The sequence below is a fragment of the Abrus precatorius genome, unplaced genomic scaffold (genome assembly GCF_003935025.1).
Source record: "Abrus precatorius isolate BTA unplaced genomic scaffold, Abrus_2018 Scaffold9, whole genome shotgun sequence".
NCBI classification, from domain to species: Eukaryota; Viridiplantae; Streptophyta; class Magnoliopsida; order Fabales; family Fabaceae; genus Abrus; species Abrus precatorius.
Window position 1 is genome coordinate 7,440,251 of NW_020874439.1, and position 72,089 is coordinate 7,512,339.

The 72,089-nt window shown below is 33.6% G+C and overlaps 1 pseudogene; it reads left to right on the forward strand.

Annotated features, from left to right (window-relative positions):
- The first annotated feature begins 40,972 nt into the window (after positions 1 to 40,972).
- Positions 40,973 to 44,017, forward strand: LOC113850712 (annotated as a pseudogene).
- Positions 44,018 to 72,089: the final 28,072 nt, after the last annotated feature.

A 72,089-nucleotide genomic window follows, 5' to 3' on the forward strand; every position in this document is an offset into this window, starting at 1 on the left:
TGTTTGTAGCCATCTGTTGCATCATCTCCTAGAATGATGGCTCACTCCTTTGTGTAGGAGGGGGTGATGGAGGTGGCTGTTGCCTGAATGGAGGCTGATATTTGCCTACAGTAGGTTGAAATGAAGGTTGTTGGCTTTGTTGCTGCTGTTGCTGCCCCCATTTCAGGTTTGGATGATCTCTCCAACCAGGGTTATATGTCTAGGAGTATGCGTTATAATTCTGATGCTGCTGATTTGGAGATCTATATTGCTGTTGTTGGTTGGTGTAGATTCCATAAACATTCGCATCTGTCTCTTGCAATGTAGGGCATGAATCCGTACGGTGCTCAGTGGAAGTACATATGCCACAGACTCTTGCTGGTTGCTCACTTACTGCACTTACTTGTTGTTGACCAATTGCCAAATGCCTCACCATGGTGGTCAACTCGTTGATTTTGTTTTCCAGCCTCTGATTTTCCACACCATAAATAGCACTAGTACCACCACCAAGTGCTATCTCATTCACTCCCTTAGCAGCTCCTCTGAATCCGAATTGTTGAGTGTTGGCTGCCATGTTTGTAATAAGTTGCCTTGCAGCGTGTGGTGTCTTATCCATCAATGCTCCTCCACTTGCCGCATCTATCATACTCGTATCCATCAAAGTTACTCCCTCATAAAAATATTGAATTAGTAATTGTTCACTTATTTGGTGGTGGGGACAGGTAGCACACAGCTTGTTGAATCTCTCCCAGCAGTCATACAAAGTTGTTGAATATGTATTTTTACAGTTTTCACATATATGATGGAGGCCATGTTTGATTATGCCAATTTAGCCTAAATGACCTTCCTTTGTGCTTGATAGTCTTAGTTCACCCCTTTGAGCTTAATTTCCCTTTTCTTGAAATTACCTCATTATAAGCCTTGCTGAAAAACCAATTTTACCATTCAAATGAAAAGAGGCATAGTGAGTCTAATCAAGAATGAATTTTAAAACTAAGTTTGGGGTGGCATCCACATTTTAATTGCTTGAGGACAAGTAATGTTTTAAGTTTGGGGTGGGGAATAGCAAGCTATCTAAGTTTTGACTTCAAAAAGACAAAAAGAAATAACAAAAAATTGTAGAAAGATATGTAGCAAAGTGGTATATAGCAAAGATGGTGAAAAGAGAAAAATGTGAGTTTAAAAGAAAGAATTGCAGCAAAGTACTACAGGAAAAGAAAAAGAAAATCAATGAAAAGAAAATAGTGAATGAAAGCAAGAAAAAAAAATTGGAATTTTGCTGCATAATAAAATTCTGTTTGCTGCATAATTGAGAGAATTAGTGAAAATTAATGCAGTTCCATGCTAGTTTTAAGTTTATTCACTCAAAATGTCTCTTTTCTTTTTGAATTACATGTATTGTTTCCCATTTTGTTTAATACCTACCTTAACCTTAGCCCCATTATAACCTGAAAAAGTCTTCTTGATGTGTTATTAACTGTATTAAGCAGAGGAGATTGAGAATATGGGCAAGCATATGGTAGAGTGTGGTAAAAAAATGATTTAGAGAGAAAACAGTGGCCTAAACACTGTTGAATAAAGAGGGAAACACTTCTAGTGAGCTGTGATCATGCTCTTTAATGTTGCTCACATGACTTTGCTGAAATATATGAACTTAGAAAACAATTCTTACTCAGAGTTTGATTAATGCAGTGTGACTATCATGATGAGTAATTGGATGAACAACTTGATTGAACAATTTGCAGAAAACACAATTAGAAATTGGAAAATCTGAGAAAAGTAGTTTGTTAATTGATTCTAAAAAGAATGGAAGAACTTACCCTTGATGTGGTTTGATTTGCTTGAGGACAAGCAAAAATTCAAGTTTGGGGTAGTGATGAATCCATATTTTACTAGTATTTTAATATAGTTTTTAACCCATTTGATAAGGAAAATATGTTAGAAAAAGTAGAAAAACTCATAAAAATAGAATGATTAAAGGTTTTCCTTAAATACATAGTTATTTTAGCATTTGTGAATTTTCTGTTTAGAAATTAAGAGTTTAATCATGATTTTGTAGGAAAGTCCTAATCATTGGGCACAATTGGAGCTTGTTTGGAGAAGTTGGATATTATAGTAATCACTTTTGGAAAGCATAGTGAACGCTCTTTCAGCAAAAATTTGGAGCATGAGGCATAGTGATCACTATTGCAACGCATAGTGATTACTACAGGGAGCTTTGGAGATGTCTAGGGGCATAATGATCACTATTGCAACTCATAGTGATCACTTCAGAAGCTAATTTTGGGTGCAGATGCTGTTAAGCATGCGCGTAAACACTATCCTTCTTCATAGTAACCACTACAGAAGCAAAATCCAAGTGTAGGAGTTGTTGGTGCTGCGCGTGATCACTATTGGAAGCAATAGTGATCACTACAGGAAGGGAATTTACTATTGATGCTGCATAGTGATCACTAATGTAATTCATAGTGATCACTATAGAAAGGGAAGTTGCTACTGACGCTGCGCGTGATCACTATGGCAATTGTAGAATTTCTATAAATAGATCCCAAGACACAGAATGAAGGGGCTTTTGCTCATTTTTCATGTTTTACTTCTTTTCTTCATTCAGAGAGAGTCAGAGAGAATATTAGGGACGAACATCGAGATCCAAGAAGAGGAATCGGATTGGGGATCGATTGAAGATGGCTCTTTTACGTTCTTCCTCTTCTTCATCTTCTTTCTCTTTCTTTGCTATCATGTTTGCTTAATTCTTTGTAGTTAGGAGTTTATGGATCTTGAACTGATGTATTGATTTGATTCTTGACTCTGAACTTTGAGTTTTTGGATTAATTGAGTGGTTAATTTTGTTGTTCACGTAATCTTTGAATGGAAATTCAATTGATTAATCAAAGAGCAACCTTTACCAATGGGAATTGGATTTGCTTCTCCGATCTGAATTAACTACCAGATTTAGGGACTTCTTAGGGATAAGGGAACCTAATTCTGCAATCCTATGGTTCTGAATCTTAATGCAACTTGAAATTGAACTTCACCTAAGGGATTAGGGTGGTTTAGTTGATTGTTAGGGTCAATGAGTTAAGGGATTAACCTATGACTATTAATAACTGAAACCGATTGTCAATTAACCAAATTCTTGAATGTTCAGAGGCTTAGTTGAATTAATATTGATATTCTGGTGAAATAAATTCCTAACTATCATTCATCCATTTCTAATCTCAGCATCAAATTTATACTCTATTTTTACTGCAAGTTTCTTACTTTGTATTGTTCTGTTTTCTTACTTTCTACATGTTACAACTCTTCCAAATTCGTATGGCTTAACTAGTGACTGATTTGTGAATTGATAATTGAATTCCTAATTCCCTGTGGAGACGATACTCTGATCTTAAATTTACTCATTACTTGCTGCAATCCTAGTGCACTTGCTAGTGTTTAGATTGCGAACAACAAAAGTCTCCCCATTCAACTGTCTTATACCACAAATCTCTTTCCTTATTGCTGCAGTTCTGGAGGCAGGGAAGAATTTTTCCACAAATAACCTCTTCATTTGATTCCATGTAGTGATTGTTGAAGGTAGGAAGTAAAGCCAATCTTTTGCAACACCATCCAGAGAGAAAGGAAACACCTTCATCTTGACATGGTCTTCAGGCACTCCTTGAGGTCTTATGGTGGAACACACCACATGGAACTCTTTTAAATGCTTATGAGGATCTTCACCTACAAGTCTATGAAACTTTGGCAACAAATGGATAAGTCCAGATTTAAGCTCATAGGAAGTTGTTTCATCTTCAGGATATTGGACACACCATGACTGATACACAACATTAGGTGTGGCCAATTCCTTCAAAGTTAGCTCAGGGTTATCAGTCATATCCTCAATTTCAATCTCAGATTCACTAACAATAGGATTAACAGTTTCAGAAACACCAAGTACACTACCACTGTTTTTGCTAGCTCTTATCCTACGAAGTGTTCTTTCTATCTCAGGATTAGGTTGATTCACTACACTAGGGTTGGCCCTGGTCATATAAGGTCAGAACCAACAAGAACAACAAGTACTCAATGAATGCACAAAGTAGGTTTACAAAGCAAGTACCATCAAAATGAAAGATATGAATGAAGTGGGACCATGATAAATCTCTTTTTGGTATAGGAAAACACCACAAAAAGTTTTCAATTTTTTTTGAATTGATTTACTATGGAAACTAGAAGCCTAAAGTCAAGAAAAATAGGTCAATAAATGCTAAAAAATAAAAAACTTTTAGAAAACATGCGATTTTTGAAAATTGGGGCAGCCTCAACTGGTAGATCGCGATGCGGTGGATAGGAAATTTTTTTCTACCCCAAAGTCATGTGTGGTGGGTTAAATTCTGACATTCCTAGCAAAAGTTATGACACTTTTAAGTTTCACAAAAATTCTCTTGGCCACCACAATGTATCTCTTTTTCTATTAATGATTTTTGCAATCTACCAACTCTAAACACTAATAGACACTAAAATAAATGTGGACACAAAAATTCAGATCAAAATTCAATCTCTAGGTATTTTTTTGGAATTTTTCAAAATTTGATGAATAGTGCATGAACAGTACTAATGGAACAGTAAAATCTGATATCAAAATATGCAGCAACTATGTTTTCTATTCCTACTAGTCCTCTGTTTTTCGCATGCAGCCACAACAATTGAACTACAAGGGAACCAATCACAATCACACACTCAATTGCAATGAAATAATGGAATAGACAATCAAAGGAACACGACTAAACATTAAAACACGAATTGATCAACACACAAATACGAATTGAAATGCAAAACTAAATCTACAAATGAACATAGAAAACACAGAAACACAGAATACTTAGTGATCAAATATAATAAGCAGTTTCAGAGTTTGCAAACGAACACAAACACAATACGCAAAACGGAATAGACAAACAAAATGCACTATGAAATAAAAACACAAACGAAATGTAGCACAAACACAGAAACACAAAATCAGTTAGTACACATGATGAAATAAAAACAAAATGACTTATGTCCCCGGCAACGGCGCCATTTTGATAACCACGTCGCAATGGTATCAAACAAACTAGATTTTCTTAAAAATTTTGCAATAGAAGGAGTAAACCTAGGTCATCTCACAAGGACATAAGATATATTCAGTTTCTAGTTCCATCATGTAATTTTAGATTAGCAAGGAAGGATTGTTTTGAATTAAATTGTAAACAACAAAAAAGAAAAGAACAAAGAGTAATTATAACGAAACGAAATATTAAATTCAACCAAATCAAGATCTCAATAACTACAACGCAATTCTCATTGTTACACAAATACAATTCCAACGAATTTCCAATCAACACTAATTCAATATGACATTAATAACCCAAAATCTAAATCTAGATTATGAATTCCATCAAAACAAGAACTGCAATCGCAAATCCAATGCTCTAATGAAATTCAGAACAATTGATTTATTGAATTAGGTGAATTCATTTATTTCCAATCTGAAATTCTCATTCCCTGTTTAGAATGCAAACGAAAAATCAATATCATGAAAAATGTAATTATCCTAATCAGAAAAGAGGATGAAGAGCGAGAATTCGATAAAACCTAATCTGAAACTCAAATGCAATGTTGTTCTTAAAACCTTGAGCCGATTGATGGATTAGCCTTGCTTCATGATCATGCTTGCTTCGACCAAAACCAGAAAATACAAAAAGATGGAAGGTAGAGAGACAAAAATAAAGGAAATAATTTAAAATAAAGACTTTTTGAATTCTAAAAAATTGTGGGAAAAGAAAAAAACAAGGATTCGAACACGGATTCATAACCTCTGTTTAAAGACAAAATAATTGGGCTTAATTAAGGCCCAATTCCCTAATGATGTTCCTAAACACCTAACTAAGTAAAAGACAAAATAATTAGGCTTAATTAAGGCCCAACTCCCTAATGAGGTTCCTAAACATCTAACTAAGTAAAATCAACATTACAATCAAATTCTGAAAATTTCAGTGCAGGGCCGCAACATTGTGACGCAATTTTGGACCTGAAGATCCTTGAACTGGGCTTTTCTCCCAACAGAGAAGTTGTAGATCTCTGTCTTATCTTTCCAGAAATACCAATTTTGTCCAATTATGAGTAGTGTAGCTCTAGATATTGGCTTTGCAAGAAACTGTGTCAAAATAAGAAATTATGGTAGGAATTAAGAAAGATTTATATTTAAATCCTAAATTACTTACTAACACAAATCTAAACTAACACATCAAAATAATGCACTAATGAAGCTCAATTAAACCAAAAACATGGAGAGAAAGATGTACTAAAATATGACTATCAACCCTAAAAAATCTTAAAACCCTAAAAAGCCTGAAGTTCTAGAATGATCTTTTTTCATTATTATTTATTTACTTTTATTGTTTTTTATTTTTACCTCTTCGGTCTACACCACTTTTTTAATAAATCGAATACTCCTTCAGTGCATACACTTCAACTCACCAAATACCTTTTTTCTATACTTGAACTGAATACCCTACTCAACTTACTTACGTTGCTTAAACCAAATACCTCTCTCGGTATTCTTACCCATCCTACAAAAACTGAGTACCCCCTCGTCTATATGTTCTTAGTACTTGTATATTATTAAGCCCTTGCCTCATACCTCTTCAGGCTTGGGGGACTAGTGTACTGGATAGGGAACTGCTTGGGCCTACATATAGGAATAGGAAACCGAGTACCTATTCGGCCCAATTTAGCCGAATACCTTTTGTAAAGATTAGAAGGTAATTAACCCAATTAAGGGTAATAATCAGTGCATTATCTACTTTTAGTGAAGGGCTAAAGTCAAGGCTGACTCAGCAGGCCCATTAGCCCATAACAATGCCTATAAAAGGAAGGTAGGAAGTACAGGTAAAGGGTTGACTTTTCATTATAAAATAGCATTTATTGCTCAGAATCGAATCCTGACTTCAGCATCAGAGTGCCTTTTGCAGGTACCCTCCCCACATCAACGACAGTCAGAAGGACGTCACCGTTTCAGAGTAGAGACTTGAAGATTAGTGTTTCCTTAACAAGAACAAAAGGTCTTTAGGTTATGGCCACTGTCTCATGGCAGAGACCTTTGCAGGGTCAACAAAGATTCTGGTGGAGGAAATGATATGCCCCACGTATTCTAACTGTGATTCCCCAAAGCTGCACTTTTTGCCATTGAGCCACAATTCCTGACTCCTCAAAAGCTAAAGAACCAAATGCAAATGGCCCAGATGGGAAGTGTAATATGCGCTATACATAAAGATATCATCAAAAAACACTAATATGAATTTACGTAAGTGAGGTTTAAAAATCGAGTTCATCAGTGCTTGGAAGGCTGAGAGAGCATTGGTTAACCCGAATGGCATAACCACGTACTTGTAGTGGCCTTCATGTGTTCAGAAGGAGGTTTTAGGGATGTCTTCTGGTCTCATTCGTATTTGGTGGTAGCCGAATTTTAAGTCATGCTTGGAAAAGATTGTTGTCCCTCCCAATTCATCCAACAGCTCCTCAATGATGGGAATTGGGAATTTGTTAGGGATGGTGATGTTATTCAAGGCCCAATAATCTACATAAAAATGCCAACTACCCTCTTTCTTCTTCACTAGAATCAGTGGACTGGAATAAGGACTTGTGCTCAGCCTGATCATCCCCGCTGCTAGCATATCCTTTACAAATTTTTCAACCTCCTCTGTGTGATGATGCGGATGTCAATAAGGCCAAATATTGGGGATTGTTGCTCTTTCCTTTAAAACAACAACATGGTCGCACTCCCTTTTTGGTGAGAGAGAGGTCCCTTCCTCAAATAGTTCACCAAATTCCCATAACAACTCCTTTATAGTGTCAGGTGCGGTGGCTGACATCTGAGTGGGTATTAAAGAGCAGCCTATATTCAGCATTCCCAATTCCAGATAATATGCCTTTGCCTCACCCCTCAATTCCTTCCTTATTGCCTTTAATGAAGTCACAGTTCTAGATAACCCCACATCCCTTTTTATCTCAAAGGTCCTTCCATCTTTTTGCACCTCAATCAAGTGCTGTCGTAAGTCAGCATTGAATTTTTCAAGACTTTTAAGCCACTCGTACCCCAGAATCACGTGCATCCCACCAGATCAAAAAGAAAGAAATCTTAAACAACTTGTAAGTTGGGTAGTTCTAACATTACACTCTACAAACCTCTTGACTTCCTAGCTGTTGACCATCCCCCACTTCCATGAAGTACCCCCTTATGGCTTTAGTAGGTATTTCAGCTCGTCCACCAGTCCCAGAGATAAGAAGTTGTGGGAGGTGCCGAAATCCACCACGACTATCACTTTCTTACCCGAAATAGTACCCCACAGCTTCAGAGAATTTTTAGAAGTCATTCCCGCTATACTGATTGCGTTTAGCAGAGATTCATCTCCTCTTCATCACATTCCTGCTAAGAGTCTTCGACCTGGACCACCTTGTCCTTTCCCAGCAAGACCATGTGAAGCTGCTTATTACAGCAAACATAGCCAGGGGTGAACCGTTCATCACAGTAGAAGCAAAGCCCCCTCCTCCTTTTCTCATTTTCTTCCTCTTTGATCAACCGTTTGAACCCTAACCCTCTCCAATTTGAACTCAAAGCAAATGAGTCTCACATGTTATTATGATTGCCTTGGGTCTCAACCTAATTCCTATTAGGTGGGCGAGCTGGGGTCCTAAACCCTGAAGATGGGTTTGGTTCATTTCTCCCAACCCAATTTGTCTTACTCATTTCTTGAGCTCCTCCTTTTAAGGCCCAATTTGGCTTTAGACCCGTTGACCCACTAGCTCTTACATTTGACCCACAAGTGAGGCCCAACACTCTATTCTTCTCCTCTACCTTCTGTGCCAATTCCATGATGGAACATAGGTCGCCGGCATCTCGCAAGCGCACTTTCGCCTTAATCTCCACCCAAAGGCCGTTAAGGAACGACCCTATCAAAAACTTCTCATCAGCAAAATGGAGTAGGGCCAAGTAAAGTTCAAACTGCTCCCTATACTCGATCACGGTTCCCTGCTACCTTAATCCCATCAAAGCTTCATAGGGATTTTTCGACGATAAAGAACGAAATCGACCCAACAATGCTAGCTGGAAGACGGGTCAGGTGGACGTCGGAACTCTTAGTTCCCACCATTGATACCAATTGAGTGCCTTCCCCTCTAAATAGACCACTGCGGTGTCCACCTTCTCCGCCTCAGGTATGCCATTGATCTCAAAATATCTTTCCGCTTTGTACACCCACCCATAGGGGTCCTCGCTCGCAAAATAGGGCACCTCTACTCTCCTTACTCGTTCCTCCCTCCTCTAAGCATCACCACCCCTGTTACCTCCTTCCTGATTGCTATTTTCCCCTTCCCTCTCCTCTTGTACTACCCACAAGCCCGTCTCAAACCTCGCCACCATCATCATCAACACATTGTCCATCTACCTCCTAAATTCTTCTTGAATGGCAGCTTGCATGCCCTCCAATCGTTGCTCCACACTTTCAAATTGATTCTCCATTCGTGTGGTTACCATCAAGCGCTCCTAGGATCAAGAGCTCTAATACCATCTTGATAGAAACTAAATATATTTACTATTTTATAGCAAACAAACATAGGGGATATCCCTGATAGTACAAGGAATTAGCTGGAAATAATAGAAAGAAATAAGTATTGCTAATGAAGAAAGCAATGAAGTTATTCCTATAACAGCCACCCCTCCAAATAACCTTCCCCAATAATCCACCTATTATCTTTGCTCAACAACCATATATCCTTCCCTCTGCCCCCCATCCCCCTCACTCCTCCACGTCATTCATTCTATTAGAATCTTCCTTAACAGCCTCCTTGCCCCCAATCCTCATTCTACCCCTCTTTCTCTGGTATGTTTTTAGTGGAGGCCCACTTGGCTTAGGTCCAACACTCTCTCTCCAACTATCTTATCCTACAAATCTTTTTCCTAATAGATGTAGTTCTTGATGTTGGGAAGAACTTCTCTAGAAAGAGTCTTTTCAAATTATCCCAGCTAGTGATGGATCCTGGTGGAAGATAATAGAGCCAATCTTTGGCTGTGTCCATCAGAGAGAATGGAAATGCTTTTAACTTCACATGTTCTTTTAGTACACCTTGTAGCCTCATAGGAGATCATTGGACGTGGTACTAAGCGAGGGGGGTTGTACTACTTAGATGACTTCAGTCCAGGGAGAGCAAATCTAGTGTAACACATGACCACGAGCAAGGAAAGACAGCTTTGGCTATGGCATGGTAGATTAGGGCACCCATCGTTTAGCTACTTAAAACATCTTCTACCAAATCTTTTTTCATGCTCACAAAATATAGAACTTAAGTATAGTACATGTATTTTGGCTAAAAGCCATAAAGTCTCTTATCCAGCAAGTTTAAATAAAAATTTTGCTCCTTCCTCTTTAATACATTCTGATGTCTGGAGGCCTTCTTCAATTACTTCCTCCTCTGGTTATCGTTGGTTTGTGATCTTTGTTGATGACTGCACTCGAATGACCTGGTTGTACCACATGAAAACTAAGGATGAAGTGTTCTCTATTTTTCAGACCTTTCATACCATGGTTCAAACCTAATTTTCCAAGGAAATATAAGTTCTTTGCTCTGATAATGGCGGGGAGTTTATTAACCAAAAATTTCAGGCATATTTCTGTGACCATGGTCTGATTTATGAAACATCCTGCTCACAAACTCCACAACAGAATGGTGTCGCTAAAAGGAAAAATTGCCATATTTTGGAGACTACACGAGCATTACTTCTTGGAACACATGTACCAAGTCATTTTTGGAGTGATGCAGTCGCTACCGCTGTCCATCTACTGAATAAGATGCCATCAAAAGTCTTAAAATTCAATACTCCCTTATAGATCTTATCTACTCATGTCTCTCTCCTTACAGTTCTTATACTCCTTCCTCTAATCTTTTGTTGTGTTGCATTCATCCACCTTCATAAAAACCAGCAAACAAAGCTAGATTCATGTGCGGTTCGATGCTTATTTCTAGGCTATGGACTACATCAGAAGGGGCATAGGTGCTTTGATCCTACTACCAATCGCACCTATATCACCATGGATGTGACGTTCATTGAATCTAAGCCCTTCTTTGAACAGCCTGTGCCCAATTTACCTCTTCATAAGGAGAATACAAATGAAGAGCAAAATTGGTTAATGGCTCCAGAAGTTGGAGGAGTTGAAGTAAGAGGCTTTCTACAACGTAACCTTATAGTGGAAGGTCTACAAGGTAACCCTATAGTGGAAGGCAATCTAGAACACAACCCTATAAGGGAAACAACAACAAGGACGGAGATAGGAAATGGGAAGAATGAAACTGACGACCAACAGTCTATACATGAAGAACCAGAACCAACTACACCCTATCTCACTTTAGTACCTGAAGAATTATCTCCTACTGAGAATATTCCTAAGGTAAGATCCCCTAACACCTATTTAGATGCAGGCACTTTAGATATTACTGCTGGATATGCTTTGCCTTTCGGATATAAAGGAGGAAAACCTCCAAATAGATATTCTCCTGATGAAGAAGAAAGGAGATCAAAGTATCCAATTGCAAATTACGTGTCTACTCAAAGGTTTTCTAAAGCTATCAAGAATTTTGCAAGGACTATATCTGCCTCTCATATCCCAAGTAACATTGAGGAAGCTCTAGCAGACCCAAAGTCGACACAAGCAATACAAGAAGAGTTGGATGCGTTACAGAAAAAAAAAAACACTTGGAAGTTGGTCCCATTGCCCCAAGAAAGGAAACTAGTGGGGTGCAAATGGGTTTTTTTTCCATAAAATACACAGCTGATGGATCAATCAATCGGTATAAAGCCAGGCTTGTGGCAAAAGGATTCACGTAGAAATATGGTGTAGATTACGTGGAAACCTTCTCACTGGTGGCCAAACTAAATAATGTTAGAGTATTATTATCTCTTGCAACTAATTTAGATTGGCCATTACATCAACTTGCTGTAAAGAATGCCTTTTTTGCATAGCGATCTTGAAGAAGAAATTTACATGGAAATCCCACTAAGTTATACAGTATCTTCCCAAACTAAGTTTGTATGTAAGCTGGAACGAGCATTGTACAGGTTGAAGCAATCACCACGAGCATGGTTTGGACGATTTAGTCTTGCTATGAAGAAATATGGCTATCACCAAAGCAATTCAGACTATACACTCTTCCTAAAACATAAGGAAGGAAAAGTAACTGCTCTGATAATATATGTTGATGACATGATTATCACGGGGGATGATGTACAGGAAATTTCAAGGCTGAAAAAACAATTGTCGGCTGAATTTGAAATGAAGGACCTCGGTGGACTCAAATATTTTTTGGGAATCGAAATGGCAAGGTCACAAAGAGGAATATTCCTTTCCCAAAGGAAATATGTGCTAGATTTATTGACAGAGGTGGGATTATTGGACAGTAAACCAGCAAGCACACCAGTTGTTCAGAATCATGGACTTGGAATGTACACTGATCAAGTGCTAGCTGACAAAGGAAGATACCAAAGACTAGTGGGTAAGCTTATTTACCTATCTCATACTTGCCCTGACATTGCGTATGCTGTACTGATCAAGTGCTAGCTGACAAAGGAAGATACTAAAGACTAGTGGGTAAGCTTATTTACCTATCTCATACTTGCCCTGACACTGCGTATGCTGTGAATGTTGTGAACCAATTTATGCACTGTCCTGGTGAAGATCATATGAGTGTAGTGATGCGTATTCTTCGCTATCTGAAAGGTTCACCAGGGAAAGGGTTGATGTTCACCAAGAATGGTCATTTAGATGTCACAAGATACACAGATGCAGATTAGGCAGGGAATATCACAGACAGAAAATCCACTTCGGGCTACTTCACCTTTGTGGGAGGAAACTTAGTCACATGGAGAAGCAAGAAGCAAAAGGTGGTAGCACTATCTAGTGCTGAAGCTGAATTTAGAGGTATATCTAAAGGATTGTGTGAGCTTCTATGGCTTCAAAAATTACTCAAAAAAGTTGGATTCGGTCCTACCTCTGAAATGAATCTATTCTGTGACAATAAAGCTGCTATCAGCATGTCTCACAATCTTGTCCAACATGATCATACAAAGCACATGGAAGTAAATAGACACTTCATAAAATAGAACCTTGAGGAGAAGATCATCTAATTCCCTTTTGTCAAATCAGAAGACCAACTCGCAGATATTCTCACAAAAGTTGTTTCTAGTAGGGATTTCCATAACTCACTTGATAAGTTGGCTGTTAGAGATATCTATGCACCAACTTGAGGGAGAGTGTTGGTATGGGTCAACAAATATATCAGATCTTGTGTGTAATTAGGATTATGGCTGTTGAGATTCCTATGATTAAGGAATAACGGTAATTTAGCATCAGATATTTTGTTTCCTTTTATACCTCCCTAAAATTACTCATCTGTAACTGTATTTATTTGAATACCTTATGAATGAAAAAAGGCAACGAATTATGTTCTGATACAAAGTCTAAAAGTCTCATCAAAATGCGCAAGTCTCTTCCACTTGAAAAAGAAAATAATTACTAACAATAAATTATTTTTAATTTTTGTAATTTTAAAATCAGTAATTCAAATTATTTCTCTGTCAGATAACGATCATGACACATAATGCTATATACCAATAGAATATATAATAAAAATCACTTATTACATCCATTAAAAATAACATTTTATATTAGTTGATAGACCGATCTAAATATAATCGATATAACAAATGCGCACATTTTAAAACAGTTATATAATTAATGTAAAAAATGTGTTTTACTTAATTAAAGATTACTATCAAGAAAATATTATGTTTTTACATACCTGAATCAGAATAATATTAATGTTTGGTATATTCAAAATTGCAGATAAAAGATCAAGAATGTAAAAAGAGTGTAAAGAGTTTCACACTTTTTGTTGAGTTTGTAAATAAATAATATGTAATATTTATAATGTCATATAAAAAATAAATGTGTTAATAAATATAAAATTACAAATGAAGTTTGGGATGTTCATCAACAATGTATCTGAATTAGAACTGAATTAATGTTTGTTAATGACGTACTCAAAAGTGCAATAGAAGCTTAAGAATACAAATAAAGGTTTATTTTTTTTTCATAATCTATCTAAATAATAACTTTTAACAACTAATATTAATAAGTTTAGGATTTAGGACTATCTAAAAAAATATTTTTTATATTGTTTCAAATTTAAAACAATCTAAATAGTATTTTTCATATCTGTTATTTAACAACTAATATTAATAAGTTTCTTTTATTTTTTTAAAAATTATATATATATATATATATATATATATATTTGCATTAGTCTTTTCTATATAATCCAACATTAAATGCTGTTCAACTTTATTTAACACAAATTTGCATCTTGATATAGGTGAATGCAGAGTTTAATATCATATTAGTTTATAAGGAATATGCTTTTTCTTTTATGAGCAAGGAATATATGCAGTTAACATGTTATAATCCCATTAAGAGATTAAATTATCGCAAATAATAAAAACAAGAATATAATATTGTACACTACCTCATTTCTTAGAGAAATTCTAATACTTATCGGGTATTTTGAATCATAATTGACGCAAGTTTACACTTAGTAGGGATATATCCCTTCATTCTCTTTACTCTTTAATGGAGTCCTACAATTTATTTTCTTGTAGTTTCCTTTTAGTTGAACATGAAGTTTATTTTTGTAATATATTTCAGTTTCTTTCAATTTATTATTTCTGCCTTGTCTTTGTAAGTTTCTTGGAGTTGAGGAAGGTTGAACTTAATCTTTCATCCATTGTAATGAGCTGAACATTGAATATAGCTCATATGCAATCTTTAATCTAACGTATTTGATTCTGAGCTTAACGCTTTATTTCTTAGCATTCAGAGTTGATGAAAAGAATTTTATAATTGAAAAGTTGTAATCTTTCTTGGATTTGGATTAAATCCCTCATTAAAGATTATCTAGGAATAAAAATCTCTAATGGTATGGTCATTTTGATTTCTAAACATAATGTTGATCACCTTCTTGGTTACCTAAGGAATTAGGAATCTAGAACTAGTTTAGAATCAATCAACCAAGGAATTGGTATTGGGTATTGTACAAAATCTAGCCATTAGACTGGAATGTATTCTTAGTTATATATATATATATATATATATATATATATATATATATATATATATATATATATAAATGTTGTCAAACAGAATAGTCTAGTTATCTCTAAATCAAAAATCAATCTTTTCCAAACTAATATTAGATTCTTTGGTCATAATATTCACCAGAGACTATCATTCCTATTAGCAGATCCATTAATTTTGCTATATATATATATATATATATATATATTTGTAATAGGAAAGAATTAAGAGATTCTAAACTCAAACCACTTCTTAATCAAATTACACTTAGTTTTCATTCTCTTATTTAACTACATTTACTTACATTCTGCAACTTGGTTTCATTTACAGTTAATTTCTTATGCTTACTTTTACTCTTAATGTTAATTTAATTTTCCAGCACTTACGTCTTACTTTTACTTTTTGCATAGTATCAAAATATCCATTTTTAAGTTCTTATTCTATTTTTAAATCCAACTAACAGTATTCTTGTGGGCTGATAACTAACATTATCCTAGTGGACAATAAAATTTAATAGTTACTACAAACAATTTGATACACTTGCCAAAATGTTTATCAACATGTTACACACCAAAGTTAGCATGCTTTGAAATTTAAGTACTTGTATAGCATTAAGATCTAAAACATGTATGAACAATGGCTCTCCAAACGAATGTTGGTCAATCACTAGGTTTGATAAATGAGAGTCCTTATCATTTGCATTATTATCTACATCCTCATTATCACTATTCTCATCACTTTCATAATCTCCTTTAAAGTTTTCGTCATCATTTATAGTATTATTGTATTCCCAATTTTCCTCTCTGTTAGGAAAGATGCTCGTATAGACTTCTTTCTCCTCATCATCATCTTCTTCATATGAACTAGCTATAATTTATTTAAAACTACATATAACTCAATGACAAAAGTTAAAGGCATGATGTTCATGATGAATCCAAAACATTTGTTAAATATCATCATCGTTGTTTATTGCAATTCCTTAGTATTGGATGAAATCTCTAAAAATAGATATTGGACACTTGTAAGTTATACTTCACTATTTTTGAAGTCTCCACTTCAATATTTTGGCAAAACTAATATTTTAGTTCTTCAAATAATATATTATAAGAAATATACATACAAGTTGACTTCTCACACGTAAAGTTCACATATTCACTCATGTTTACAATAATTTTACCATTAAAGTAGACTATTGTACTTGCACTCAATTTTTCATCAACTATAAACTAGTAGAAATGAGAAATGAAATGGTATATTTCAGGTGCAATTTATTACTAATGACAAATGCCTATTTATAGATACATATTTCAAAAATGTCATTGGATATTTTTGCTTGTAGAAAAAGTTTTTTTTTTTTTTTTTTAAAAAAAGATGAATAAGTAATAAATTTTTATTAGACGTAATACTTGTTATAGACTACAAATACTTTTTTTTATTGAAGGTATTACGTTCAAATTGAATAAAACGACGTTAAAAATTATAATATTTAATCTTATAAATACATTTAATTTAATAATATTATATAATTTTTAATAAAAGTTTACTTCAGGCTATTTTACTCATTAGTCATCACTAATTAAATATTGCCAAGTACTAGACCCCACACGAGTTTTGCAGGTTGGAAGTTTGAGTCGTCATGCGCAAACGTGTAGACTACACTAAATGCATCAGAATGAACCCAAGTTCGCAACTACACTCCTTTGACCCTTCAACGATGAGAAAAATTATGATGACATAATTTTTTAAACTTTTTTCTCCAAATGAAGTTGAGTGGATCAATAAATTATTTGGTTAAATCGGTGATTCTTTAACTCTTTGAGGGGTGCGTTTAATATTTAGTTCATAGTCTTAATAATATTAGTTGTTCAATAAAATAAATTAAATAAAACATAAATAAAAGATTAAGATAAAATATATCGATTATATTGATAACTACGTAAAAATTTCTAATTAATTCTCATCCATCACGGGCTTGTGGAGGGGCTTTTTCTCTTGAATTAAAAATTAAAACATAGAAGAACACCCAATGAAATGGGTATCTCCTTTGTCCCTTCCCAGAGTGTTTAATTTGGTCCCGAAGACCATTTTGATCGCAACAATAATAATATAAAATTATAAAACAATAAAACAATAAAATTTAATTAAATTTAAAATAATTTTATGATAATTTTATTCTGAGAGTGAGAGTAATGAGTTAAGAAATAGTATGATAGAATATACTTTTTAATAAAAAATTTAAATATATTTTGTATAAAATAATTTACTCATTTTATAAAATAAAATTTTTAATTTTTATAATTTAATTTTGTTTAATTAAATTTTATTATAAAAAATAAATTTTAAAATTGTAAAAGGGTTGAAGAAATAATTATGATTAAATATTAAAATTTTAGTGTTACATTTACTCAAAAATATTTTTAATTTTTAATATATTTCTTTATAAAAAAATAAAAAATAACTACTTATTCACACATGCATATAATAATTAGATTAACTTTGTATTCTACGTTGCAAACACAAACACCAACTTCCCCCTGTTTTGATTTTGTTCATCTTTTAGAGATGTACACCTGCCACTTCAATTTAAGAGAAAATTATGTTAAATACCTTCACTATTAGTATAGTTATAAGGGAAAAAATATATATATTATAAATAAAAATTATGTTCAAGAGTGACAAATCAGAGCATTAGAAACATATAAAATTAATAATAAAAAATTATATACTTTCATTATCACTAAACATATGAATCAACTTACAAGTGTTATTTCAACAATTAAATTTTAATTAGAGTTAAGGTTATAAAAAGATCACCAATAGATGAGTCACATGCTGCGTACACATGCACCTTGTTGCTCTCTTTGCGAATCGCTTTCCTTGATGGATAACAAATCACTTTCCAATTTTCTAATTTTCCACAGTTTATCTCAACATTTGATTAAATTATTATTATATTTAAATGCAGAAACAGTGTCACTCATTGCTACACTAATTGAGGGGCAACTCGTGTTAGAGGCTATTCTTCATTTATATATTTATATATTGGATTGAAGATAAGATGCATTGAATCAAAAACACTAAGAAATGATGGTTTGACTGACATAGCTAATTACAAATGTGTCCTTCGCTTGACAGATATAAGAGCAATGCTGTGTTTTCTGCATCCATTCATTGCGAATCTCAAATTGAAGACAGTGCAGATCTATTTTCCTCCTTTCTCAAGAATGGCGGAACACATTCCATTTGCTGTTGCGTCTAATCTCATTCACAGGTTCCTTTTTCCACCCTTTCTTCTGTTAACACAATAATTATGAATTTTTTTTATTCTTGCATAATATGCTTAGCTTTCAGTTTGGATTTTTTTTCTCTCTATTTTCTTAGTTCGTTAGTTTGTTTTAGAATTTCACATCTTTTAGTTTTCTTCTTATATATTGAATAATATCTCTTTTAATGTTCTTCAATAATTTTTATAAAATAATTTTTTAAAAAGGGTCATTCACTACTCATGTGAATAAGAAATAATGTATAACTAACTCTTTCTTCAAGAATTTAGATGTCATTATTACAGCAACATCAATACAGTAATTATATTAGCAATCCGAAAGCATAGTGGAATGAGAGTTTGAGATATAGCAACAATCAATACATGTCCTCATTTACAGCTAGGTCTTCACAAGTCATTACTTTTTTAAAGCAAGCTTTGATATTCATAAAAAATGGTTAATTTCAACTCTTAAAATTGAAATAAATAATTAAATAATAGAATATAAAATATAATTAAAAATATATTATATTCTTAAATATATATATATATATATAATATAATAATGCTATACTTTTATAAAAAATATTATTTTTATGTGTATAAACTCAATTTTAAAAATTTATGTTAAGAAAACTGATATTCATGCTATCACATTATACGTTAGAAATTAAAGTGATTAAACATTAATAGACTCCATCAAATGCTTTATGATCTGTTCATAATTAAGTCAAGATAATTATGTCCTAACAAATGTTATCGTCTCGATGTGTATATATATATATATATACTTAGTACTGCTATATGCATTTGTGACCGGTATGATCAAGAACCCGAACCCTTAATTTTGTCCTTTTTACTGATTTTTATGTATAGGTTAAGTGTTTTTTTTTCAAGATGATTTAATAAAATTAAGATATTAATATAAATAAAAAAATTAAGAAACAAAATAATTCAAATTATGATAATTTGGCCTTAATAAAATTAGGGTTATTAAAGATCATGTCAATTAAGATGGATTATAGATATTGTATAATAATAATAATTTAGGAATTAAACATTATAATATAAAATAAGGTTTCTGTAAACCAAATAGTAATTAGGTTGTGTTGAGTAAAACGAGCTTAAAGTTATGAGCTTTTAGATTTTAGATTTTAGCTTTTAAATGTGAAGTTAACTGAAAATTGTGAGCTTGTAAATATAAGTTTATAGTTGTATAAGCAATTTATGAAATTAAATTGTTTAACTAGTTGTACAAATGACTTATTATGTTAAATGAATTAAAATGACATATAATGTTATATTAAAATTAGATATAATTTATTTTAACACATATTATTAATAAAATGATATTGATTCAAACCATAATTGAATTTATTTTTCAAATTATTAATTTTATTTTTTACTTTTTATCTTTTGCTATTCAAAGAGGCTATAAGTCCAAAAACAAAGAGCAACTAAGGAACAAAACTAGGAGACTTAATGTATACAACATCAAGAAATAAAAACAGAAATAAAGAAGGAGACCTATCAATCCACATACAAGATGATCCTCTTCAAGATCTATTTTAGTTGTCAATTTATCAGCACACCTGCTACCTTCTCTAAAAATATGGCCAAGTCTAATGAGTTGAACATATTTTAACATATTCCTAATCATATAAATCAAGGGGTACAGGGAACGAGAACAGTTTTAGATTTCTAGAATCAAAGATAAGGCTTCCTTGGAGTCGCACTTAATCCAAATTAGAAGGAGCCCTTTCCAGAGAACCAGCTTAACCCCCATGTAAATGGCCAGCTCTGCAGCCACAGGAGAACAGAAGTCCAGACTACCGTAGAAACTAGAAATGAACTAGCCTTGAGCATTCCTAATTAAACCACCAAAACTAGCAAATCTGGACTGATAAGAAACCGAGCCATCAACGTTTAACTTAAGCTGCCCAACAATCTGGACTTATATGGATATGGCCATCTACCAATCAGCTAAAGAATTGGAATTGCCCCTAAAAGTAGAACTAAAATAATCAGAATCACAAAACACCTTATGAATTAAAACATTGGAGTGAACATAGTAGTTTTAGAAAATATTACTATCCTTATAAAGATACCAAATATTAACACCAACAATAATGTTATAGTTAGGAAATCTATTGTGCCAAAGATTAGACAGGTTCCCTTTAGCCAATAAAAAAGACCTGCACTAAATTGTGCCCAACTATTAGAAAAGATGATATGATCCTATACTTATCTAGCATAGAACTAGTCACGCAAGACATGCATCAAAGCTTCAGAACCTTCCTCACACTTAGGGCTGATGGAGGAATTGGACATACCTCTCTTACACCTCTCATCATTGGTTAATAATTTCCCCTGAGAGAGTTTCCATAAGAATAACATTATCTGGCAAGGACCTTGCCAATTCCAGATAATCTTGAAAACATCTTTTGGCAAAGTAAGTTTCTAAAGAGGGGTAGAAACTAAGTCATAAGCAGACTTAATAGAAAAACTTTCATTATTAGTTAGCCCCCAATAAATTTAATCATGACCCCCAAGATTCTTGGGAGGGTTATTTTGATTAATTATATTACAAATATTAACAGGGAGGTTGTTAGTTAATTTGTCTCAGTTCCAATTACCCTAGTAAGCAAAGAGAGTCACAACAAGATCTTTCTCAGATTCAAGAATGGGAGAAACAAAATAATGCAACAATTTATTTAATTGAGGAATTCAACTATCAGTCCAAAACTTAATAAAAGGACCATCCCTCAAGACCCAAACAACCCAGACTAAGAGAAAAAATAAGCTACATAGAAGCAAGGCTTTTCCAAAGATGGGAGGATCTCTGATTCTTACCAACAAAAACACTTTTATCAAGATTGAACCTATATTTAGTTCTAATAACCTAAGCCCATAAATCCTTACAGGAGGTGAGCAACCTCCCCCACATCTTCATAATATAAGCCTTATTTAGCAGTTAAATATCCTTTAAACCCAAACTACCTTCAATCTTAGGCTTACAAATTTTCTTCCACCCAATTAAATGATAATTTCTACTCTCCAAGGTTGCCCCAAATAATTTTTTTGCAGAGATATTCATCTGATTACAAACGTTAATAGGAAAAATCATTGACTGTATAATGTAAGATGAAATGCTTATCAAACAAGACTGAGTAAGAGTAACCCTACCAACCATAGAAAAGGAGTTTATTTTTCAAAGAGATAATTTTTTCTTCATTTTATCAATAAGGAATGAAAAATCATGCCTAGAAGGTTTCTTATGGTAAAAAAAAAAAATACCTAAATAATTATCAAACTTAGCAGACTGGTTAATACCTAAATAGGTACTAATTGATTGAACTAAAATATGATTAATATTTTTGGAGAAGAAAACAGATGGTTTTTTGTAATTAATTTTGAGCCCTAAGGTAGTATTAAACTTGTTTTGAACATAATGATTTCAAAATTATTCATGACAACTTTGTGGACCAAAATGATGTCATCAACAAACCAAAAAAAAAAAAAAGAAGAATATTATAGGACCTTGAGAACTAAAAATAAAAGGGAGCCACTCCTCACTAATGACTTTATTTTGGATTAAATGATTTAGCCTTTCTAAATACAACACATAAATATAAGGGCAAAGGGAATCCTCCGGTGGATACTTCTAGAGGGTCTAAAGGTCCTAGTAGGTTCATTATTCCAATTCAGTAATAAAGAGAGGGAGGAAATACATTAGTAAATAAGATTAGTTAATCTAGAATTTAAACCTGCCCTTTTGATAGCGTCAAGAATAAAATTTCACCTAAAACAATTGTAAGTTTAATTTTTCCAAATCTAATTTTACAATCATAAATCCAGTTTTACCTTTCAAATTATGGAAAGAATGCAGAAGTTCTTGAAGAATTAAAGCATTCTCTATTCCTTGCCTACCAGATATAAAGTTAATTTTGTTAGCAAAAACTAAGTGGGAAAGAGTCTCTAAGTCTATTGGCAACCAACTTGGTAAAAATTTTATAGCAAACATTACAAAAGAAAATAGGTCTAAAATTCTTAATATTATCAAGGTTGATAGATTTGGGAATTAAAGTACTACATGTCTCATTGACTACAACAATATTAATAGAGTTCTTAAAAATACCAAGGACAAATTTATAGATAAAGGTAACTAAACAATTTCATTGATTCTTAAAATATAAGGTATGGAGTTCATTTGCACCAGGGACAGATTAACATCTAATGTGACTCTATCAGAATCCCTAAGATATAGGAAGGTATGGAAACTATCAAGGCCATAATCAGAGGGGGAAGGATCATGGTATAAGTTTTGAAAATAATTCAAAGAAATATTTTTTATTTTTATAGAGTGATATTCTTAATTAATATTTTTTATCTTTTAGGACTTCAATTAGGTTTTTGTGTCTACGAAAAATAACTTTATGAAAGAAACTAGTGTTCTTATCACCTAGAGTGGTCCACTTGGCTCTATAATGATAGAACCAGAAGGATTCCTCTTAATCCAGAATATGCTCACACTCCTTCCACGGAGAATGCATTAGATTGGAAAGATAAGGATTAGCATTGGCAATCTGTTTCCGAAATATACCCTCAATACGACTAAAGAGGCATTTTTTCTTTTAAAAATATTACCAAAAGTGTTTTTATTCCAATAAAAAATATCAGTACTAAATTTATTCACATTCTCAGTCAAAGTATTCACAGTTTTCCTTTTAAAAATATTACCAAAAGTGATTATAACAGTCTTTATCCTAATTCTAAGCCACAGACCAGAATGATCTTATTTAAGAATAAGGATATGAAAAAGATAACTATTAAAAAACATAAATCTCCAATTTTTATTAGCTACAATCCTATCCAATCTTTCCTTCATATTACCCCTTTACTTTACCCTTAAATCCCACAAGGCTATGTAGGGCACAGAGATCCAAACAATTAACAAAGTTCCCAATCTGGTTAGACTTAACAGGCCTCGCTCCTACTTCTTCAATTTCAAACAAAACATAATTAAAATCTCCTGCAAGACACTAAAGACTATTTATAGCATAACTGCACTCTTTGAGTTCTTTCCAATAGTTTAATCTAAGACCCTCTTGAGGATTGACATAAATAAAAGAAAGAATCCAATTATTATGCCCATGATTACTAATTTTAAGATGAATAAGATATCTAGATTTAGCCTAAACATAAACCTTAACTTGTGTTTCATACACACCAAATTTCATTAGAAAACCCAAGGGTATCCACTTTTTCAGTCTCATTTAAGTTTATTTATCCCAGGCTCAAACAAGACAATAAAATCTAAATTGTAAATACCAATTAAATCATTCACCAATCTATGAAAGTATCTAACTTTAACTTCCCTACAATTCCAAAACAAACAATTCATGAAAGAAGGGTATAGTCTAAAATTGCATCATTGGGATACTGGGTTCTAAAAGAACTACATTCCATAAATTAAGTATTATCAGTCATACAATTCTTTTCTAAATGTGACATAACTAATCATGAATAGAGTTTAATATCAGAGGCCTATCAGTAGGTTCGCTCTCTTTAAAATTTAAACCATTCCCATCCTATTCAGATTTGTTAATAAAAAAAGTCGTGTATAACAGTGCACTTTGTTCCATTATTCCTAAGGTATTGCTAACAAGTATTTATTGCTAGGAGTTTTCATGACTAGTTTCCGAAATTTGAATATCCATATCAGTTTAAATATCAATTACTAGATCAATATGGGAATTATTTACCCTATCCCTATTTATTCTCCCAAATTTGGGACCAGACAAATTCCATTTGAACTAGGCATTTTCCACAATCCCTCTTATGGATATCTTTTATGGTATAAAGATCAGAGGTCATTGCTTGGATTTTCTCTTCAGCAGAATTGCCCAAAATATTGTATCTAGAACCTGAGGTATACTTCTTACCTTTCCCAATAAGATTAGAGCAACCAATTAAATGGAACTGTCCCAATTTCTTTTTTATAAGTTTCTGGGCTAACATCAAAGGACTAAACTTCCCTTCATCATTGTCACGACCCCTTTTATTAGGAAGTGAGAACATTGTTTATACATTACATACTTATTTAAGATAAATAAATAATAGAAAATATAAGTATAAAATTCACTTCTCATTCAAAATAGAACAAATTTTCTTACAACAAATATCCAATAAAACAACATAATATTACATTTAGTTCATAATATTCAAAATACCCAAAATTATACTACGTAGTTTCCTCTACATGAGGTCTCAAAATATAAGGAAAAAGGACTTTAATGCAATATTACTCGACTCTAGCTTCTAACATTTCTTCACTGGCCCCTCAGCCTGTGAAGTAGATGCAACACCTGCTACATCTGCTCACGTACCACCGTACGATCATCGCAGTACACACGCACACAGCGACATAGAAAGAAATGCAAGGGTGAGCTTACAAAAATAAAATAAAATCATATATATATAGAGCAAAATATGTCTCACAGCAATAGCCCTATGCATTTCTAGCCTATCTAATGCATAGCATAAGAATGGTTTCCAACTGGTTCCACAGCCTAAGTAATTCAGAAGGAACCGAACCGGTCCGGGAGCGACCCATTTTGGTATCTGGATCCAGACAGCACAGCACAGCAGCTCAACATGAACTTACCGTTACACGTCTACCCACTTAAACATGTAACTCGACTCTATAATGATGTAAAACATATATTTCAGCATGATGCACACCGCTAAAATTATTGTAACAGCTCAGCTAAGGCAAGTTTATAATAGATCAGCCAAAAATCTCAGCATTTTAAATCAATTAACAACAATTACAACTTAGAAAATAGCTTTTATTCAAAAGATCTAACAAAATTCATATCAAAACTTCTTGTAATAATATATCAACCGTCCAAAACATAGATTATAGGCTAAAGTAAGCTTCCCTTATTTCAAAACGATGATTCACACTAGATCTACCAAATATTACTTGTTTTATAGCAAGATTCACCGAAGATTTGGCTTTAGAACAGAGTTTCTCCTAATAACACCATAAACTTCTATGAGAAAGAGAAGAAGAAGAGAAACGAACGGTAAATCTAGCTTCAAACTTAAAGAAACTTACTTCAAATCCCTTAGAATAGACGTAAAATTTTAAATCTGGCGAGAAATCTAAGTTTAGGAGGGTTTAATATGAGAGAAAATGGTGATATATGGCCTTGGAACCTTTGAGAACTTTGGATAGGGGTGAAGAAATAAAAATTTCGTGTGAAGCCTCCTTTTTATAGAAAATTTTTGAAATTTATTGTTCACCGTCAGAATTACTGTTCATCGCCAGAAACACTGTTCACCACCTTACTGTTCACGCCAGAAACACTGTTCAGGACACTATTCATGCCAGAAACACTTTGCACACGTACTGTACGCGCATTGTATGCGTATGTGATGTCAGCCATGACGTCAAGATGATGTCACTGATGACGTTAGCGGTCATTGTACATACGCGATTTTTACTATTTATACGCAGTTTGTACTGTTTATAGACAGTTTTACTGTTCATTCGGCATTGTTCATACGGTACTGTTCACTTTTTTTTTTTTAATAAATTTCAAACTCCATTTAATTATATTCCAATACCAAATAATCTTTCAAGTAACATTTAACAAGTATAAAATATTATAGATCACTCAATAATAAATCACAAGCCTGACAATTCTCCCCCGAAAATAAATTTTCGTCCTTGAAAATTTCATCGCTCAGAGAAAAGATGAGGATATAACTCTCTCATTCTTTTCTCTAACTCCCATGTGGCATCATCAGTTACTGGGTCCCAAACAACCTTTACTAACCGAATGGACTTGCCTCTGAGTTCCTTAACTTTAGTGTCCTCGATACGAGCAGCTAGGACCTCCACAGACAAATCATCTCGTAACTCCACAACATCAGGCTCAATTACATGAGATGAATTAGGAACATACTTTCTTAAAGAGAGCAATTCTAGAAGAAGGACATAAGGGTAGTCTCAACATTCATCCTGGTGTTACCAAGATGTATCAAGATTTAAAGCAGATGTTTTGGTGGCCAGGCTTGAAGCGAGAGATAGCTGAATTTGTTAAAGCTTGTTTGACTTGCCAGAAGGCAAAGGCGGAGCACCAGAGCCCTCCAGGAGAGTTGCGGATGATGAAAATTCCAGAGTGGAAGTGGGACCATGTGACTATGGACTTTGTGTCCCATCTACCTAGAACAGTTAAAAATCATGATGCCGTATGGGTCATAGTTGATAGGCTAACCAAGAGTGCGCATTTCTTGCCAATTAACATGACCTTTAGCTTGGAGAAATTAGCGAAATTATACATCAGAGAGATTGTCAGGTTACATGGAGTACCTTCTAGTATTATCTCTGATAGGGATCCTCGATTCACTTCCTAGTTTTGGCAGAGTTTCCAAGAAGCTATGGGCACACAGTTGAGGTTGAGTTCTGCATATCATCCGCAGACAGATGGTCAATCTGAGCATACTATTTAGACCTTAGAGGACTTATTGCGGACTTGTATTGTAGCGTAGAAGAGTAATTAGGAGGATATGCTTCTTTTGGTAGAATTCACTTATAATAATAGCTACCATTCGAGTATAGATATGGCACCATTTGAGGCTCTGTATGGTAGAAGGTGTAGAACCCCTATCTGTTGGTTCCAAGATGGAGTACATTTGATGGTTGGGCCTGAAATATTTTGAAGAAACTAAGGAGAAAGTTGAACTTATTAGAGAAAAGCTAAGAGCCACCCAGAGTCGACAGAAATCTTATGCTAACCGACGCAAAAGATCTCTAGAATTTGAAGTTAGTGATCACGTATTATTGAGAGTATCACACACTATAGGTGTGGGGCGAGCCTTAAGAGCCAAGAAGTTAACACTTAAGTTCATAGGACCGTATCAGATATTACATCGTAGAGGACCAGTAGCCTATGATTTAGCGTTACCACCTCAATTGTCAGGACTACATAATGTTTTCCATGTGTCGCAGCTAAGAAAGTATGTTTCTGATTCGTCTCATGTAATTGAGCCTGATGTTGTGGAATTACGAGATGATTTGTCTGTGGAGGTCCTAGCTGCTTGTATCGAGGATACTAGAGTTAAGGAACTTAGAGGCAAGTCTATTCAATTAGTAAAGGTTGTTTAGGACCTGGTAACTGGTGATGCCACATGGGAGTTAGAGGAAAGAATGAGAGAGTTGTACCCTCATCTTTTCTCTGAGTGATGAAATTTTTGAGGACAAAAATTTATTTTCGGGGGGAGAATTGTCAGGCTTGTGATATATTATTCAGTAATCTATAATATTTTATACTTATTAAACGTTAATTGAAGGATTATTTGGTATTGAAATATAATTAGATGAAGTTTGAAATTTATTTTAAAAAAAAAAAAGTGAACAGTATCGTATGAACAGTGCCGAATAAATAGTAAAACCGCCTATGAACAGTACAAACCGTGTATGAACAGTAAAAACTATGTATATACAGTGACCGCTGACGTCATCAGTGACATCATCCTGACGTCATGGCTAACGTCAGATATGCGTATAGTACGCGTACAGTACGTGTGCAAAGTGTTTCCAGCATGAATAGTATCCTGAACAGTATTTTCCGGCATGAATAGTAAGGCGGTGAATAGTAATTCTGGCGGTGAATAGTAAATTTTGAAAATTTTCTATAAAAAGAGGGCTCCACACGAAATTTTTATTTCTTCACTCCTATCCAAGGTTCTCAAAGGTTCCAAGGCCATATACCACCATTTTCTCTCATATAAACCCTCCTAAACTTAGATTTCTAGGCAGATCTGAGATTCTACGTCTATTCTGAGAGATTTGAAGTAAGTTTCTTTAAGTTTGAAGCTAGATTTACCGTTCGTTTCTCTTCTTCTCTTTCTCATAAAAGTTCATGGTGTTCTTAGGAGAAACTCCGTTCTAAAGCCAAATCTTCGGTGAATCTTGCTATAAAACAAGTAATATTCAGTAGATCTAGTGTGAATCATCGTTCTGAGGTAAGGGGAGCTTACTTTAGCCTATAATCTACGTTTTGGATGGTTGATAGATTATTACAAGAAGTTTTGATATGAATTTTGTTAGATCTTTTGAACAAAAGCTATTTTCTAACCTGTAACTGCTGTTAATTGATTTAAAATGCTGAGATTTTTGGCTGATCTATTATAAACTTACCTTAGCTGAGCTGTTACAATAATTTTACGGTGTGCATCATGCTGAAATATATATTTTTGCATCATTATAGAGCCGAGTTACATGTTTAGGTGGGTAGACGTGCAACGATAAGTTCATGCTGAGCTGCTGTGTTGTCTGGATCCAGATACCGGAATAGGTCGCTCCTGGACCGGCTCGGTTCCTTCTGGATTACTTAGGCTGTGAAACTAGTTGGAAACCGTTTTTATGTTATGCATTAGATGGGCTGGTAATGCATGAGGTTGCTGCTGTGAGTAATGTTTTGTTATATATATATATATATATATATATATATATATGTGTGTGTGTGTGTGTGTGTGTGTGTGTGTGTGTATGATTTTAGTTTATTTTTGTAAGCTCACCCTTACATTTCTTTCTATGTCGTTGTATTTGTGTGTAATGCGATTATCGTATGGTGGTACGTGAACAGATGTAGGAAGTGTTGCATCTACTTCACAGGCTGAGGGGCCAGTGAAGAAATGTTAGAAGCTGGAGTTGAGTAATATTGCATCAAAGTCCGTTTTTCTTATATTTTGTGATCTTATGTAGAGGGAGCTACGTAGTATAATTTTGGATATTTTGAATATTATGAACTAAATGTAATATTATGTTATTTTATTAGATATTTGTTGTAAGAAAATTTGTTTATTTTGAATGAGAAGTGAATTTTATACTTATATTCTCTATTATTTATTTATCTTAAATAAGTATGTAATGTATAAACAATGTTCTCACTTCCTAATAAAAGGGGTCGTGAATCATATATCATAATTTCTATTCATCAAGTTGTGAGGGAACGAGCTTGATCACCTCGGTTCTTAGACACGACTGATGTGGGGAACTTGGTATATGATACTTGGGTGAGCTATAGGTGAGTCGTACTGCGTTAATAAAAGGCTGTTAAGCTAAGCTGTAAATGATTGCTGAGATAAGTGTGTTTGCTATGTTGTGTGAATGCTGATATGATGTTATGCTCAGTCCTAAATTGATTAAATTATTATAATATACTAAATATGAATATATCACTATAAGCTGAATCTGTGAATATAGCTATGTGGTGGTATTGCTGAATGTGTTAAACGTTAGTAATCTAAGCTAGTCTATATATTAGGATGGCTAGACCAAGAAGATCTGTTGCAAACCCTCCTCCTGCTGACATGAACCAAATGGCTCATGCCGTGGAGGCCATGGCAGCTACTGTGAGGCAGAGTCTCGATATGGTTCAGCAGCAGCAAGCTGCAAACCAAGCCGCTGTTGCAGCACAGGCAGCAGCAACTACTGCCTCAACTGCACCTCCTCCTGAATATCAAGGGTTGTCAGAGTTCAGAAAGAATTATCCTCCTTAATTCACGGGGGTGGATGGACCAGATGCTGCTGAACTCTGGATCAGAAAGATTGAGAAGATCTTCCTAACCATAGGTTGCGCCAAGGAGAGGAAATTGTTATATGCTACGTATATGCTGACAAGGGACGCAGAGATGTGGTGGCACGGAGCTCATGCTATGCTGGAGGTCCGAGGTGAAGTCATCACTTGGGCTATATTTAGAAGTAGTTTTCTGGGAAAGTTTTTCCCTTCTCATGTTCGTGCTACCAAAGAGTGGGAGTTTCTAAACTTGGTGCAGGGAAACTCATTAGTCTATGAGTATGCAATACAGTTTGAACGGCTCTACAAATTTTATTCTCACCCGACCTTGGAGGAGTGGAGATGTCAGAGGTTTTCAGACGGGCTGAGAACTGACATAAAGGGGATTTTGATCCCACTTAGGATCACAGAATTTACTGACTTGGTGGATCAAGCCACCATTATAGAGAGTCTTAATGCAAAGGATGTTGGTAGGGTTGGGAAGGCTCCATCTAGTAGAGCCGCTAGCAGTTATGGTAATGGAGGTAAGGGTACTAAGAAGGGCCCTTACAGTCAGTCGCTACGCCAACAACAGTCTCGACCATCTCAGTCGAGGGGATCGGTAGCATCAGCCCCAGTGCCAGTAGGGACTGCTACTTCTGCATTTCAACCTAGGGGAGCAACTTCTTCTGCTCCTAGAGCCTCAGCGCTGCAGATTGTCAGATGTTTCAGGTGTGGTGGGCCACACTACCTGAGCCAGTGCCCACACACTGATGTCAGAGTTTGCTTCTCGTGCCAGCAACCAAGGCACCTTGCTAGGGACTGTATTACGCCTAGTGGGGCAGTTTTGTCTTCTGCTAGCGCCTTGCTCGCTGTTAGGCCTAAAGTGACTAGGGCTCCAACGACAACCAGATCAAGAGCAGAGGGACGTATATTCACTACTTCTGCATCAGAGGCAGCCCAGGCGACGGATCTTGTTCAGGGGACAGCAGTAGTGGCAGATACTTCTCTTTTTGTATTGTTTGATTCTAAAGCCATGCACTCTTTTATTGCGGACATTTGTGTGAGAAACTTAGGATTACTGGTGAGCGATCTAGGATGTGACTTGGTAGTATCGACACCTACTTTAAGTTCGATTAAAACTTCGACGGTTTGTGTTACCCTATAGTAATTGAGGGATGAAAGTACAAAGTAAATCTTATTTGTATCCCGATGTCAGGGTTAGATATAATCCTGGGTATGGATTGGCTAACTGCCAATCGTGTGCTAATTGATTGTGGCCGGAGGTGTTTAATCTTTCCTGAGCAGCAAGGTTGTGTAGAATTGATTTCTACTTGCCAAGTAGAAACATCCTTAGGTGAGGGAGTATCTTGTTTTGTTTTGTTGGGAGTTATGAATGTAGAAGTGGAGCAAAGCCTTCAGTCAATACCAGTAGTACGGAAATTTCCTGAGATTTTTCCAGAGGATATTCCTGGAATACCTCCACATAGAGAGGTGAAATTTTCTATAGATTTGATTCCTGGAGCTGAGCCAGTGTCCGTAACACCTTAAAGAATGGCGCTGAAAGAGTTAATGGAGCTTAAGGAGCAAATTGAGAATGCGTAAACAGATGATTAGGCCGAGTGTATCGCCTTGGGGAGCATCAGTTCTCTTGGTGAAAAGAAGGACGGAAGCTCTAGATTATGTGTTGATTATCGCAAGTTGAATAAGTTGACAATTAAGAATAAGTACTCGTTGCCGCGGATCGATGATTTGATGGACCAACTGAGAGTTGCTAAGGTATTCTCTAAGATTGATTTGAAGTCTGGGTACCATCAGATTCGAGTGAAGGATGAAGATATTCCTAAGACTGTTTTTCGCACTAGATATGGCCACTATGAGTATATAGTGATGCCCTTTGGAGTCACAAATGCTTCAGCTGTGTTTATGGACTACATGAATCAGATTTTTAGACCTTTCCTGGATCGATTTGTGGTAGTCTTTATTGATGATATTTTGATTTATTCTTGTTCGTCAGGGGAACATGCACAGCATTTGACGACTGTACTTAGTATTTTAAGGGAGAAACAGTTATATGCTAAATTATCTAAGTGTGAGTTTTGGCTAAAGGAAATGAAGTTCCTTGGTCATGTTATTTTAGCTAAGGGAATTGCAGTTGATCCTTCTAAAGTTGAAGCGGTGTTGCAGTGGAAAAGGCCAAAGACAACCACAGAGATTCGTAGTTTTGTGAGCCTAACAGGTTACTGCCGGAGATTTATAGAGGGATTTGCGAAGATAGCTGCACCATTAACACGGTTAACTCGCCGTGATCAACCCTTTGTATGGACTGAGGAATGTGAGCAAAGCTTTAATGAGTTGAAACAGAGACTAACTTTCTCGCTGGTGTTGATTCTCCCTGATACTAGTCGACCGTTTGAGGTGTATTGTGATGCTTCCCATCAGGGATTGTGATGTGTGTTGATGCAAGATAAGAGAGTGGTAGCTTATGCATCTCGCCAATTGCGAACTCATGAGCGAAATTACCCGATCCATGACCTTGAGTTAGCTGCTGTAGTTTTTGCTCTCAACGTGTGGCGGCACTATCTTTATGGAGCTCAGTTTGATGTGTATAGTGATCACAAAAGTTTGAAGTATTTATTTGATCAGCGAGAGTTGAATATGAGGCAGAGACGTTGGGTGGAATTCCTTAAGGATTATGATTTTCAGCTCCAATATCATCCAGGAAAAGCTAACGTGGTGGCCGATGCATTAAGTAGGAATGTGGTTCACGCATTCTCCTTAAGAGTTAGTGAAACCCTTTTGGTAGAACAATTTCGAGACCTGAATATACATGTGGACTTATCACTTGAAAAGATTAGTTGCAGCCGAATTGTGGTGACTAATAATTTCTTACAGAAAATTAAAGACAAACAACTGTGGGATCCGATGTTATGTCGAATTGTATTTCTCTTAGGGACAGATAAGACAAAGGGTTTTAGTAAAGGTGCTGATGGTATTCTCAGATGCCAAGGTCGAGTTTTTGTCCCTAAAGATACTGAATTAAAGAGAGTAATTCTAGAAGAAGGACATAAGAGTAGTCTCAATATTCATCCTGGTGTTACTAAGATGTATCAAGATTTAAAGCAGATGTTTTGGTGGTCAGGCATGAAGCGAGAGATAGCTGAATTTGTTAAAGCCTGTTTGACTTGCCAGAAGGCAAAAGCGGAGCACCAGAGCCCTTCAGGAGAGTTACAGACGATGGAAATTCCAGAGTGGAAGTGAGACCATGTGACTATGGACTTTGTATCCCATCTACCTAGAATAGTTAAAAATCATGATGTCGTGTGGGTCATAGTTGATAGGCTTTGTCAGGCTTGTGATTTATTATTGAGTAATCTATAATATTTTATACTTGTTAAATGTTAATTGAAGGATTATTTGGTATTGGAATATAATTAGATGGAGTTTGAAATTTATTAAAAAAAAAAAGTGAACAGTACCATATGAACAGTGCCAAAAGAACAGTAAAGCTGTCTATGAACAGTACAAACCGTGTATGACCAGTAAAAATTGCGTATGTACAGTGACCGCTGACGTCATCAGTGACATCACCCTGACGTCACATACGCGTACAGTACGTGTGCACAGTATTTTTGGCGTGAACAGTGTTTCCGGCAATGAACAGTAAATTTCAAAAAATTTCTATAAAAAGGGGGCTCCACACAAAATTTTCATTTCTTCACTCCTATCCAAGGTTCTCAAAGGTTCCAAGGCCATATACCACCATTTTCTCTCATATTAAACCCTCCTAAACTTAGATTTCTAGCTAGATCTGGGATTTGAAGTAAGTTTCTTTAAGTTTGAAACTAGATTTACCGTTCGTTTCTCTTCTTCTTCTCTTTCTCATAAAAGTTCATGGTGTTCTTAGGAGAAACTCCGTTCTAAAGCCAAATCTTCGGTGAATCTTGCTATAAAACAAGTAATATTCAGTAGATCTAGTGTGAATCATCGTTCTGAGGTAAGGGGAGCTTACTTTAGCCTATAATCTATGTTTTGGATGGTTGATATATTATTACAAGAAGTTTTGATATGAATTTTGTTAGATCTTTTGAATAAAAGCTATTTTCTAACCTGTAACTGCTATTAATTGATTTAAAATGCTGAGATTTTTGGCTGATCTATTATAAACTTGCCTTAGCTGAGCTGTTACAATAATTTTAGCGGTGTGCATCATGCTGAAATATATGTTTTGCATCATTATAGAGCCGAGTTACATGTTTAGGTGGGTAGACGTGCAACGGTAAGTTCATGATGAGCTGCTGTGTTGTCTGGATCCAGATACCGGAATGGTCGCTCCCGGACCGGCTCGGTTCCTTCTGGATTATTTAGGCTGTGAAACCAGTTGGAAATCATTTTCATGCTATGCATTAGATGGACTGGTAATGCATGGGGCTGTTGCTGTGAGTAATGTTTTGTTATATATATATATATATATATATGTATGTATGTATGATTTTAGTTTATTTTTGTAAGCTCACCCTTGCATTTCTTTCTATGTCGTTGTGTGCGTGTGTACTGCGATGATCGTACGGTGGTACGTGAGCAGATGTAGCAAGTGTTGCATCTACTTCACAGGCTGAGGGGTCAGTGGAAAAATGTTAGAAGCTGTAGTTGAATAATATTGGGTCAAAGTACTTTTTCTTTATATTTTGAGACTTCATGTAGAGGGAGCTATGTAGTATAATTTTAGGTATTTTGAATATTATGAACTAAATGTAATATTATGTTATTTTATTAGATATTTGTTGTAAGAAAACTTTGTTTTAATTTGAATGAGAAGTGAATTTTATACTTATATTATCTATTATTTATTTATCTTAAATAAGTATGTAATGTAGAAACAATGTTCTTAGTTCCTTATAAAAGAAGTCGTGACAATCATCTACTATATGACCTTTTCTATTCAACTTGATCCCTACCCTTACTTTGGCTAATATGGGTGACATACTCATCACCTTTCTCCACACTGGAGCCCTTAAGGCTAGAGGTAGTTTGAGCATTATCTAGGCTAGGTTAAATGTTCTCTGTACATAGTTCTTGTTTATGGCCATACCTCCTATAGGCAAAATAAATCAAATGCAAACTCTCATATTCTACCTTAAGTTCCTGCGCAGGACTTTAAATGAGGAGATAAATTTCCATCTTAAGTCTAATTCAACACATATTTTAGCAAACCTAAGGTAGATATTCACCTGCCACAAATTTTTTCATTGTATAACTCTATGGGTAGATCAAGAATCCTTACCCAAGCAGCTATTTTCCTAAGATTGTGATCCTTCGGTCTAAATAAAAGCCTCCACACAAGCAAGTAATGATCTAAAATAAGTCTGGGTCCCTCAAATAAAGTATGTTTATAATCTTCCATTAAAAAGATTATTGTTTCAGTCCAGAATCTTAAGGGAACCATTTTCCCCCAAATATTTCTTAGTTTAAGATTCAGGTAGTTAAAGCTTATAGATTTCTCTAGTAATTTAACAATTAAACTAAATTTTCAAGGTAAGCACCATGATTCATAATCTTCTAAGGGGATTTTAAGTTTAGGATAGAGATTTCGTTCATTAATAGGGCATATTTCAGATTCTTCATTTTTTAGGAAAGATGTTAAAATCTTCCATATCTGACATAATGATTTCATCATTATGTAAAACTAGATCTAACTCCTTGGACTCCAAAACTATATCTTTATATGATATTACAGTATTAGGATTAGGGTTAGAGTACACTTGAATTTCTTAAAAGTCTTAAGAAGCACTTTCCTTTGCAAGCCCTTTTTGGTCCATCATATTTGAACCAAAGTCTAACTTGACCTTTTTCTTGCTTCGACTCAACATATCTAATTCCTCGGTTGACCACTTTTCTATTTCATATCTCTCCATTCTCTCGAGATCCATTTGAGCGAAAGGCGTTTCCAAGGTATAAGGCATACCAGATCTCACCACGAAGAGCGACCTAAAACCCTAGGGTAAAGAAATCCTACCAGAGCACTGCTCTCTTCTCTTTTGTTTTGAAGAAAACAAATCTTAGAGAAAACCCTTGTAGCTTGTAAAGTTTATGTTGCTAAAAATTATTAATTTTAATATGTTATATCAATAAATATTACATATTTGATTTAAATAATTTATTTTATAATTTATTTCTTAATTTTAAAAATATTATTTATCTACTTAATTTATTATTATCTAACAAAATATACTGTTAATCATTAATAAAAAAATTATCATATCATGAAATATCTACATACAGCATAAAATACTAGTGTTATAAAAGATAAAAGCAAATATTTTTCTTGTTTACATCACTAAAAAGTTTAATATTAAATAATTTATCTATTTGACTCTCATAATAAGCTAACAATATTACCATGAACTTCATTTCAAAATTTATTCCTCTTGAAAATTCAATATTAGCAAGAAGATGTTCAAGTTCCCCTTGGAGAATTTAGCAAGGATGTTGCTTTAATATGGTAAATAATGGATCATTAGCAAGAAGATATTCACGTTGACCTTGGACAATATAGAGGGGATGTTGCTTCAATACGGTAAATAATGGATCATTAGTTGTTAGTACGAATATAATAATAATTTTAATTTAGGTCTTAACACTATTGCGTGACATTCGACTAAGAATTTTCTATCTTTTCTTCAATACTCCAAATGATCGTTCAATACAACTACGAAGAGATAAAAATGTGCACGATTAAGAGTTTGTTTACCATCATTTGATGCCTCGCTTTGAAATTGTGACAAATGATACCTTACTTTTAGATATGGTACTAAATATCCTTGTTTATGTGAGATATTCTTTATCTACCCAATAATATCGACCTATATTCAAGTTTAATAATAAAAATAAAAATGAGATTCAACTCAAAAAGCACCATGACCATATTATTAAACAAATAACTTAAATAAAGAAAACCTTGTGGATGATAAGGAAAGTTGATATTTGGTGAATTAATTGCATGAAGAAAAACGCGGTATCATGTGCTGATCCTTTCCATCCAATAAACAAAGTAAAACACATCTTAAAGTCACACATAGCCATGACATTGAAAGTAAGAATGTCTTTTCTTCCTTTGTAACATATTTGATTGGTCTCAGGAATGCATGCTACCACATATGTGCCATCAATGCATCCAATACAATTAACAATAAATATAATAGTATTTACCTTAAAACAAGGCATGTATCTTGCTTCATTAGTAATTTGAGGTGGTATAAATTGAATGTTTTTATCTATTAGTTGTATATAATCTCGTTTAAACCCTGTATAACTTTTATTTCTACCACAAATCACTTCCAAAACCTCATGAATAATTCTGCTAATAGTCTCACTAGGAGTATAAAATAAAAAAATTAAAAGAAACTAAAATAGAAAATAGAAAAACTAATTTCATATTTAAGTCTATATAAAAATTTGATGAGTCTACTGTAAAGATTGATGGAAGACCTAATAGTAGGAGTTGTTGAACCTCTAATTAGTGCTAAAAAATAAATACATGTTTTTATTCATATCTTGAAATGAATAGCTCTTGTTTAAGAATGAGAATGCCGTGAATATTTTTTCCTCAAATATTGATTACTTAAAGAATAAAAATTTAATTATGTAAAAGATGAACAAGAACAATAAATGTTAATATAATGAATGAATTTTAATATAAAATAATTTGGATAGAAGAGAGAAAATAATAAATGAAAAAGATGGAGAAAAGAAAAAGGAAAGAGACTATCATGAAGAAAAAAATAAAATGGCTATAAAATTAACATACTTGGGTTTTAATTGTGTAAAGGGTGAGTTGTCTTTAAAAAATAAAATAAGGGATAAAAATGTAATAGAAAATATTGGTAACTAGGTTTTAAAAGCTAAGCGCTACTTTAGATAGCTTTTGAAAAGCTAACTTTTAAAAAATTCAATCTTCTTTTATTTTATATTTACCAAACAGCTCTACAAACTTATTGACTTAGGAGCTACAAGCTCCTTAACAAGTTATGTCTGGTAAAACGAGCCGAAAGTTGTGAGCTCTAGGTTTTAACTGTGAAGAACTGAAAATAGTGAACTTTAGTAGAAAGCTTATAGGTATAAGAAGCTTATAGAATTAAAATGATCTGATAAACTACTTGTGTAACTAACTAATATGTATTAAATGACTTAAAAAGACATGTAACAATTAAAAAAATCATTTTATAGAAAATTAAAATTTTTCTTCATATATGTTTAAACATGAAATATTTTAAGTCATCTTTCTTTAGAGGCAATTGTACATTTGGATAGAAGAGGCAATGGAACTGATGAAAAAACATAGATAAACAAAATGGGTGATTCTAAGGTCCTCCCAATCATTGCAAAAGTAAAGCTGATCTATAAGCAAATTTCAAATCAATTAAGACCATTGATTAGATTGTGTGTTAAATCGATGGTTAAGATTGAAATCAAAAAAGTAAAAAACCATTTGCATAACCTGAATTTATTATTAGTCATGAAAGATAAAAAAGTAAATAGGAAACTTATATATATCTGGGCCGTTGATGGGCATCATACAAACCGATCTAAAACTACGACTTATGAGTGTCATGAAGGTATTTACCTTTGGCACGTCATCGGACCAATATAAATGTATGAAAAATCTTGAAATAGAACTATTCACATATGGTGTCATCCGGATCGATTTAAAACCATGACTTATCATTGTCATGGAGATATTTACATCTGGCCGATGTAATTGAATTGTTATCATGAAATGAAACCATTCATATCTATCATGATCTAAACTGATGTAAAACTATGACTTATTATCAAATGGAAGTATTTACATCTGCCGTTGTCTGAACTAATTTAAAAGCGAAAAATTATCATGCAATGGAAGGTAACATCCATTACCCATGGGACGTGGACTTCCTGCACTCTCTCCCATTACATATTTACTACTAGTTAACTATTTTTTTTAAATATATAATATAATGGCGGGGTACATCCATTTCTACTTGTGAAATTTAAATATATTAAAATTTAGTGGTTGTCGCTATTATGCAGAACTGTGATCACGGTGGACACTTATATTCACGTCAAGAATGTGTAATTGTGTAATTATATAATTCCCATACAAGTTCACACCTATGTCCACATGGATAATGGTCTAAAATATTGAAATTAGACGTTATGTTATATATGACTGAATGCATATTACAATAACATCCATTGAGTTCACGAGGAATTTGTATTTACCAGCACATTAACAACCTTTAAGTACACGGGTAACATTGCCAAGAAGTACCAAAAATATTAACAACATTGCACCAAAGATGTCATAATTACACAATTTAATTTGACCAAAACGCAAAATGACTAGAAGGTGGACCGTTGTGGATAATTTCTTCTTTGTTAGTTGATACACCATGCACATTTTAAACATAAAACAAATAAATCCACTATAGCAATTTCGTATGATTGATTTGTAAAATCCAATCTTCCATATATAATTGTTTAATAATAGTCATAGTAATGCATAGGCGGCCCAAGAAATGAGTTGGTGTACACTATGAAGCGGTCATTTTACATTTGGTTATGAACATTAACATTAGACCTGTCCTTGAGCTTATGTTAATATGCAGAAGATGTTAAAATTAGAAGGGGACTTCATCTGTATTGGGTGGTTAGATGTCGACCGATGTCCCAATTGACGCCATGAGTAACGTAATAATAGATTGAAATAAATCACATTGGCTCTTTTGGTGCACCGATGTGGAACTGAAACGTCAAATTCATGCATATATCTTTATGAAATGAATCATCAAACACATGCCATGTTCTGTTGATCACTCATGGTTGGGAGCTCATAGAGGAAAGGTTGGCCTCCAACCAAAATTTCACATATTATAGTTCGAAGTAACGCTGAAGAAAGGATTCCAATACGATTTGACGTCTTAACAGGCAATCCATTGGGACCGAATGCAGCGCAAGAGTTCTGTTGCACTTCTTGCTCATACTAAGGTTAGTATACTTACTAAGGATTGGGAAGGAGTAGACATGCGTCTCAAGGATCAAATTTGACAAACTATTCTGATATATAAAACTTTGATTTTGCTCTAATATCATGTTGTTATTGTGCTTGTGATTATGTGGTTAACCATTGAATGCATGAACTGATGTGTTGTAGCTCACTGATGGCCGTTGGAGTGTATAGTACAAACTAAACAAATAGATATAAAATACAAAACAACAAAATGAAGAACTCAAAATAGTACAAATATGAACATCTATATTAAATTACCAATTTCTCCTTTCATAGTGTAACTTGCATGATCGGTTACCTCTCTTTCATTTTAAACCATTGGATTTTCATCAAAGATTCACAATATTTTAATGCTTTTCAAAAAGTCATATTACTCTTACTTTTTACAATGAATGAGAGGACCTTAGAATCACCTAAACAAAATGAGACTATCATGAAGGATAAGACCGATATGAGAGAAAAATTTATGAAAAGCTACAAAAAATTTAATTGGATAATGAGGAGTGTTAGCAACATACTCTTTAACACAATCTTCATTATTAATTTAAAAGTGAAAAAAAAAATAAGATCGACATAATTTTTATATTTTTTTAATAAATTTTAGTAAATAATGAGATATGTTACAGAAAATGTGTTGCTAATATTACTCCTTGTATGATAGGTAAGGCTTTTTTTTTTTTTTAACGAAGGGTTAAAACCAAGGTTAATTTTCAAGAGTTATTATAGACACCTTTATTTTTTATTTACCAAGAACAATATATCTTTACCAAACACAATCGGTCCAATAAATTACTTTCTATGTACTTTTTATGAGATATAAAAAAGTATTTTATCAACGTTAGATGTTGTGTATAAGTAAATGCTATGTTTTTAAGAAGAAGAAAAAACATAATTAAGCCTGGTTTTAACGATGGCTGAGTGAGTTCCATTTGGTGTTGCTTCGAATGTCATTCACAGGTTAGCTTCCGCAGATTTTATTGAATTTGGAAAGAAGTATGATGTGACGGAAGAGCTGGAAGAGCTCAAGAACACAATTGAATCCATCAATGATGTGCTCCTTGATGCTGACGATAAACAAGAACAAGCTCGTGTGCGAGTTTGGATTAGAAGGTTCAAAGAAGTACTTCATCATGCAGATGACTTTTTAGATGACCTTGCTATCGAATTTTGGAGAGACAAATTGGGTGCGGCAGAAGGAAAAGAAGGAAACAAGGTACTTCTTTCTATTTCATCTTCTAATCAAATTCCTTTATACAGTGAAATGCCTGAAAAAATTAGAGAAATACGAGAAAGGTTTAATGGTGTAGTAAAAGAAATGAAGGATTTGAATTTAAGCCCAAGATCAGGGGTGAAGCAAACTAACAGTGAATGGAGGGAAACATGTTCTTTTGTGTTAGAATCAGATATCATTGGAAGAGATGACAGTAAAAAGGAGACTATTAGTCTGTTAAAACAACTACATGAAAAGCAAAAAGTTTCTGTGATTGCTATCGTTGGCATTGGTGGTTTAGGGAAGACAACGCTTGCTCAGTTGGTGTATAATGACTTGGAAGTGCAGAAGTCTTTTGAAAAGCGAATCTGGGTGTGTGTATCTGATAACTTTGACGTGAAAACTATTCTGAAGAAAATATTGCAATCAGTTACTAGTTGCCAAACAGCAGATGGGTCATCGTTAGACTACTTGCAAAAAGAGCTTCGTGAAAATTTAAGTGGTAAGAAATATTTGTTGGTCTTGGATGACATTTGGAATGAGAATCGTAACAAATGGGCAGAATTGAGAAAGTACTTGATGTGTGGCGCTCAAGATAGCAAGATATTAGTGACAACTCGAAATGAAAATGTAGCAAATGCAATGACTCCTAGCACTTCCTATCTTTTGAAAGGTTTGACTTATGAAGAATCTTGGAGTTTGTTGAAGAACATTGCATTTGAGGATGACTCCAAAGGAGTGAATCAAAATCTAGAATCAATGGGGAAAGAAATAGCAAAACAATGTAAAGGGGTTCCTTTAGCAGTTAAAACGCTGGGAGGCATGCTACGAGGACAGAACGAAGAAAGTGAATGGGAGAATGTTTTATGTGGTGACCTGTGGAAATTATGTGAAGAGCAAGATAGTATCATGCCAATTCTAAAACTCAGCTACCGAGCATTGTTGCCTGAAATGAAAGAATGTTTTGCTTATTGCTCTTTATATCCCAAAGATTCAGCAATTCAAAAGGATGAGTTGATTTAGTTATGGATGGCACAGGGTTACCTTAAATGTTCAACTGAGAAACAGCACATGGAAGATGTCGGTAACCAAGTTGTGAAGACTTTTTTTATGAACTCATTTTTCCAAGATGCAAAAAGTGATGAATATGGTGAGATCATTAGTTTCAAAATGCATGATTTAATGCATGATCTTGCAACGGTGGTTGCTGGCAATGATTACTGTTGCTTGGATAGTAAGACAAAAAAAGTTGAAGGCAGACCCACGCATGTATCATTGGATCATGGGGCCATTCATTTGTTGGATTCGTTGGATGAAAGTAGGCTGCGAACTTTGATTTTGTGGTCTCGTTATAGGGAGGAATTGTATTTGGATGTTGTTGCGGAATTGTCTGTTATTGCAAATTTCAAGTACTTACGCGTCTTAAGGATGCCGCATTTTTACATTTTTGCGTTAACTGACTCAATTGAAAAATTCAGGCATTTAAGATATCTTAATTTGTTTCCCAGCCGTTTCTACGTCCCAAGAAAAATAAGTCTTCCCAAATCCATGAGCAATCTTATTTTATTACAAACTCTAAAATTTGATGTGTGCGATGAAGAATCATTTTCAGAAGTAGTCACAAAGTTAGTCCATCTGAGATGGCTTCTTCTTAATAATTACATGGTCTTGAGTTGGATGGCAGCAGTTGGAGTAGGAAAATTATCTTCTCTGCAATTCTTACCAACCTTTGTTGTGAGAGACAGCCAAGAAACAAAACATGGCACACTAAATGAATTGAAAGACTTAAACCTAAGAGGCAAATTACATATTATGTGTCTCGACGGTGTGAGAGATGTGGCTGTGGAATCAGAGGATGTAAATTTAAAAGAAAAAAAATTCCTTCAATTCTTGACTCTAGATTGGTTTGGTCTATCTTGCTTTGATCTACTTGGGTTATCTGAAGAAAAGAGAGTCATTCGTAATAGTGACAGCTTACAATTGTTAGAAAACCTTCAACCCCACCGTAATCTTAAGCGATTGAAGGTGAGTTGTTACCCAGGCATGCGTTTCCCTGATTGGCTTTCTATCCTCACAAATGTTGTTCACATCTCTCTTGATAAGCTTGATAGTTGTCGCTGTCTCCCACCGTTGGAACGTCTTTTGTCTCTGAAGTCACTTCAGATAACTAATTTTAATGAATTGGAATACATATATCTGTATGAAGATTGTTTTGCGGTTAACTTCTTTCCTTTTTTGGAGAGCCTCACGTTAAAGAATTGTCAGAATCTTAAGGGATGGCGGAGACAGGGAGATGATATAAAGGATTCTAATAATTCACATAATCTCTCCTTCCCTCTCTCATTTCCTCATCTTTATCAACTCAATGTCTCTTGCTGTCCAAAGTTGACTTGCATGCCTACGTTTCCAAACGTTGAGGTTCTTGATTTGGAAAATTGCAGTACGGAGCCGTTAACAGCAACACTAAACACAAGGTTGTCAACATGTTCCTGTTACTCATCTTCCTCCTCAGATGCTCCTCTTTCCGCGGTCAAAGGATTGAACATTTCTAACAGAGCGAGCATATATGAGTTACGCGGGGATTGGATGGATAATCTAAACATAAAAGCGTTACCAAAGGGTTGGATGCAAAACCTGACTTCTCTGGAGTCTCTTCAGTTAAATCGTTTGGAAGTGAAACACTCAAATTTTTTGAAACTGGGTTCAACGACGACACCAACTGCCTTCCTTCGTTGCGAGAAATAAACATAATAGGATGTGAAAACCTGAAGGCTTTGCCAGATTGGATTTGCAACCTCTCATCGCTACAGCATGTCTCCATCAGCAAATGCGGAAGTTTGGCATCGCTGCCAAAAGGAATGAGTCGTCTTACCAACTTAAAGATCTTTGAGGTCATCGATTGTTCCCTCTTAATAAAAGAATGCAGAACAGAGACAAGTGCTGTTAGTCGCCAAATCGCACACATCCCACAAATTATCCTTCGTCATCGGTGATCATAAAGGTATCGGTAGTTAACTCAATTATTTCCCCTCTTTGCTTTACTAATAAAATATTTTATAGTTGAGTTACTGTACATTTGTTTCGTAGTTAAATAGAAAGTAATAAAATTAATTTTCAATTGTTAAACAATATTGGAATCTATGTTCAAATTAATATTAACCATATATTTAATGCTAGTATTTTTATTTTTTCAGTGCACTAGCATTATTAAAAAAAGATTTTATTAATTTCGTAAGACTGAGTTTAAACATATATAAATATAATATATTTACAAAATATTACACATTTATTTATTGACAATATAAAAATATAATAACTATATTTTTAATAAAATTTTACTATTATTAGTAGTTTATTTTTAATTTTTAAAAATATACTACTTTTAAATAAAAATTTAAAATTTTTATAATTAATAAATTTTATAAATATTAATACATAAATATTTAATTTTAATAATAATCTTTATTATATTAAACAAGATTAATTAAAATAAATATTTGGAAATTTTAAAATTAATCAAAAAATATTGAATAAAAAATTTAAATAAAGATTGAATTAAAAAAATGTTCAATAAATGAAAAGTTATGTGACATAATAATAATAAAGATAAATAATACCTAAAAATCCTCTTTTTGTAGATAAAAATGTGTATATGTGTAGGGAATTGATTATTGATGTAAAATAAATATACATTAATTTTGATTCGTTCTATTTTATAAATATAAAATATAAATTGAGATTTTCAATTTCTATTTTTTATTTTTTATAACTTATTTAGACTTTCATTTTCAATTTTGTATTGAAGGTAAATTTTTAATTTTAGTTGTATCGCAAGAATGGAAAACTCATTGTATAAATATTTGCATGTGAAAATAGAAAGTGTTAAATTTTGATAAAGTTAGAACCACTCAGTGTCAAGTAACACTTTATGAACTGAACTGAATAACTTTCCATTTTTTAACAATTTGAAGTGACACACACCGGTAGACTTTGTTCTATTGTGATTTCATAACTTTTAATTGTAAACTGTTTGTGGTGATATTTCAAACAAAAATATATTTTCAACTTTAGTTCTTTATCTTCTACGTTCTAATATTTTCTCTGATATTACACTTTAGGGCTTGCTGAATAGAACAAATGCAAGCGTATTTTGAGCAAGCGTGTTTATATGTTGGAGCAGCAAGCTTGATTCCTTGCCCTCTATTCAATATGTTGCCTTGTATGTATTTGGATTTCGGAGAATTTGCTTATACTAAGTTCCTCATGTTCTACTAAGGTAACTGATGGATACTCTCAATTTTGGAGTTTGGTGCTTAATCTCATTAAAAGGACGGTGTGAAAGTCTTAATTAATGTATAACAACAACTCAACCTCTTCTTGTGAATGCTGCTTGAAGGAGTACGTTCTGCTTGAACTTCTACCCTTTTCAACAAACATGAGGTTGAGTTGGTTTGGGGAGTAGGATCTGTGCTGATATTCTTCTTGAGACACTGCTAGCTAGCTCTTTAGGAAACATTATGATTTGTTTCAGTTTTCTTTAATTGTGGATACTTTGGAGTCCATGCACAACGATTTTCTTTATTTGAATTCTGAGCTATTAATTAATTTGTGTTAGTAGTTAATTACTAATGAAATAATAATCAAAGTATCCTGTAATTTATAACAAAAATTGTATATATGATTGCTTTTTGGTTAAAACAAGAAAATTTTGAAAGAACTAAAACTAAATTTTGGCTAGATGTCCAACAGACGATTCATGTTTTTTTGTTATTTGTAATTATTGTCATTCTGTTGTTCAGTACTTTGCTCCACCTTAAGTGCCTCTTTTATACAAAGAATGGTTCCTAAATTGAGAATATCTAATACAATAGAAACAACTCTGCTTCTTTTTTGTTTGTTTTTTATTTTAGATTTTGATGACTTATTGGTTACATTCATTTAGTTATTTTATAGCGACTCTACTCTAAAGTGTTAAATTATATAAATTATTTTTAAGATCTATCATCTTTTATTATTAGATATGTGAAAAAAAAACAAGAGGCATATGTAAATTACTTAGTAGCTAGCTCTCATTTTAGTTTTCAAAATTGAAGGGATAGATCTCATTTTTGTCATTACCCCTTTTTATAAAAGATCAATGAATATGTATTACTGCTTCCAGAACTGATTTATTTATAAAATAAAATGCTTATAAGGCAGAAAGTAAAATTTTTGGAAATTTAATTTTGACATTTAATGTGATAACAAAATCATAAGACTTTTTTTTTCATACAATCCAAAAATTGTGTATGCATACACATATTTACAGTAATTGGTCTATATAGAGCTCAAAATACAAATCCATGAATAATAATTATATTTTTGAAGATTGTAACTAAATAATTTAGACCCACCATGAAGACCTAGACTAATAAAATAAGTTTAACTACAATCTTCCCAAAAGCACGTTAACACTATGCATCCCTCAGTTAGACCTTCCAACATGAGAAGTAGATGGATTACCTGTTACATCTGCTCACGTACTACCGTACAGTCATCGCATTACACACATCAACACAACAAATGCAAGAGTGAGTTTATATAATTAACAATCATATATAGTTCACAACATTCAACACAATAGTCTCAATCAATTGATGCAATATATTTAGCCCATTCCTAGCCCATCTAATGCAAATACAGCGATCCAATTTCAACTAGTTTCACAACCTAAGTAATTTAGAGGAACCGTTTTCGGTCTGGGAGCGACCCATCCCGGTATCTTGATCTAGACAGAGTACAACTCAGCATATCTATCTTTACACAAATTACCTAAACATGTAACTCGGCTCTAGAATGATGAATATAAACATGATGTAGCACAACTATACATATTCTTAGCTTCAAAAACATAACCATATATTTATATTCATATTGACGGTAAACAACTCACAGCATTAAATCAAGTATTTCACCATGTCATTTTCTACAACAACATTCAAACAATCATCAAACCATAGAGAAATATCCTCCGCCATACATGCTCCGGGCTCTAACCTGCTCATATAACAATATATTCTCAACTGAAACGAAGTTTTCTATATACATATCTTAGTGCCTATTGAGTGAACAAAGTCAACTCATGTAAGCTCTGCTTACCTGAAATGAGTTTCCCTCATATCAAACTCCACGTGAGTCCCCAAGGAAAGAAACAACAATCATGGGTTTAGATTTTCTCACTATTAAGAATTAGAAACTTTAGAGAAAAGGAACCCAAGAGTTAAAAATCAAAGTTGGAGATTAAGGTCTCAAGATCTCACCTAGATTTGCACTATACAGAGGTTTTCCACTTGGATTGAAAAGAAATTCAGCTTTGAGAAGGTTTTCTCTAGGGTACAATGGTAAGAAAACAGAGAGAAAATGAGAGACAAAAGTTATATGGTGAAAAATAAACGTTTCTCTACGTTGTGGCTCCTTAAATACCCCTTCAGGTCAACGCGTTCTCGCTTAAGTGAGCTAACTCTCGCCTGAGCTAGCCCTTCTCTCTCTTTGGCGAGAAAACCAAACAGTGAAACCTCTCATATTTCTGCTATTCTACCTTGAGTGAGGAATATCTATCCTGAGCAAGCTGTATCTCACTTAAATGAGCAACATTCTCGCCTGAGCGAGATTGGTTCAGAGAGCCACCCACTTTTCCTGCAACTCCTCGAGCGAGCTCCTCTCGCTGGAGCGAGGTTACTTCTCGCCTGAGCGAGATTTCTTCTCGCTTGGGCGAGGGGACAGTTGGGGTGATCCTATTTGTTCTCGCTTGAGCGAGAACACTTCAAAATGCTTGATTCAATCACAACCTAGTCTCGCTTGAGTGAGAATTATCTTGAGCGAGACACCCTGCACCTAGAACTCTGAATCTCTCTCCCAAATGAGATAATACTAGCTCTCAACCATACTCCTTGGATTATATTATGCATAACACACTTAACAATCAATCTCTGACTCGCTTTACACATCACATTTAACAACATCATCACACAACACTTGAGAATATACTTCTCATTGACCTGCAATCATACAACTTTAAGCGTACATAACACAATTCAAATGGAATAATAATTACATACAAATATACTAATCTGACAATTCTGCCCCTAAAAATAAATTTTTGTCCTCAAAAATTCACTCATCAGAGAAAAGATAAGGGTACTGCTTTCTCATCTGATCCTCCAACTCCCACGTCACATCACCAATAACTGAATCCTAAACAAATTTCTTTAGTCAAATTGACTTTTTAATGCCCCGGATTTTTGTAATAATATTTTAATACATTAATATAAGTGTATAGGTGGATTTTCATGTGTTTTTGTGTTAATATATGTATATATATATATATATATATATGGTGATGAGAATGTATATATACGTGTGTAACGATGTGGACTTGTATGAATGCATGAATACGAGTATAAGCATATGTATTGGGTTGTGGTTGAATTGAAATTGTTGAACATGACTGGACTAGATAGAAAATAGGCTAAGGTTAAGTGTTGCAGGGTGTTCTTGCTATAATGAGAAGGCCTTGGGAAAAAGACGTGCAATTGTCGCCTTCTCGTTGTAGGGAGAGGTCCCTCGCTGCAACGAGAGAGTAGCAGTGAGAGGTGCATTTCTGGGTTCAATCTAGTTGTAGCGAGATTATGCAGAAATCGGGTGCAGTTTCTTCTGAGATTTTTGCTGTAGCGACAAGGGGAGTCGCTGTAACGAGAGATACCTCGTTGTAGCGAGAGTGTCGCGACCAGAGTGGTATTTGAAGGGGTTAGGGTTTGGAAAATTCATTTCCCATTCCTCTCTTCAAAATCTCCTCGATTCTCTTGACCCAAAAACCTATTTCACTTATTAAATTACCTCCAAAGCCGTTAGAGAGCTAGATTGAAGGTTGAAATCGTGTTGGGAACGTTTGGAAGTGAGTTTTAATGGCTAGGGTTTTGATTTTCGTCCCTCTTCTCTGTTTTCTTGGTTCTCATTGATTTCTCATGGAGTTTTCCATGTGTTTTAGGGATGAAATCCATGTGGGGAGTGTTTTCTACCGTTAGATTGAGTTGGGTCTTCGTTTTGAGGTAAGGGAGACTCTACCCTATCTCATTACCTTTGATTGTTATGTATTTTTCTATGCAATGTCATAAACATGCTTTGGAATATGTGTGTTTGATAAAATTGATTGATTGTAGTGAGATTGTGGTGGAAAGATTGTGTTGGACTTAGTATTATCGATATTGGGTATGATGAAATGAGTGGTTGTAGGGAAATTATGATAAAAATTGTATGATTGACCCTTGTGTGGTGGAATATGGGCATGTGCGTCGTGTACTGTGAACGAATGTGTGGGCATGTGTGCCATGTATGAATGTAAATACTGTATGTGGCTGAAAATGTGTGTGAAAGGGGCATGTTAAATGCAGTTATGAATATGCCATAAATAGTTCAGCAATACACCTGGGGTGTGGAAGATGGAGACGGTAGAAATACCTTGGGGAAGAGAGAGTGGTGGTGACGTCAATAGTAAGCGTGGGTGCACCACAGGCCGCACACTTTCCTCCTAACTAGACCTCTGACCAACACCTTTACCGAGTGACTCGTAACCGCACACGTGGTATCTAAGAGGAGGGATAACCGGCGACCGTCCATGGTGTGAAACTGTGATCACAATGCCACAGTGAGCGTGGCTACGTGCAGTGAGCGCACGTGTGTGTGAAATATTGAGTAGTGTAGTGAGCGCACCAGTGTTGAATTGAAATGGAATGTTTGAAATATATCATATTGTGATTGTTTGGTGCATGAATGCGAGTTGTATAGGAATTGTGTAGAGCCATGTCCAGTGAATCTCTATACTTGTTTGTGTGTGTGCAATAATGTAGAGTACTCACCCTTACATTTATTTTTCAGGTAACCAAAACGATCAGCACCGGACTTAGTGAAGGGATGAATGACACTGCTATAGGGCTTAGACTTATTTTGAAAATGTGATGTACTTGAATTAATTCTGTAGCAGTTATTCAATCGGAATTTGTAAACCCTTATTATTTTGAGATGCTTTGATAAAACTCTGTGTGCAAAAATATATTTAAATAGAAAATTTTATTATTTCTATTTTGCGAAATTTATTATTTTGAAATTAAATTAAGGTGTTACAGACTTATCTGTGAGTTCCTTAACTCTAGTGTCTTCAATACATGTGGCTGGAAGCTCAACTGACAAGTCATCGTATATGCTCAATCACGTGAGTTGGATCTGGAACATACTTTGTAACATCCTCAATTTCTTATTTTAAAATAAATAAATTTTATAGCAAAAGAGAAACATAGAAAAAATTTTGTTTTATTTTATAGATTTAAGGATTGAATAAAAATAAAACTTATATTCCTCTTATAAAAATTTTATAAGATTCTAAAGTATTTAAAACTTTCAAAGGAATAAATTTAAGACTTTAAAGTAATAAATAAACTTAATTTACATCTAGCAAATTATTTGGTTCACATTGTATATATATAAGTTTAGAATATCATTAAGAGAATCTCTCCAAATTATTTATTACAACAAAATTCACTAAAGTATTATAAATTCTAAAATTTGACATTAAAGAAATATTTACATAACTTGGTCAATATGAAATGTAATTAGGATAAAATATTATAATTTCTCAAACTGTCCTAGTCCCTACAAGGCAGTCTTCCTTCCAATACTCTTAGGACTGACCAGCCCTCTTTATTTCTTCACTTTTATTAGCTAAAAATATTAGTAAGGGTGAGTATCTCCTACCCTACTAAATCTCTTTGCTCAACATAAAATTTATATAATATAGAAAATATTGGCTAATACATTTCTAACACACATAAATTAACAATAACATTCAAAACACACAAATCATCATCAGAGCAGAGTACACATCCAACAAATCAATCATTTTTGTAATTATTTATGACATACATTTGCTACACTAATATATATGTCATAATATATGTATTCTATCACATCAATTAATATGTCACAATACGTGTGTCCTAATCACACTAGTCGATGTATTACAACACATATATCGTAACAACATTAATTGATATGTTACAATGCATATATTGTAATCAAACAATCTCTGTACTACTTCATGTTCATTACAATTTCACACTCGTTACACTTTCATAGTCATTGCCCCTGGGATCCCCTGAGGATTTCATAGTATAGATAGCTGCTGGTTAGCCGCAATGATACAGATACATACGTGTGTCGACTCGGCCCTTTTTGGCAAAGGTGTAGTCAGGGGTTTAGGTCAGGAAATAAGTGTGAGGCCTGTGGTGTCTTTTCTCTCTATTTTCATTAATTTTTGCGCCATCATGGAAAGACATCCACCACCCTCATTTTCTCCAGATTTCTCAATCGCCTCCGTCTTCTACACCCCAGTGTATGCCTGTGACTATTTATACTTATTCCATTTCTCTTTCTTAACATTTCTCATTCTCATTCTTCTCTATACTTTTCTTATAGACCAATGTGTCATAATGCGTGAGTCTTGATTACATAATTTAATATATTATAATACATGTATTATGAATACACTTTTCAACGTACACCAACACATGTATCCTAATAACAACCATCAATCTATCTGACTCACGTATTACAATCACATCTCTCATAATTCCTTCATCATGTCATATCATTTACTTTTATACATAAAAATCCTTCTTCTTTTGAAAACAATATAACATTTTTCATCAATAGCCTAATTTCATCCATTTCAGCATACCTCAGTTGTCAATAAATATTCATCTAATACAAAAGATCCTTAGACAATTTCATACGACACAAATCAATACAATGTGCCGGAGGCCAGACACCTCTGGACTCAGCCCAATCGTACAACCCAACATACACACTTTATCAGTAATAACAAAGTGGTCTATCCTAAAGTTTAATATCACTTGTTCATACATAAATAATAGTAAAATCTTAAAAATTCCCCAGAAGTTTAGTTACTCATCTTTTCACTATAAAATCTTATCTAAATGATCTTTGGATTAAATTATTGGTTCCTCATACCCAAAATTTCATTTTTAGTAATACAAAAGTTCATTGGGGTTCTATTACCCAAAATGAAATACCAAAGTTAGGGTTAAAAAGGGGGTTTTCTCACAAGAAATCTATTTTCTACACCATGATTTTATAGAAAAACCTTACAGTTTCGCTACTTAGAATCAAGTAGTTGAGTTTTCTAAGTTAAACTACATAAATAAGACTTAGGGTTTGGGATTTATTCCCCTTACCTGAAAATGGGTCTCTTAGATCGAGCTTTCCTAGATAACCAAGGGAGAGGCACTACGTCCTGGTAGAGGATATTATCTTAGGGGTTAAGGTTTGCTTGAGTATCACAAAGTACAAACCTTTAGATTGGATAAAATGGAGAAATAAGAACGAAATTGAAGAATCAAACTCAAAAAAACTTACTTGAATCTAAATGGTTGACCTCCTAAGCCCGAATTCAAAGGAAGATTGAAGTTTAGAGGAGGATTTTTGAGAAGGGAGGGTGAGAGATTAGAGAGAATAAAGAAAGGTCAAAATTTTGGATTATAATCTAAGTTTTCTAGGTTGAAGGCCCTTAAATATCCCTTAACTCGCAATATTCTGCTACAGCGAGCCTCCTCTCGCTGTAGCAAAACAATCAGATAAAATTTCCCTTTGCTATCTGTCACTCTAGCTACAGCGAGAGCTCCTCGTTACAGCAAGAGCATCATCGCTACAGCAAGAGAGCATCAAAATACCTGATTTTGGACGCATCTTTCTCGCTACAGCAAGAGATATCTCACTACAGTGAGATACCCTGCACCCAAAACTCATATTTTTCTATACAAGGGCCACATAATTAAAGGTGTTACATACTTTGTCAACTGTGACATGTGAAAGACATTGTGCAATCCTGCCAGCTAAGGTGGTAACGCTAGTTCATGGGGTCCAATGACCTTAGGGGTCAGCTCCTTAGCCTTTAAAGCTCTTCCTACACTCATAGTTTGTGATACTCTCAAGAAGACGTGATTACCCACCTCAAGCTCCAAAGGTGTTACGACTTATTTTATAAAAGGTTTATGACATCCAGCATTATCATTATTACTTATTTAATTATTCGATCTTATAGTAATATACACTAAAATAGGAATATAAACTTTTGATTTCAATACCCCGGTCAACATTAAAATGATACTCCAAAAGGTATTTTCATATAATTCCAAAATTTCGTGAGTATGTTCATACATATATGTTTGGAGGGCAAGTGTACCCATCGAGAAGTAATAAAGGGTTCTTAAATTAAGTTATCGAAATATCGTCTCACAAGGATTGATTTCCAATTACTAAGAATTTCCCAATTTAACTGTTTAAGCTTCAAAGATACGAGATTTATTAAAAACAAGAATTTATAAAATCAACTATAAAACTAAGAGTAAGGAATACAATGCACGTCTTGGTTAAACTTATTGGAGAGGAACCTAGGGCATATGGGTTTTCTTATTCAATCATTTATGTTATTTTTCTGTTTAACCCTAAATCCGATTTTCCTGTGATTATCAATCATTCATACGAATACTATTAATACTCAATAGTCATGCAATATTAATATTCTTTTCTCTAAATTAACATCCCTAATGGTCATGCAAGACATTAATTTAAGAAAGCTTTAGGAGCCTACGAACTTTTTAATTTAATAACGATTAGAAGAGAAAGATTGGTTTGCTCTACCTAATCCTTTGTCTCGTTTTACCCTATAGATCTATTAATTAACCGAGGTACGGTCGCCTGATGATATAATTAATTAGGATTAAGAAAGAAGCACAATAGGATAAAATCTAACCACAAAACGGAAATCAAATTTAGATTCAAACATCAAAATTCCATAAATTCATGAACAATAGTTCCCATAGCCCTAGCTATAGACTTAGTTACTAATGTAGAAAGAAAGCGCTAAAACAATCATAAACAAATCCATAATTAAAAGAAATAGCAAACTAGAGTGTAAGATGTGTTCCCAGTCTTCAAGTACGATCGTTCGAAGCTCTAAGTCTCGCCAAGCATATGCCAAGGATCCCGTGCAAGAGAGACGAATTAGATATATTCTAGAGCCAAAGCCAATATGTAAAAACGGTCCATTTACAATGCCTGAGATCTTTCCCTTTTATAGGATTTGAAAACCCTAAAAACTCTTCATAATTGGGCTTCCCGCAGATAAGCACGGCCGTGCAAGGCCTTAAGCACGATCGTGCATGGGCTTAAAGCACCCCCGTGCTTATTGAATGGGTCTGGGCATGCTGACTATTGTGAAGCTCTAATCTTTCATCAATTTGGGCCCAGAATGCACCCAAAATCCACTTGCGGCCTCTTTATACCAAACTGCACAATTAATATATAAATTAGTGTAAAACCCAAATAAAATAAAGGTCAAATATGAATATATGGGCTGCAAAAGAGGATCTAATTACAGACTTGTCAATATACAAGGGTTGCTCAACGAGAGCTCAACATACATATTCTTAAACTGACGACAATATTTACACTATTGAAGACTGTAACTAATATAAAATTACAATCTTCACAAAACATTGGACTTCGTGCTTTCCTCAGCTAGACCTTCCAGCATGAGAAGTAGCTGCAGAACTTGTCACATCTGCTCCCGTACCACAGTAAAACTGAAAACTGAGTTCCGAGAACTGACTTAGATCTCGATGAGACAGAAGATCTTACTTTGATCGGGAAGGATTTTAGCTTTGAAAAAGTTTTATCTATGGTAATAGGAGAGAGAAAAGAGAGAAACTGAGAGAGAAAAGTTGTCTAGTGAGAAAATGAGGTTTCTGAGCGCTAAGATCCCTTAAATACCCCTCCAGCGCACGCGATCTCGCTTGAGCGAGCTCAACTCTCACTTGGGCGAGCTCACCCTTACCTGGGCGAGAAAATCAGACAGTGGAACCCCTCAATCTTTTGCTATTCTTGCTTGGACGAGAATTACCTCGCTTGAGCGAGATGCATCTCACCTGGGCGAGCAGCATTCTTGCCTAGGCAAGATTGCGTCCAACGAGCTATTTGTTACTCCTGTGACTCCTCACTTGAGCAAGGTCACCTCTCGCCTGAGCGAGATTCCTTCTCGCCTGGGCGAGGTTACAGCTAAAGCGATCCTATCTGCTCTCGCTTGAGCGAGATACCCTGCACCCCAACTCCAAAATCTCTCTCTCAAGTGAAATACTACCAATTCTCAATCGTACTAATTTTTATCCAAATGCTTAACACATTTAACATTCATTATTCAGCTCACACTACACCGTACATTAAATCAACAACATCATACAACACCACAACCACACTACTCTTTATTCAGCAATTACATAACCTTTATATTCCAACATATAACTCATTAACATGATTCAGGTTAACACAACTCAAATCAATCAACATAACAATAAGTACATACAATTACACTAATCTGACGAAAGGCCTCTGGCGTTGATCAGTATAAGACTTCTGACGACTCTAAGTCGCCCTCAATCTCCTTTGGATAAGCTCAACTTGTTCCATGGTTTTCTAAAACATTTCTAGCCCAACCATTAGATCAACTCTGTCATTGTCGCAACTGAGGTCAGGACAGGACAGCGACCGTGTAGAGAAAAAGAAAAACTTTAGAAAAGGGTTGTAATCAATTTCTTTTTAAAAAAAAAAACTGATGACAGGGAGTTGCCATCAAAATTTATTAAAGAAAACATTGGAAAAATTTTAATAAAAAAAAAATCTTCAACACCAGATTTGGGCTCGGGAGTTGTTTATGTGTAAGGAAGGTGTTAGCACCCTACGATATCTGTTTATTACAACAGTTAGTTTCTAATTAATTGTGCAAAAATTATTTTAACTTTAAAAATATTTATTTCACTCTAAATGAAAACCATTAATGTTTAAAGATTTTCTTATTCTTATTTTTTTTTTAAAAAACTTGATTTTTTTTTATTATTTTTAGTCAATCCACTCTTGCACAGGGTTCAAGTTAGCACATGACTACTCAATAAACCCTTACGATCCAAGCAACATTGAAGGTGGATCCATCACTCTCTCAAAATTGCTTGGCCATTGCATGGGTTCAAAATTATTAAACCTTCCTTATTTCAGAAATAAGTCCATCCTTTCTTTTTTGTTAGAAAACAAAAACATACATATATCCTGATAGAAAAAATGAACAAAAGAAATAATTTTAGCATGAAGAAAGGTTAAATTTTTAAGATTTGCAAAAGGATATTTTTCAGATTAGAAAAGAGGTTTTTTTTTTAGGGTTTACAAAGAGGACTTTTAGGGTTAAAAGAACATTAGGGTTTTTAGGTTTGCAAAAAAAGAGGGTTTATCATTGAAAAAAGGTTTTTGGAAAAAAAATTAGATTCTTTAGGGTTTTGCAAAAGGACTGATTTTTAGCGTAGAAACAATTAGGCTTTTGAATTATTTTTTTCCTTTTTTTTACAAAACAAACAAATAATTCATTAAAAAATAATTAGGATTTGCAGAAAGAAAAATTTTAGAGTTAAAAAGAAAATTAGAAATTTTGTAGGTTTATAATAAAAGAAAATATTTTTAGGTTAGATAAACTAGGGTTTGCAAAAAGGAAAAATTTTAATATAGACAAAAGAGAAAACATATAGAGAAAAGATAAGTAAAAGTAAAAATTAATAACAAAAAGAGAAAAAGTATTAGTAGTTCTTACCAAAAGATAAAAAGAACTTGATCCTATTTTTGTTGACTCGTTTGTGATGACTCTGAGTTTTTGAATGGACTATTCCTTCAACCCTCTAGATCTGTTCTTTTTAATTGATCTCTAAGACTGTGCTTTAGCGCTCTTAATTGATTTCTTTTTAGCTATCTCCTCTTTCTTCTCGTTTCTCGAGCTCTCTCTCTTAAATTCTCTCCATTTTTCTCGTGCTCTCAAAGAGGCTAGTTCTCTTTTTCGTCTCACAAAGTATCCCCATAAAAAATAAAAGATGTCTCCCCCTCTCTGAAGACCTAAGCATCCTATTCATAGGCATTCTCTAAAACCCTAAATCTCAATTATTTATTTATTTATTTTAGTAAAAGCTCCCTCGCTTATATTTCGGTGACTAGTAATTAGCTTTTTCTTCTTTCTTATTCATTCTCCTAAAAATCTACAAACTACTTTTACCATTTGTAAGTCTGATTTTAAATTTAAAAATTAAAAATTTGAATTTGATTTTTCAACCTAGCAGACACTTTTTTCTTTTTCTTTCTCCTTTTTTTTTCTTATCTTTCCAAACCTGGTAATCATTTTTCCTCACTTTTGCCTAGGTTGTTCTTTTGAGTTTTCAACCTAACAGACAACTTTTTCTTTTTTTTCTTTTTTCTTTTTCTTTTTTGGTATTTTTCAAATCTCTTTTTTCTTTTGCCTACCCTTTTCTTTCTTTCTTTTTGTTTTTTGATTTTTGTGTGTCTTTATTTTCTTTTGGAAGAGATCTCAATCATCATATTTAGGAGCAGTAAAGTCTCATCAAGAAATCCTTATGGCATAATGTATTTTACCTTTGATGTCTAAGTGAGGTCTAATTCATAAGCATGATCACATTCTTCATTTTCAAACCTTGTTCCCATTTGTACTCTTTATAACAAGATTTTGTCTTCCTTGAGAAAAGTTATTTCAATTCTACACAAAGTTGCCCCATTGCACTTATTCTTCTTTAATCAAACCTTTTTCTTTCTCCCAAAATAGTTGCCCCAATTGACATATATTAAGAGAAAACTCGAAATACATTCATTTTTTTTGTTTTACAAGTGAATGCATGAATCATTCTTTTTTGTATATGCGAATACATGAATCATTTTTTTTATATGAGAATTCATGAATCATTTTTTTTGTACAAAACATATAGGATGAATAATTATGAATGTGATTTTAAACAAATGAAGGAACATGATAAGTTTTGTAAAGGAAACTTGTTTTATTTTTATTCATTTTGATTTTTCTACATTTCTATGGTCAAGACTTTAATTTTTGGAGTTCACTATGTCCTTTTGTTGGTGTATGGTTTCATGAATAGATCTAGATTTCTATGATCTTGTATGGCTCCCAGATTGCCCTTATTAAATAATAAGGACCTAGCTCATGACTTAGTCATAAGTAGAGACGTGCCCTCTCAATATGAGAAAGTCAATGTATTAGTAACAATCTGAGTGTTAGCTCAACAACTACCAAGTAGGCATAAAGCCTCTCAATAGTAGTTGTCAAGGCACGTTCTACTCGTAGGCTCGCATAGGTTCGGGTATAAAGCCCAAATGTGTCTGAGGTAAGTGTTAGTGATGTGTGTGCATGGAGTATACAAGTCTTTACCCTATTAATTACCCATCGAACATGGACTAACAAATACCGAAAAATGTAAAAGAGTCATCTACCCTAAGATTCACAATATAGCAAGAGAAATAATAGTAACAAGATATTTACAAAAATAAACTAAACAATACATAAAATAAAAGGAATATACAAACAAGATGATAAGTGAAATAAATAAATAAAATTTAAAATTATTGCACACTTAATTAGATTAGGCTTGACTCTCAAAAATGTCTCTAGTGGAGTCGCCATCTATCACAACCGGGGTCATGACAGGACGATGACCACGTAGAGAAAAGGAAAAACTATAGAAAAGGGTCGTAATCAATTTCTTTTTTTAAAAAAAAAACTTGTTGATAAGGAGTCACCACCAAAATTTATTAAAGAAAACATTGGAAAACTTTAAATAAAAAAAATCTTTGAAACTAGATTTAGCACCCTACAACGTCTGTTGATTACAACAATTATGAGACGTCCCTATTTTCAATAAGTATTTCTCAATGTCATCCCATTTTTTGTGGTAAATAAGGAATAAATTAAAGCGTTTAATAACTACTCAATTTCAAATGTATACACATCAACATGCATATTATATTTATGTCCTCAAACACAATATTTAGAGTACACAATATAATATTACATACCGTCTAGATTATTCTCAAAATTATTTAACTATGGAACATTACAAGGAAGAATAACAGAGTAGGATAGTATACCACACATAATACATAGATAAACTAAACTCCTCCTCTCCTCTTGACTCCTTCCTTATTCATCCAATCCCCTTGGAGGAGGGTCAAGATCAATGCCAAGGTATGCGGCTGCATGGCAAAGAGGAAAAGGGACCTCCACTCTAGCTTCTCCCTATATAATAGTAGGACTAACATAGGGATTATTAACAGTAGATATAGTTAAGATAATAAAACCTTGAAATATGATGGTCTGGTTGGAGTCATTGAAACTCCACTCTCTAGTCCCCATACTAAAGGTCATGGTATGCGCAGGATTAATTGGTGCACCTTCATTCATTCTGCATCCATATACATTTTAGACACATCATAGAAAAAGATATGGGTGAGTACAAATATTCATAAACAATCTAATAGACAATACTCATGTTTAAACGAACAAAACGTCAATTAGACATCAACAATACCAAGCATTAAACAATATGTTTGCTTAAATGAACAAAATAACATTCAAGCATTAAGCAATAATCATTTAGTATCTTTTATTTTTGAGTCCTCCATGGAGTAATTAATTTAATTATCCAGCATTTTAATTTTAGGTTGAGATTGGGAGTTCTGTGTCTGTAATCCAGTTAGTGTCATAGGTACATCTTCTCCCTTCACCGGAGATAGAACATAAGTGCACAATTCTCACTTTATGATCACTACCAACAGCCCACACTCAAACCAATCTTGGTATGCTCTAGTGACTGTCAGGATAGGCTAGCAAAGTTCCCACTGCCTACGACACAAGTTAGCTAGACTTGGTCCCCTGTAAGTCTTGGGCACTCTCCTATCCCCTATGGTCAGACCAACACTATTTGCTCCTCGCCTGTATGGTGGCGTATTCAACCTCTTTCACAATCATAAACACAAAGCATATCATAGCCAATAATTGTCTAATAGGTACATTATAACATCTCTATTTCAAGAGAACAATCAATTACATGGACATGTCTAACAATCAAAATTTTCCAGATTTCATGAACTAACTCGTAAAATTTATAACTAATTCAATACAAGTTCAAACATCATGAAATCACCAATGTTTTCTTCCTTTAAATGTCTAATATAATATAATATTACATTCAAAATTCAAACACTTCTAAAAAATTCATTAAACCTCAATTCATCTCTGTTATTTTCAGATTAATTCACTAAACAGCCAACACATTAGAAAATTTGTAATAAATTCATTTTTCATCCAAAATACATGAAACAAGTGAGTTTATTCTCCTTAACATATATATTTTCATTTAAAAATACTTTCAAAATCAAAATATTCACAGACATTAGTTCGTGCTTCAGTTTCTCAGTTCCTGTCACAGAATGGCACAATTCAACAACAGCATATTGGACAAATCATAAATCATTCAATTCATCACCAAAACTCAGGAAATTAGTGGAATCCTTTTAATTTGGTTATCTAGTTTCATGGAAAAATATCATTAAAAATTTATAACTTCCAGATTCCAGATTAAGCCCTAAACATTCTCTATTACTCACACTAACACACTTATCAGAATCAGCTAATTAGAAAAGTCATAACTATTTTATTTTAAGTCCAAAATTCATCAAACTAGTGAGGATATTTCTATTATAGTCTCTATTTTTACACAAAAATAACAATAAAATAACTCCACTTATACATTTTAAAACGAAAGGAGATTTCTTAGTAGCATGCACAAAATGTTACCCTCATGCAACAGCACTTTGAGAAAATCATACGTAATTCATTTTAATTCCAAATTGATCAAACTCAGTGACCATATTTTCCTCATAAATTATAGTTTAATATAAAAATATAAATAAAATACAACTACACTTGAATTATAAGAAGAAAATGATTTAAAGTACGCAGTTCTCAGAAAACATTTACACATAACCGAATATTCAATAATTCATAACTATTTTATTTCAATTCCAAATCAAGTGAAACCAGTGAGTATACTTCCATTGAGAAGTCTATTTTCCTAGAAAAAGGTCAATAAAATAACGCTCCAAACACACAGTGAGACGAAAATAAGTCAAGAGATACTGCTCCAGAATACCATTTTCATGCAACAGAAATTTATAAAAATCATAACTAATTAAATATAGACACAAATAAAATAAATCCAGCGGGAAAATAATATAAATTTTACTATCTTCATGAATAAAATACTAAAAAAAACACTTTTAAAGATTTTCTCATATTTTACATTATTTACACTTTAATCCTTGTATTTTATATTAATTGAGAAAAGGTCCTTGTCTCTAATTTGGTAAGCATCAAATTGTCCATTATGTCTTCCATGTATTCAAGGTCATTAATTCATGTCCAAATATGGTCCAAATCATTATGTCTTCCATGTGTCCAAGGGTCTTCATCATGGTCGCTTTCCATTTTTAATTCATTTCCTTTTAGAAGTTTCTTTCATAATTTTTTCAAAAATACTTTAGAAATTTATTTTGACTCCAAAATAATTTCAATCAAAAGAAGATCATGAATCCAACTTAGATATCATCATAAGAATAAGTCACAAAATGAAACATGCAAGATTTTTATACAACCAACCACATAACAAGCAAAGTCATCATCAGACACTTTGTGATTCTTAGTGATTTCCATGCATTTATTTATTTCAATCAAAATTTTAATCATGGGTTTATCAACACACACAACTTCAATCACAACCAAAAGGGTTAAGGCTCCCCTTGACTCAAAACCGTTTAAACAAGGTATTCCCCTTGATTATGAAAAGTACCCTCTCCCCTTACTTGGTGTTTTTGGGTTGATCTTGCCTTGATCTTTGGGTGATCCTTCTCCTCTTCCCTTTTGCTTTATTTCACCTCTTGGAAGTGAGTATCTCCTTCCTTGGCCTCCTAATTCCTCAAGTGCCAAATATTATACAAAAAGAAAGTTGGGAATTTGGTTGATTTTGTGGGGTATCTTGGTGTTTTTGGTGAGGTTAAAGGCTTGATTCAAGATCCTTATGGTGGGGTATTGGGTGATCTAACTTGTAGGATTCAAGTAAAGTGTTTGAGAAGAACTTGGATGTGTATAGAGAGAATAGAGATGAAGAAGAAGTAAAGAGCTATTGGTTGCATGAGAATTAGAATGAAGGGTCTTTTTCTCCTTCATGCATGGCTTTATATAGAAAATCTCTTTATGTTAGCCCACTCTCATGCATCTCACGGTTCCACCCTCTCTCACACAAGTCTTGATTTTCAATTTTGGTTCCTTTTTGGCTTTTTCTACAAGCCTACTCATGTGCACATTTGTAAATGTCCAAAATTGCCCCTTTCATGATAGTTTTGTAATTCTAGTTAGATTTTAACTTTCCTAGTTCCATTTCAACCATTCCAATTACTTTTTGAAACCTATTTAGTTCAAATCCAATGGCCATGGTCATGGTCCAATTAGATCCATTGGATGAGGATTAGTCCACAAATTATTCATCATTAGCCTTATCTTCTAGAATACTTATCTTGTTCTTTTGGATTAATTTCATTGGTTCTTATGGAATATATGGAATTAAACCATAAATGACCTTATCCCTTAATCATGATTAGTCTCACATGGCTCTAAAGGGTCACATGGCTCCTTACTACCATTCCTAGCCCACTTTCTTTCATATACACTTGGTTTTTTTGGGCCTCTTTTTGGGTAATTTCTATACTTGGTCTTTTGGCTCCAAACTTTCACATCCATAACCTCTACACATGGGCCATCTATCATAAAAATTTCATAATTTATCTCCTTCATTTGCTTGTCCAAAATGGGCCTCCATTCTAGGTGTTTCTAGGGGTATTTTGGTCATTTTAGTTAAATTTTAGAATTTTATTTATTTTTCATTTTTGGTTCTTCCTAAATTTCTTATAATTCATAAAAATATTTTAGACATTCTAAAATGTTAAATAAAACTTTTATTTCCTTTTTATATTACTCAATTATTTACCGATCGAACTTGTTTCGGTAAATTTTACTAAGAAAAAATTCTAGTTCTCAAGTCTTTTTGTACTACTTACTTTTAATTAAATGAGGTTAACATACTACAAAATTATTTATGAAATGAGAAAAATTTGGGGTGTTACAAATTACCTTATAATTAATTGTGCAAAAATTATTTTAACTTTAAAAATATTTATTTCTCTCTAAATGAAAACCATTAATGTTTTTTTATTTTCAAATCGGTAGTTTTTTTTAGCCCCATTTCTAATTCTTAAATTTTTTTTTTGTTTTAATTATACATATATTTTTTTATAAAAAAAATACAATTAAAAAATTTCAAATTAAAAGAATGAATTATTTATAAAATGTTATTCTCTTTTTTTCTAATTTCTGTATTAAATAAATTTAAATAAAACCTAACTTCATTTTTTTATTTTTCTTAAAGTAAAAATTCATTTGTTATATTTTTTATTTTTAAATAAAGAACTGAAAATTTGAATTTGAATTGGAAAAATGGATTATTTATGAAATATTTTTTTTTGTATTAAATAAATTTAAATAAAATTCAACTTTATTTTTTAATAAAAATTAGTTTTTATATTTTTATTTTTAACTAAATATTATTATTGCTGCCTCTTTTTTATATTAAAAAAATAATCTTAGAATATTTTTTCTTGATATTTCATTTATTTATTTATTTTTGGAATAAACACAATAATTTCATTTTTTTAGAATTATTTTGAATTACTCTTAGTTTAAAATTTTCTAAAAATAATTTAGACCTAAAAAAAAAATTAAAAATTTTGGAGTTGATGGGTCAAGTTCCTGCTCTTCCGTATCATCCATATGCAATGGAAGAATCAATCCACTCTTGCATAGGGTTCAAGTTAGCACACGGCTACTCAATAAACCCTTACGATCCAAGCAACGTTGAAGGTGGATCTACCACTCTCTCAAAATCGCTTGGTTGTTGCATAGGTTCAAAATTATTAAACTTTCCTCATTTCAGAAATAAATCCATGCTCTTTTTTTTTGTTTAGAAAACAAAAACATACATATATCCTGATAGAAAAAATGAACAAAAGAAATAATTTTAGCCTCAAGAAAGGTTAAGTTTTTAATATTTGCAAAAAGATTAGAAAAGATTTTTTTTTTCAGGGTTTAAGAAGATGACGTTTAGTGTAACACTCCGAATTGTGTAATATTGATTATTGTTATATATGTATGTATATATATATATATATATATATATATATATATATATATATATCTGTATGTGTGTATGTGTAAATGTGAATGGATATTTGAATTTGCACTTGAGTGCGTGATGAATCTTGAATGATGATGTGTACGAATGCGTATGGATAAATATGCGATTATAAGAGTATATGTATATAGAGATATATGTATGTGTGTGTGTGACTGGACTAGAATTGGATTGAAAAGTTGGCTAAGTGTAACACCCACTTTTCATTAATTAGAAAATTATGTGTTGTTTAATATTAAATAGCATTAAGAGGTGTTAAGAGTGTGTTTTGAAGAGTTTTGGAAGAGGTTGGTACAGGGAATCTTGTCAGGTAAGAGAAATCTCGCTCAAGCGAGACTGAGGGCCCAGAAATATCCTGTTTCAGAGTAATCTCGCTCAAGCGAGATAGGATAGAATCTGCCCAATTTCTACCTCGCTAAAGCGAGATTGATCTCGCGCAAGCGGCTGAGGATCTTGCCCAGGCGAGCTGTGTCATTCAGGCGAGGACGCACAGGAGAAATGTCAGCCTCTCTAGCCACCATCTCGCTCAGGCTAGATAGAGCTCGCTCAAGCTAGCATATCAGAAAAATGTTGAGAAACCATTCTCTGCATATCTCGCTCAGACGAGAAACCCGTCGCTCAAGAGAGATCGCGTCGCTCAAGCAAGTTGTTCCTCGCTCAAGCGAGAACGCGCGGGGCCGAGGAGTTTTTAAGAGATTTCCAGCATGAGAATTCATTTCATTTCCAAAACCTAAGTTCCTTTCTCATTCTCTCTGAACTTTCTCTTCCTATATCACAGATAAAAGCTGTAGAAACTCCAAAACTTTGCCTAATCCGAGTTTAAACTTTGACTCTATGTAATCATCGGTGAGTATCTTAGAGCTGAAACTCCTCGTTTTCACATCCCTCTTCTCTATTTTCTCTTTACTTAAAGAATACTCTTTCCTGTAAGGTGTAGAACTACCTTGGCCGGTGAACCAACCTTCTCTTACTTTCTCATTAAACACTAGTTTTCTAAGGTAAGGAGAGTTCTATCTTATTACTAAGAACTGTTGTGTTTGTATTTATGAAAATGTGTGATTAGGGTATGTGATGAATGATAATATGTTTTCGATATATTTGGAATATGACTAGTTGTGTGTAAAGCATGTTTTGTTGTGATTGATGATAAGTGTGATCTTTATTATGAATATGTATATATGCATGTATATGGTGGATGAGTCCGAGGGAACTAACTCTCGGCAATGGTTAAGTAATATATATGATGGAATAATGAACTAGAGAAAGATATAGAAAGATGAGATAGAAACATGGAAAGGGAAAGGAAATCAGAAAGAAATATGATAAGGACGAGTATAGATAGTTCAGAGGTATACTAGGAGTGTGGAAAATGGAGAAGACTGAGAAGTCTTGGGGAAATGAGGGTGGTGGATGCTCCTCTTGAACTGCACAACACAAATGAAACTAGGAGTATCACAGGCCTCACACTCATTTCTTGACTAATACTTCTGACCATACTTTTGCTAAAAGGGGCCGAGTCGGCACACGTTGTATCCATGTAGCTGCAGCTATCCAGCGACTGTCTATGCTAAGGAAGACCTCGAGGGATTTCAGGGGCAGTGAAAGTGAGCATTAAAAGTGTCAATAGTAATGAACCTAAGTTGAATGCATTAATGATCTGGTTATATAATGCATGCTTGATTTCTTTATCTATATTATTGAATCATTTGTGTATGTATGCTTAATAATAAAAATAGAGACTCATCCTTAAGTAAACATTTTAGGAAACCCAGATGACGGAACCCACCGAGAGAATTAGATTAGTAGATTGTTCTGTAACTAACAGACTTAATTATGTATTCAATGAGTACCAGAGACTTAGTTTCTTTAGGATTATTGTATATGAAAGTGATGTACCTAGTAATATTATCATGATGGAAACGGAACTAGCTTTTAGCATTTCTTTTGATTTTCCTGTAAGTAGAATCCATTATACTCTCTGTATGTATATCTTTCCTGTTCACGTACCATGACTACGATCATCTTGGGAAACCATCGCGATGGATATTTGAGCGGATTACGGGTACTCAGGTCACTGCAGATCCAGGTGATTTGTATCTCGGATTAGATAACGAACTTGACTCTGAGGACATAGCGATGATAGAGGATTGACATGGGGATGACTAGTGCCTCTTGGTCGTGTGATGGATATACTACTCCTTAGGACTTATTCTATTTTGAATTTTGTAAATGTTGGAAAGTAGTCCTAATATATTTTGTATCTCATGAGAACAACGTATGATCATGCTATTTTGATGCTTCTTCTTAAATTGATTTAATTATTATTGTTTTGTTATTCAAAGTTCTTTTATGATAGAGCAAATTGAACATAATACATGATGATTTTGCGTGTTATATTTGATCGATAATAAATTTAACTAAATTTTTATATTGATTACGAACTTATATTCTTATTATGATGTCACTACAAATGGTCGCTACAGCAAGAGGGCCTTGGGAGGAAGGATCGAAACTGTCGCCTTCTCTCTGTAGCGACCAAGCGACAGTTTGGGATGAAATTCTGGGTGCAGTCTCGCTATAGCGATAGGGTCTTGCTGTAGCGAGGTTCTGCAGAAACCAGAGTGCAATTTCCTCTGAGATTTTTGCTGCAGTAAGAGCGTGTGTTGCTGCAGCGAAAATATCTCGTCGTAGCGAGAGTGTCGCGATCAGAAGGGGATTTAAGGGGTTTAAGGTTTGGAAAATTCATTTCTCATTCTTCTCTTCAAAATCTCTTCAATTCTCTTGACCCAAAACCCTATTCTACTGATTAAATTGCCTCTAAAGCCATTCGAAAGCTAGATTAAAGGTTAGATTCATGTTAGGAACGCTTGGAGGTGAGTTTTAATGGTTAGGTTTCAGTTTCTCATCCCCATCTTATGTTTTCTCGATTTCCCTTGGTCCTCATAGGGTTCTTCTGTGTATTTAGGATGAAATCCGTGTGGGGAGTACTTCCTTGGTTGATTTCGTGCGTGGGTCTTCAATCCAAGGTAATGAGGGACTTTACCCTATCTCATTGTGTGTGATTTATTGTTTATTTTGTTGAATCTTGCAATGTGGCTAAGATAGAGGGTAGAAAATATGTGTTTGATGGAAATTATTGTGTAGTGCGATGTGTGATAACATGTGGGAACCCATGGTGGGTGATTGTATAGTGTGAGCATCCTATTGCTTGACGAATGAATAATGTAAATGTGAATTATGTTGAAATGTTATGTGATAGGATAAGGGCATATGTGCCGAGCATTGTGAATGAACATGGGCCTGTGTGTCGTATGCAGATAAGAATATTGTATGCAATTGCAATGCATGTGAATGAGGCATGTAAATGCGGCCATGAATATGCTGTGAATGGTTCAGCGATACATTGGAAATGTGGAAGATACGGACGATAGAAATAACTTGGGAAAGAGAGAATGGTGGTGACACCAACAGTGAGCGTGGGTGCACTACAGGCCACACACTCTTTTCCTGACTAAACCTCTGACCATTACCTTTGCTGCAACCTGTGACCGCCCACGTGACATCCGTGAGGCGTGAGTAACTGGCTACCATTCATGCTGTAAATCTGTGATCACAGTGCCACAGTGAACGTGGCTACGTGTAGTGAGCGCACGTGTGTGTAAAATGTTTTGGTGTCGTGAGTGCATCGATTGTAATTTGAAATAAATTGCTTAATAATGTTGTTTATAATTGAAAATATTTGAGTAGCATATGTTAGAGAATGTGTGGAATGGGTGAGGTGAGACTCTATGCCTGTTTGTGTGTGTGATAGTGTAGAGTACTCACCCTTACAATTATTTTTTAGGTGACCAAGATGATCAGCACCGGATTTAGTGAAAGGGATGGATGGACCTGCTTTAGGACTTAGGATATCATTTTGAAATCAATGTATTTGAATTGATCATGTAGCAGTGATTTGATATAAATTTGTAACCTTTTTCTTTATTTTGAAATATTTGATGAAATCATGTGCTGAAGATTTTATTTAAATGAGAAAGATTATTTCTCCCTATTTTGCGAAATTTATTAATTTGGAATTAAATTAAGGTGTTACATTTAGGGTTAAAAAAATATTAGGGTTTTTAGGTTTACAAAACAAAAGAGGGTTTATCATTGAAAAAGGTTTTTGGAGAAAAATTAGATTCTTTAGAGTTTTGCAAAGGGATTGATTTTTAGGGTAGAAAAAATTAGGCTTTTAGTTTTTTTCCCTTTTTTACAAAATGAACAAATATTTCAAAAAAAAAAATTGAGATTTGCAAAAAGAAAAATTTTAGAGTTAAAAAGAAAATTAGAAATTTTGTAGGTTTATAACAAAATGAAATGTTTTTAGGTTAGATAAACTAAGGTTTGCAAAAAGGAAAAAATTTAATATAGACAAAAGAGAAAACATGTAGAGAAAAGATGAGTAAAAGTAAAAAGGAACAACAAAAAGAAAAAAAGTATTAGTAGTTCTTACTGAAAAATAAAGAGAAGTTGATCCTATTTTTGTTGACTCCTTTATGGTGACTTCGAGTTTTTGAGTAGACTTTTTCTTCAACTTTCTAAATCTATTCTTTCTAATTGATCTCTAGGACTTTAGCTCTCTTAGTTGATTTTTTTTTTAACTCTCTCTTCTTTCTTCTTGTTTCCCAAGCTCTCTTTCTTGAATTCTCTCTCTTTTTCTCGTGCTCTCAAAGAGGCTAGTTTTCTTTTTCGTCTCACAAAGTATCCCTGCAAAAAATAAAAGAGGTCCTCCCTCTCTCTGAAGACCTAAGCATCCTATTTATAAGCATTCTCTAAAACCCTAAATCCTAATTATTTATTTATTTATTTTAGTAAAAGCTCCCTTATTTTTCGGTGACCAGTAATCAATATTTTCTTCTTTCTTATGCATTCTCCTAAAAATCTACAAACTACTTTTACCATTTCTAAATCTGATTTTAAATTTAAAAATTAAAAATTTGAATTTGAATTTTTTTTAAATTACTTTTTATCTATTTTCTTAACCTCCTACAAAATTGAATAATTATATTTAATTTATTTATTTTAACATTTATTTTTTAAAAGGCCTCGAAAGGTGTCATGCTTATACTTGAATGGTAATTGTTATCATAGGTAAAGTCTACCAAAGGAAGCACATCTTGCCAATCACCCCTCTAATCAATAACACAAGCTCCCAGTAAGTCCTCTAAGGTTTGAGTAGTTCGCTCTGACTGACCATCAGTTTGAGTGTGGTATGCTAAACTCAGTCTCAACTAGGTACCTAAAGCTCCTTGAAAGCTTTGCCTGAACTGAGAAGTGAAGCAAAGGTCTCTATCAGAGATGATACTAGAAGGTATTTCATGCAACTTAATAATCTCTCTAATGTATAGCTTAACAAGTTTCTTCACGGTATAGGTCATGTTAACTGGCAGGAAGTGAGCACACTAGTTAACTGATCAACTATAACCAATACCATCTAGTTTGAGTGTGATATGCTAAACTCAGTCTCAACTGGGTATTCAAAGCTCCTTGAAAGGTCTGCCTGAACTGAGAAGTGAAGCAAAGGTCCCTATAAGAGATGATACTAGAAGGTATTTCATGCAATTTAATAATCTCTCTAATGTATAGCTTAACAAGTTTCTTCATGGTATAGGTTATGTTAACTGGCACAAAGTGAGTACACTTAGTCAACCGATCAACTATGACTAATACAACATCATGATTCCTCACAGTCCTAAGCAGAAACATCATGTCAAATTAGGAAGAGTCAAAATTCCTCATCATTGGCCCATTCTATTCAAGGATAATTACAAAATACTTATTGGATCTCCCACAAAAAAAGTCAATTAGAATTATTAATGTTAAGAAACAAAAAACACCAAAATAGAAACAACTTTCAACACAGACAAAAAAAGGCGAATAATATATAATAATATAATAAAGACAAAGAAAATTACAGGGTTCTGTATTTTATTTTTTGTCTCGATTTCTTCTTTTTTCCATTCGTCAAATTCAGAAACATAAAAATTAAACCATTCAAATAATTAAGAAGTAGAGAAGAAGAGAAATGATGCATAACTTAAGAATAAAGCATGAGTGAAGAGAAGCAGAGAGTATCAATTGCAGAGAGAGATGTCTGAATGTGTATATCTAAAAATTAAGAAGAGGATGTTTATGAATCTGAAAATTAAGAAGTTGAGCAATTATTTAATTTCGAAAAAGAAAGAGTGAGTAAAATGAAAGATTTTAGACGATGTAAATCTTTTTTTGCTATAGAAAACATAGTAAAGAGAGAGAGAGAGAGAGAGATGAGCTTGATTTTAGGAAGATGGTAATCGAATTTAGGATTCTTTAACCGAGAATCTAATTTAGGGTTCAACATTTTGCCATAAAAGAATCATATGACTGTAAATTTATTTTGTCAATTTTTTAAATGTTAAAAGACACTAAGTTGAGTTTGTAAAATAAAAATATGAATAATATAAATTATCGGTAATTTTTATTAATTGTTACTATTGATTAAATTTTTATTGACTAATATTGAATAAATATTAGTGATAAATTATTTATAATTATTAAATAATTGTGACTAAAAATCATATTTGTTGGAGGGGTAGTTTCTGCGTAAACTTAAACTACAAGATCAGTTTTCCAACATAGCTCAAGAGTGACGCAGTTAACTCCGAATCAATTTCACGTGACCGCTTGCATCCTACGCAGACAAATCAGAGTAGTGGAAATAAAATAAGAATTATATAAATAATAAAAAATTAATAAAATAAAATCAATCATGTTAATCAACTTACAAAAGTTATTTCAGCTTAATGTATAATTTTAAATTTGATTTTTAGTAACAAATTATAAACGTTATTTAAATTTTAACTAGATTTAATGGTTATAAAATGATCACTAACAGATGAGTCACCTACTACGTAGACATGCACCTTGTTGCTCTGTTTGCGAATTGCATTCCCTGTGGATAACAAATTACTTCCCAGTTTTCTAATTTTTCACTGTTTAACTCGACTACTCCACAGAAAGATAAGCACAAGCTGCAGAACAAACAAGTGACGAATTTTTTACAGAAAAATTATTAAGAAAATAAAAAAAATACAGAAATAGACCAATATCCAATTTATTTATCCAAATAAATCTAATTACTGTAGCAATTTTATCTCACTCAGGAAACTAAATTCTGACTTAGCTTTTTTTTTTTAATTTTGTTTTATGTTTTTATATAATAAAATAAATATTATTATTTAAATTATATTTATATATTTATATTTTGTTAAAATAAATATTTATAATATGTTATTCTAATAAAATAAGTTTTATTATTTGAATTATGTTTATATTTTTATATTATTTGAAAATGAATAAAAATAATAAAATATTTATTTTACATGTTTATTAAAATTTATTTTACATATTTAAGATAATAAATAATATTTTTAGAAAACAATAATAATTATATTTTTAAAAACTAATTAAAATAATTAAATAATAAGTAAATTATT